General features: G+C 35.5%; 1 long non-coding RNA gene across 2 annotated transcripts; it reads right to left on the bottom strand.

Annotated features, from left to right (window-relative positions):
- Window positions 1–25,960: 25,960 nt before the first annotated feature.
- LOC103883748 lies at window positions 25,961–59,104 on the bottom strand. 2 transcript variants are annotated; one of them, XR_001901864.3, is made up of 5 exons: window positions 57,966–59,104; window positions 49,832–50,520; window positions 32,990–33,065; window positions 28,240–28,457; window positions 25,961–26,354 (listed from the first exon to the last, which is right to left on the bottom strand). It is a non-coding gene; the product is annotated as an uncharacterized LOC103883748 (long non-coding RNA). The 2 variants fall into 2 exon arrangements; XR_001901865.3 differs by lacking the exon at window positions 25,961–26,354 and adding an exon at window positions 26,730–26,872.
- Window positions 59,105–72,089: the final 12,985 nt, after the last annotated feature.

Below are 72,089 nucleotides of genomic sequence, written 5' to 3'. Positions count from 1 at the left end.
TGGTGAAACCCCATCTCTATTAAAAATAGAAAAATTAGACAGGCATGGTGGCAAGCTCCTGTAGTCCCAGCTACTAGGGAGGCTGAGGCACGAGAATTGCTTGAACCCAGGAGGCAGAGGTTAACATGAGCCAAGATCGCCACTGCACTCTAGCCTGGCAACAGAACAAGACTCTATTTCAAAAAAAATAAAAAAAAAAAGAATGTAGAAAATGTAGATCAATCTCACTTATAAATGCAAAAGCTCTAATACAGACTATAATCATGTAATAAAAGTGGAGATAATTCTAGTAATAAAAGGATAATATTGGATATTTAAAAAGAAAGGAAAAAACCGTTTGATCACATGAATAGACACAAATAATTACATTTGATAAAATTAGTACCTATTCTTGATAAAAACTATAGCTAACAAGGAATATCTTCAACAAAGCAAACACTCTCAACATGTTCAAGGATAATAAAGAATAAATGCTAAACATTTATGATAAGTATTATAATTACTGGTAAAAGATTAGAAACATTCTGTTACAATTTGACAATAGTTAAGAATGTTTGCTTCCCTGATTACATTCAATATTATTCCAGTATGCCCTAGCAAGTAGAGTAACACAGGAAAAAAATAATAAAATATACAAGGAAGGAATAGAATTATCATTATTTATAGGTGATATAATTCTTTCTTTTCTTTTCTTTTCTATTTTTTTTTTTTTTTTTTTTTTTGAGACGGAGTCTCGCTCTGTCGCCCAGGCTGGAGTGCAGTGGCATGATCTCAGCTCACTGCAAGCTCTGCCTCCCGGGTTCACACCATTCTCCTGCCTCAGCCTCCCGAGTAGCTGGGACTACAGGCCCCGCTACCAAGCCCGGCTAATTTTTGGTATTTTTAGTAGAGACAGGGTTTCACCGTGTTAGCCAGGATGGTCTTGATCTCCTGACCTCGTGATCCGCCAGCCTCGGCCTCCTAAAGTGCTGGGATTACAGGTGTGAGCCACCACGTCTGGCTGGTGATATAATGTTTTATACGAAAATGTATGAGAAAATACAAGCATATCTTTGGCATTAATTTTATATATCTATGTATAACAATCAATTTCATTCTTATACAGTCACAAAATTATTAAAAATGTAATTTTTAAAATGATGTCATTTATTATAACAACAAAACTAATGAAATAAATGAAAGATACTATATGTAAAAGTGACAAGATATTTAATAGAGAAAATTAATTAGTTAATAGACATTTACAAAATTCTAAATAAATGAACAGGTGTTCTTAAACTGAACTGACACCATGGTATTTTTTAAACTTATTATCATAAAATGATTAATTTTCCCCAAATATCTTAAGTATTTGTTGGAACTCTATTCAAAATCCTGACAGAGTTTTCCATAGACAATGTTAGGTGATTCTGACATTTGTCAAGAAGAGTAAAGAACCAAAAACTGCCCCCAATTTTTTTAATTAAAAGACAAAAACAAGGATGCTTGACTTACTAGATACCAAGATTTACTCTTATTTGTATAAAGGCCCATGGATAGATATATTGATTAACTAGTGAAATACAGAATTGAAGAAAACACTTTCATATGTTCAGCATCTTACATTTGGCTTATACTCAAAGAGTTTATTATTTAATAAATGATCTTGAGGCAACTAGTTATATCAAAATTGATTTACTTTGGGAATAATATAAGAACTTACATGGGAATTAAGCTAACTGTGAAAAAAATACTATTTTTAGAAGAGAAGTGAATGTCTGTAATGCTGGTGTAAAGTTTGTTGTTGTTTTAAAGAAAACAGTACCAATTGTAAAGGAAAATGTTGATAATTTGATTGTATTAAATTTGTGAAAAAATAACTTCTGTTCATCTAAAAGCACGACAAAAACTAAGGAGATAATCCACAGACTTGAAGAATATATTTGTCATGCATATAATCATTATATGTAGACAGCTTCTAAAATTAATAAGACAAACAATAGAAAAATGAGCAAAGGGCATAAATAGATAATTCATAAAATATACACCCTGAGTGTCCAAAATCCAAAAGAATATTCAACCTTAACCACAATCAAACTGATGTGAATTAAAATCACAACAAAATAACATGGATGCCAATCAGATGGGGAGAAAAAGGCTCACAGCACCTACAATTGGAAGGAACTGTGAGAAACGGACTCATCCTTTTGAGGTGGGAGGGCAGTAGCACTCTTTGAAAATGCAATTTATGTGTTACTTATGAAAGCTGAAAAGGCCATATTTACCAGGCCCAGCACTTTCACTCCTAGATAATTTCTTTCACATGACACAATGAGACATCAGCAGGGTTTGCAGTAGTAAAAACTAGAAACATTGATCAATATTACTACTGCTTATTGATGCCTGGTTCTCTTTTCCTTTTTGACTCTGTGGAACCTACTTTTCTCAGCTGAACATGACTGGTTCTAGCCAGCAAACATGGAATGGAAGTGAATTGAATAATTTCCCTGTTTCTCTCCCCCTTGCCACAAGGGCCACAATTTTCCAGGTAGGAAACCTTTATCGCTTGGATCCCTGAGTACACTGTGGAGCTGAGTATATTCTTAAACTATAGTAGACTCTATCTAAGCCAGAAATGAACTTTTGTTTTTCTGGTGTTTGGGGGTTGTTTTCCTATTCCAGTAAAAACCTAGCCTTTCCTGACTGATACAACTTAAATGTCATCCACAGGAAAATTAATAAATTGCAGAACACCAATAAAATGAGATACTATACTACTATGAAATAATTAACTAGAATTATACATCAAAACATAAAAAACCCAGTGTGGTTCCATGTACCTGTAGCCCCAGCTTGAACACAGGAATTCAAGTCCAGATGAGGTAGGAAATGGACAGAACTTATTTTCCAGCCCCAATGGGATGAAGTGAAGAAACTGGCAGGAACCAGCAGATGGAGACAAAAGTGGTCCCTGGTTGCCCTCATTGCTTATTAGCATAAGACATTCCCACTAGTGCCATGACAATTTGCAAATACTATAGCCATGACCCAGAAGCTACTGCTCCTTTCCATTGAAATGACCTAGAAGTTGCTGCCTCTTTCCTAGAAAATTCTGAATAACTCACCCCTCAGTTTGCATTAATCACCCTAAAGTGGAAATAAGTGGCTATAAATACAATTGCCAATAGTCATAAGCGGCTCTGAGCACACTGCCTGTGAGTTAACCATGCTCCACAAGAAGCAGCTCATCAATAAAAGATTGTTGTTTAACACCATCAGCTCACCATCAAATTTTCTTCTAGGTGAAGCCAAGAAGCCTCCTGGGCTAAGCCCCAATGTTGGGACTTGCCTGCCTGCTGGCATCACAGACTGGGCAACATAGCAAGACCCCAATCTCTAAAACACACACAAAAATACAAAAACAAATCAAAGCATGGACAAAGCTCTCCAAAATAATTATGAGTGTAGACATGTGCTAGCTTCAGTGGCTCAGGAGTTAGGGTGGTAGTTAGCTCTCCATGTCAGCTGATCCAGTGCCTAAGAGTAGCAACAGAGCCTAGGTCTGAGTGTGGGCACTCTTAGAGCAGTTAGCTTCAGAGTCATGGCATGCGTAGAATTAGGAGAGGTGAAACCTTCTTTGCCAAAGTGACTTGTCAGCAGCTACTTCTTAGGCAGGGATCAGGTGTGGGGCCATGTCTCCCTCTCTGAGGTTCCCCAGCAGGAATGGCTGTTGGTTACCAATGGCGAGAGATGCCAGTGTCCTCTAAGAAGCAGGCCATTGGAACCAGGGTGGTTCTTGGCATGCGGTAGATATCACTGACTTCTGCCCTTCTTACTTGCTCCTAGCTGTCTCTTGGCATCTCAAGTTTGCCAGTATTCACCAGCAATTCTGTCTATATGCTCCTTCTTTCTTCTTTTCCTTCTTCTTCTTCTTCCTTTTGCATTGTGCTATTGTGTTTCTGCAGATTCTTGTATGCTCCTTTGAGCCCTCTGAGCTATTTTAATTTGTAAATAACTGTCTAAATTTCTTTTTATGTGTGTGTGTAGGAATGAAGACTGATTTCTCTTACTTTGCCTTCTTAGTAATATCTTTTTTTATAATATAAATATGATTTTCCTGATTTTGGAAAGTTGTGCATTCTAAAATTTACCTTAATTAATTTGAGGGTTTGTGAGTGAGATGGTTTGGTTGTATCTTCCCCTTCCAGTTTTATCTTGAATTGTAATCCCCATGTGTTGAGGGAGGGACCTGGTGGGAGGTGATTAGACCTATTCTATTCTCATGATAGTGAGGGAGTTCTTCTGAGATTTGATGGTTTTAAAAGTGACAGTTTTCCCTTGTGTACTCTCTCTCTCTCTATCCTGCTGCCTTGTGAAGGTGTCTGCTTCCCTTTTGCTTTCTGCCATAATTGTAGGTTTCCTGAGGCCTCTACAGCCATGCAGAACTGTGAGTCAATTAAACCTCTTTTGTTTATAAATTATCCATTCTCAGGTAGTTTTTTTATAGCAGTGTGAAAACGGACTAATGCAGTGAGCATGTTTAATTTTTGCTTTATTTTTATTTTTTTCAGCCCCAGGACACTCGCATGCTTTATTTTTAAATATTTTCTTTGATACATTGATATTCATTTTTATATATTTCTTGAGTTACTCCAAACAATTTAGCCCTCAAATCACTGTATTATTTTTATGGTTGTTTAAACAGAGTATGAAGTAAATACTTAAAAATATAGTAGCTGAATTTGTCATTTAATTTCAAACGCCTATAAGTATAATCAGAAAAGAAGACTAGAATAAAAGTGTTAAATTCACACTGTATAAATATTTTCTCATACACACATATTCAAAATATTGATCATGAAGAAGTAAAAAAGTACTTATTAAATACTTTCTTTTTGAATATAACCTGTGACTAATACTGCCACATACTTGTTCCTCACAATAGTTACTTCACATCTGAAAATTTACCTTTTTCTATATTTGTATTTTATAGTCAAAGCTCAAGACCTTAGGAAATTTCTTTTTACATTTGTAAACATTTTTGATGACTCTATTATTCTGACAAAAAAAAAAACCCTTAAATTATGATGCAAATATCTCATAGAGGGTAGCAGACAATATGACAAAAAATAATGAACATTCTCTATTTTCCAGGCAGTGATTTTTCAACAATTGTTCAATTTATGGGAATGATGGTAGATAAACAAAATGGTTAACTCCTGAAGGTTTTCCATTATTCTGTAATTTAAAAGCAAAAAGAGCGACTGTAATTTAACATTAACAATCATAAATTCTCATTCTTCGTTGAGTGTGGTGACAGTTCAAGCTCAGTACATACTTTAAATTTCTGGTGTTTAGTCACACATGCCTTTCATAGCTGTTGAAAAGTATAAATAAATCTTTGAAGTAATAAAATAGTTTGCTATAGGGATAACTTAGTGATATAGCTTCAGAATAATTCAACTCCTTTGAACCAGAAGATCAAACATTTTACCTTTAATCCTTTAAATTGTATTTCATGCCATTTATTCAGATTTTGACAAGGTCTTAAAAGTGTTTCTATGTACTCATTTGAATATTGAATATTTTGAATATTTCTCAAGACAATAGAATGTTCACTAGTATTGTTTTATGTCCAACAAGGCATAAGAGCAAATATCTTAATATTTGTGAGTTAATCACCAGAAATATTTATGCAGTATCTAATATATAGATGCTATATATTATAGGATATAGCATTTGCATGCAAAAATCCTATCTTTAAGATCTTACTGAAATCTGTGGAATAAATCACAATAAATTTCTATTGAGTTCTTCCCTATGCCACACATTTTACTGAACATTGAATGTACAGCAATTGAGTTGTCATTCAGCATTTTTGCCTTCACAATACTGAAAGTATATAGAATATTAGAATAATTGGAATGTGATCAGATGATATTTAAAAAACAGAAGGATTGCTTTAATAATTTAATTTTAAAGTGCAAAATGCAATGTAAATAAATTCAAACTGGTGTGTCATTGAGGTATGGTTGCTATTGCACAAACACTCAAAGGCACTGTTTTATACCAGCCTACATAAGATACTAATTAATTAATTAAACACTAATTAATGAAACATTAATTAATTTTAATAATTAAAGCAAAATTTATTACTTTGATAATGCTAACTCAAATCTTTGAATCTGTGATTTTAGATGAGAAAAAGTATACACATTATCTATCAAAGCTGTTTTTTTGACATTTCCACCAGGGGGCACTACCCACATTTAATGTAAAAATTAAAATACTTTCTAAGTTACAAATGTTTCTGACAAATATTTGGCTTCATATAATTTCTTTGTAAGTAAAAAAATTAAACTTTTGAGTGAAAATGCAATGTTATATTTCCAACATATTTTCCACAATAACTTGGGCAGATACTAGGTTACAAAGTCCTCTTTATGAAATCAGAAGACTTAGAATGTATTGTTTTATTCAAATTATTCACTAAAATCCATTTAATGTCAGCAGGAATTAATTCATTATCTACCAAATATTTAAAAAATAGTTTTCTTAATTATAGCTTGTGTTCTGGATTTAAGTCCTTGTTAGAGTAAAAGTTATAAATTTTAATTAAAATGAATAAAATAATCTAGGGATTTTATTGAGATGGACTACATAAGAAAAATAAAGTGTATTCTTTCTGGCTGTTCATCAGACCCTAGTTTCCTCTGATTTCATTAATATGTTAAGTTCACGCTACTTTTATTACAATTCATTTCTTTATTATAAGAATTAAATGCTTCCTTACCATAAAGACGTAAATGTTAGTATTTATAACTGCTAGAATTAAAAATATTCCCTGTGCTTAAAAAGTTGATATTTAGCTTACATTTGTTTACTATTTTTATATCTATAAGAAAATATGTGTGCTTATGTGGGGTTTTTTGAATAATCTAACTAAAACATTCATTATTACAGTTGTTTAAAATAGAGATTATGTCTGTAGTTTTAATAAAGGAGTATCACTACAAAGGTAACACAAGTAGGAGCAGATGTCTACAGTCTAAAGTATGGATAATTGCAATGCTTAAAAGATCACCATTTTAAGATCATAAGTAGGAACGCAGTAGTCTATGGCTTAGATCAAGTGAAAGTATGCCTCAAATTGTTAATCTCTTAAATGCTAAAAAGCCTCTCTCTTTTAAATGACACATTGGTTATAAAGTTCTCTGTAAATCATCAGGCTGATAACCCTTTGATTTCTTAGTCTTTGTAATGTTGCTGTAACTGTAGGTTTGGGAACATTATCTTGAAGGTTTCAAAATTTAATGAATCAAAAAACAGGGATTTAATTCAGCGTCTGTAAGATGCTCAATTCTAACATATTAGAAAATTCTACTACGTAATTCTACTATGTATTAGAAATTTTCTACTATGTAGAAAATTCTACTAAGAGAATTTGAAACTTAAACTCCTTCCAGTCAAACCCTTCTCTTCAATACCTGTTCTGTGTAAAACTATCAGCTTTCCTTTTAATTGGTGATAGAAAAGCCATTTGCTTATTCAAACAAGCAGTTATTATTAATTTTAAGGGAGTGTAAATTGTTGTTCATTTTATATATTTTACTTGAACAAGAACAAACTAGGAGAAGGATGGTAAAATATGGCTGTAGATTAGGTATATGTTAGTGATTTTAGAGTTCATTTTGTATTTATTCATCTATTCCACATTCTTGAAGTCTTACTATGTAGCAAGTGCTATGTTGTGCACTGGTGATATAATGGAAAATAACACAATGTTTTCAAAGGGAGTTTTAGTAAAGGATTCAAGGAAGAGTGAGGAAATAATGAGTTCACTTCTTTAAAATTTAATATTCCGATATTTAAAAAGTGTGTAATCATGAAATACTATGCATTGTCTACATAGAGCACACCCTTTAAGCTATAAAATTTTAGCCCTGTACATTGTCTTTTAGTTATTTTGCAACTCTGTAAATTATAGGTAACTGATTAACAGGCAGATTGTTTCATATCTGGTAGCGGTTCAAATGCCTTCCCAGCTCCAGCTTCCCCATCCTCATGGAAAAATCAGTTTAACCTCTATTTGCACATTGACATCAATATATCTTTATGCTATATAAATTTGCTTCCCTCTGGTTCCCTCATGAGTAGAAAATCTTTAACGCAGGTTCATTTTTATATGGTTTGGATTGTGTCCCCACCCAAATCTTATGTCAAATTGTAATCCCAAATGTTGGAGGAGGGTCCTGGTGGGAGGTGATTGGATCATGAGGGCAGATTTCCCTCTTGCTGTTCTTACGATTGTGAGTGAGTTCGCATGAGATCTGGTTGTCTAAGAGTGTGGCGTACCTCCCTCTTCTCTCTCTTCCCCCTGTTCCAGCTATGTAAGATATCCTTGCTTCCCCTTTGCCTTCGGCCATGATTGTAAATTTCCTGAGGTCTCCCTAGCCATGCTTCCTGTACAGCCTGCGGAACTGTGAACCAATTAAACTTTTTGTCTCTTTAAATTACCTTGTCACAGTTATTTCTTTACATCAATGTGCAAACAATGTAATATAACTTTTATTTCTTTGAGAGTCACAATCTTACTCTTTTTTCAAAGTTATCCTTTAACACGATATATATATATATATATCTATATTTATATAGGATATCAGAGTTTGGATTTCAGAAGTTTGTTGATAGAAGGCACCTGAATTCATAGGAGCAGATGAGATCCCCCAGAGAAAGTGGATATAGAGGTAAAAAAAAAAAAAAAAAGTCAAATAACGAATGGTGAGGAAGATTACAATTTAAAAAGCAAGATTTGGAAGGATTCCTTTTTATCAAACATTTATTTCTTTCTTGAACTCTACTAAAAGGAATGTAATTTTTATTTCTAAATGCATGCTAAGGTTTCTGGAGTAGAAAGGCCTAAAATACATTGGCATAGCAATTTAGAATGACAGATTTTAAAAGCAGAATTTGTAAACTAAGGCACATCTAGAACAGCAGTTTCAACCTTGGCTGCACTTTAGAATTATTTGTGGTTTTAAAAATACTGATGCCTTGATTCTGTCAAAGAATGCCCCATATGTCCCAGCCAATAGACAAAATGGACTCCCTGTGGCTGAGTTAAAATAGAACCATGTGGCTATGGCTGGGATGGGACATCTCTCACCTGTGTCAAAGAAACAGCTGACAAAGACTTCTGGTTTTGGGCTTAGAAACGAATCAATCAGAGCTTCCCTGCTCCATCCAATCAGGTCTTAGCTATGTTAACCAATTAGAACTAAGCAAGTTTGAATCCTTCATTTGCATAAACAGACTTGATTGGGAACCTGTGTGGATATGTTTGCTATAAAACCCTGATTCTCCTTTGTTTCTCTGAAATGCATCTTCATTTTACATGAAAGCTGTGTCTCCCTAGTGTGTAAACTGTTCACTGGAATAAAGTCTCTTTTGTCCACATTTCTCTCGAAAGAACTTTTGTTCACAATTGCCTCCCCAGAGATTTTTGTTTAGCTAATTCAGGGTGGGGCCTGGGCTCCGGGGTTTTTAAAAAGGTAATTCCAATGTGCAACCAAAGTTGAGATGCACTGGTCTAGATAGGAATAGTCAGGATGCTAAAAGCCATGAAAGAGATAATGAGGAATCCTTCAGGATATGGTATGGGAGGGGAATGGAAGGAATAAGTCTGTCAGAAAGAAGATTCCAAAGAAATGTAGCTGTCTTCAAATGTTGAAGGATTTTCATGCAAGTCTTTATTCTGTTCTATACATGTAGAAATGAGACATTAAATGGAAATAGTTTAGGCTTACACAAGAAACCTCAAATGACCTAAAATGTGTTAAAATAGCATAGCTTTATTTGCAGCTACGTCAACACTGAGACATTAAGGGATGTCTAACATAGATTTTCCTTTACTACAATATTATAAATTTGACTGAACTAGTCATCTCCTTCAAAGCCAAAGATTGACTACACTTAATGGTTCTGTGGAAATAATTTGAAATGTACCATTGAATATTAATATCATTGAATATAGTTATTCTTCCTTCATAATTTGTTTCTGAATTTATATTTATTTACACATATTGAATATTTCTTTTGAAATTTTACTTGCCTAAGTACCCAGACACCCTTTAGATGTTAATTTACTCTACATTGACTAGTCTCTTTCTCTTTCTAGTGGATATTGTGTGTTTTTGTTTGTTTGTTTGTTTACAAAGTCAACTTTTATAGTTAAATATTGCTGCATATTGAACAGTGCTCGGTTTAGAATGACTAACAAGATTTATGATCAGCCTAGAGTAAAACTTACTAGACCAGCACACTAAGCTCACTGTGTGTTTCACTATAATTTAAGGAAATATAAATTAAACTCTTCACTCATTTTGCAAGGAAGACAAATAAACCTATTATGCTTTTAAGCTCTTTTTTCCATTAAATGAAGAACATGTTTGGTTTTTTTTAAATTAAATTGTTGCTTTAATAAAAACATTGTTAATCCAAATTCCATGCTGAATACTCATAATGTTATTATTCTGTAAATTATTAAATATATTACTTAATGCTGATATTAATCTTTTGATGGTAGTATACATAAAATATGTGACAAAACTTTAATCAACAGAAATGTATATAGAATGGAAAAACAAATAATCCTTCTTTGGGCCCTCTCACCCTTTCTTCCTTCCTTCTTCTCTCCCTCCATTTTCTGCTTTTGCATATGCTTTCATTCCTTCTTTTACTATTTTGTTCCCTGCTTCTCTTGTTTTTCATCAGTTTCTAACTTTTCTTCTTTCTGTCTTTGACTTGACTTAGAACAGTTTTATAAAAAATTCTGTTCTTCCTGAAGGCGAGTTTTCTTTAATGGAAACATGCTCACCAATGTAAAAATTAGACACATTTACGTAATGAAGAACTCCTTTTTAAACTACTGTTCTCCTGTCTTTATCTTTCTTTTCTTTCTATTTATGATATGAGTAATTGCATCTACAATGTTAAAACTCTCTACCTTGCAATTTCCAATGGGCTTGTTCACACCAACCTAGTTTGAATACCTTTTCAGTCTCCTTTTTGGCTTCTTATGATCCTTCCTCATGCCTTCTCCATTCCCTACCCAGAGACTCTCTTTTTCTGTTTTTTTTTTTCTCTCAAATAAACTCAAGGATCTAATTTTTATTTTTAACCAAGTAGTTCAGGATTTCTAATATCCTGATAATTTGATTCCATGTTAAGCTGCTTACCCAATTCCAATTACCCACAGGTTACTTTAGTTTCTATACTCCTTATCTCTTCTTTCCCATGGAGAAGCAGGTCAAATTACTAATCTCTCTAAGACTGTTTCCTCACTTATAAATTAAAAAGAATGATAGTACTTGCATCATAGGATTGTTTAATATAAAATAAGATGATTCATTAACAGCACTTTAAAAGTGCCTGGCACTATGTGGCTGATACATGGTTGAATGCTCTATAAATAATACCTGATATTTCAGTTGCTATGATTGTTGTGATGTCACTCTCCTAATATGGGTATCTGATTACTTTATCCCTAGAATATAAAAATATTTTCTAATTGGATTTATTATTTTAAGTTTTCTGTTCAATTTATTAGGGATTGTGCTTAAAAAACAATCTTCCTAAAATGCCACTTGTATTATTTCACTCTATGCTGAAAAAAAGCTTGAATGGGTCTTGATTTCTGATTGTCTCAAGTATCATTACCTACATAACTTTTTTTTTTTTTCTAACTTCTTGAATTATCACTTCCTATCATGAGAAATTCTAGAATATGCATATTTGGTCTTTGTAACTTTTCTGTATTTTCAAATTGCATTTCGGAATAAATTCATCTTTAGTCACTTCTATTAAGAATGTTTATTTGAAATAGGAACCAAGTGTCAGGAAGGAAAAAAATGAAGGTAAAGTATGACACAGCATATTAGATATTTGTGTTTGTTTGCAAAAGAGCATGAGAGCAATAAAGTAAATAAAGCTAGAATTATTTGGATCTCTTGAACTACACTTTAAAGTATTTTAGGAGAGAGAGCAGAGCCACTTAAGAAAAGCGATTGGAATGTACCCTAATGAATTTAATTGGCTGCAATATAGTTAAAACTGTATAAAACAGGGCGGTTAAAAGGGAGGAGTGGTGAAAACTGTAGGCAAACAACAACAACAAACTTTTCACTTAAATTGAACCGAGCAAATTGAATACCATATGTTTTAAAATTTAAGCCAGACTAGACTGTAAGAAGCATCATTCTTTTAAAGAATAAACACCCTTCAGTTAAACGATGAAACATGTTTTGTTATTGCTTAGAAATTTTTATATTTTTTAAAGAGATCTTATAAGCTTAGTTTAACACAACTTTCATTATATACTTCTGTGCATACATAGAAAGGAAAATAAGCAACTAAATTGTTTAACGTGATACTAAATTGTTAACATTCAGGGCTAAATTATTTTTTCAAGGCACAGACAATGATTGTGATTTTTCACACCAGATGGTCTGTTCTGTTATCAAATGTATTGGTGATGCAGGAGTTTTGTTTTTTTTTTAATTCCGTTAAAAAATTAAACTTAGCAGTGTGTGCTCTAAAACAGATTTTACAATTGTGCAGAGCTAGCAGGCTTTGCAATTACCTAGAGTTAGCCTGCTTTTGATTTCTGCTATAGTAGTGTTAATAAAATTCCTAATCACTACATTTCTCATCTCTTTCTCACCACCATTTTGTTTCTAAAGGTTAAAAGATTACTTTATTATTATGGATTGGGTAGTTTTACAAGTTCAAACCTAGTAGGCAGGATTTGATGTTGAAGTATCTACTACTTGAGCTGCTCTAGTAATGAAAATTTCATGAGATTGTTGCCTTCCCAACAGTGATGGTGAAACATCTTCAACTGTAAGATGCCATTTGATTGAAAGTTATAGCTCAACTTCATGTGATATTGGGAATCATATCATCTTCTCCCCACCCCTCTGTGTATTAGGAACAATATCACAGAGAGAGTATAAAACCCCTGTGATATTGAAAGTATCATTCTCTCTTCTTCTGGGTATTAGGAAAAATATCAAAAGGGGTGTAAATTTTCTGTGAGATTGAAAGTCATATAATGCTTTCCTGCCTTCATATTAAAAACAATATCACAGGGGGGTGTAAACTCCCCACGATATTAGAAATAATATCATCCTTTCTCGCCTGTATATTGAGAACAATATCACAGGGTGTTTTTACATCCCATGTGATATTGCAGGTAATATCATCCTCTCTCAACCTGGATAATAAAAACAATATCACAGGCATGTGTACAATCTGTGCAATATTGAGAATAATATCCTCCCTTCTCCTAAATATTAGGAGCAATATCACAGTGGGAGTGTACACCTCCTGCGATATTGAGAATAATATCATATTTACCCGACTGTTTATTAGAAACAATATCACAGGAAGTTGGGGTACAGCCTCTGCGTGGCTGGAGGTAACATTATCCTCTCCCCTTCTGGACATTAGGAGGAATATCACAGAGGGGTGTACACCCCGTGCAATATTGAAAGTAGTATCATCCTCTACTTCACTGAAATTAAGAACAATATCACAGGTGGCGTGCAAGCTCCCTGTAATCTTGGGAGTAATATCATTCTCTTCTCCCCTAGATATTAGGAACAATATCACAGTGTAGGTGTAGACCCCCTGTGATATTGGGATTCATATCATCCTCTCTCCCACTGGATATTAGAAGCAATATCCCAGGAAAGTTGTACACCTGCTGCATTATTGGGAGTAATATAATTCTCTCCCACCTGGATATTAGGAACAATATCACAGGTGGTGTACACCCCCTTTGGTATTGAAAGGAGTATCACCCTCTCCCTCCACTGGATATTATAAACAGTAACACAACAAACAATATCACACACACTGCAATATTGGTAATAATATTGTCTCCTCCGCTGTATTTAGGAACAATGTCACAAAGTAATTTACACCACCTTCGGTATTGAGAGTAATACTGTCCCCTTTCCTACTGGATATTAGAAAAAAATCTCACAGGAGTGTGTACACCCCCTGCGATATTGGGAGTATTATCATCCTCTTCCCCCCTGGATATTAGGAACAATATCAAGGATTTTTGTACAACCCTTGCAATATTGAGAGTAATATCATACTGTCTTTTCCCAGATATTAGAAACAATATCACTGGGCGGGGGAGGGGGTTGCACACACCCTGCGATATTGGAAGTAATATTATCCTCTCTTTCCCTGGATATTAGGAACAAAAATCATAGGGCAGGTGAACATTCCCTGCGATATTTGGAGTAACATCATTCTTTTCCTTTCTGGATATTAGAAACAATATCGCAAAGCAGGTGTTCACCCCCTGCGGTATTGGAAGTAATATCAGCCTCTTAACCTTTGGATATTAGAAACAATATCACAGGGGCTGCTTTACACCCTCTGCGATTTTGAAGGTAATATCATTCCCTTTCACTCTGGATATTAGGAACAATACCACGGAAGGGGGTGTACAACCAATGCGATATTGGGAATAACATCAACCTCTCTCCCCCTGGATATTAGGAACAATATCAAAGAATTGGTGTACATTCCCTGCGATATTAAAAGTAATATCATCCTCTCCCTCCCCTAATATTAAAAACAATACCTGGGGTGGGGTGTAAACTTCCTGGGATATTGGGAGTAATATTATCCTCTCCCACACTGTATAATAGAAACAGTATCAAAAGGGGTGTTGTACTCCTCATGCGATATTACAAGTAATATCATCCTCTCCCAACCTGGATATTATAAACCATATCACAGGGGAGTGTACATGCCCTGCAATATTGGGAGTAATATCATCCTCTTATCTCCTGAATATTAGGAACAATATCACAGGAGGAGTGTACACCCCTTGCGATATTGAGAGTAATATTACTTACTTCCATTCTGAAAAGTAGAAAAAATATCACACGGAGTGTGTACAGCCCTGTGATATTAGGAGAAATATTCTCCTTTCCACCACTGGATATTAGGAAAAATATCACAAAGGGGTGTACACCCTCTGCAATATTGAAAGTAATATCCTCTCCTTCAGTGAACATTAAGAACAATATTACAGGGGATGTGTAAACCAACTGCTACATTAAAAGTAATATTATCTTCTCCTTCCGCGGATATTAAAAACAATATTACAGGAAAGTTGTACACCTTCTGCCATATAAGGAGTAATATCATTTTCCCTTTCCCTGGATATAAAGAACAAAATCAAAAGAGGTGTGTATACCCCCTGCGATATCGGGAGTAATGTCATCCTTTCTCCTCCTGAATATTAGGAAAAATATTACAGGGGATTTGTACAACAACCGCGATATTAGTAGTAATGTCATCTTCTTTTCCCCTGAATATTAGGAAAAATATCGCAGAGTGAATGTACAGCCCCTGCGATATTGAGAGTAATATTGTCATATCCACCTGTGGATATTAGAAGTAATATTGCAAAAGGGGGATGAACACCCCCTGTGGTATTGGGAGTAATATCGTCCTCTTGCCCCGTGGATACTAGGAACAATATCACGGGGGCTTACACCCATGGAATATTTCAAATCATATCATTCTTTCTTCCACTGGATGTTAGAAACAATATCACAGGAGGGGTGTACACACTCTGCGATATTGGGGTTAATATAATCTCCACCCCCCCGATATTAGAAACAATATTACAGGTGGCATGTAACCCCCCTTGTGATATTGACAGAAATATCATCCTCTTTCCAACTGGATATAAGAAACAACAATATCACAAGGGGGTGAATACTGAAATATTGGGATTAATATCATATTGAGAGTAATATCGTCCTCTTCCCCCCGAATATTAGGACTAATATCACAGACTGGATTTATACCTCCTGCGATATTGAGAGTGATAGTATCCTCTCTCCCTTTGGATACTATAAACAATATCACAAAGGAGGGTGTACAACCCCTCCAATATTGGGAGTAATATCCTCTTACCGCCTGAATATTAAGAACTGTATCACAGGAGGGTTTACACCTCCTGCAATATTGAGAGTCATATCATCCTCTGTTCCACTGGATATTAGAATAATGTCATCCTGTTCCTTCCTGGATATAAAGAAAAATGTCAGAGGGCGGGTGTACACCCGCTGCAATATCAGGAGTAATATCATCCTCTCTTCCTCTAGATATTAGAAACAATATCACAGGGAGCTGTACTCCCACCCTGTGATATTGAAAGTAATATCATTATCTCTTTCCCTGGATATTAGGAACAATATAACGGGGGTTTGACACCCCCTATATTTGTAGTAATATCGTTCTGTCCGTTCCTGGATATTAGGAACAGTATCACAAGAAGGTTGTACACCCTTTGCGATATTGAAAGTAATAATATCCTCTCTCCTCCTGGAAGTTGGGAACAATATTACTGAGAGGGTGTACACCCCCTGCCATATTGGAAGTAACAACATCTTCTCCCTCCTGGACATTTAACACCATATCACAGGGGTGGTGATTACCCCCTGCGATATTGGGAGTAATATTATCCTCTCTCCTCTTGAATATTAGGAATAATATTACAGGGGGTGTGTACACTTTCTGTGATAATAGGAGTAATGTCATCCTCTCCTCACCTGGATATTAGGAACAATATCACAGGGAGGCTGTACACTCCCTGCAATATTGAAAGCAGTATCATCTTCTTCCACCCTGGATATTATAAGTAATATCACAGTGGGACGTATACTCTCTGCGAAATTGGAAGTAGTATTATCCTTCTCTCCCTTTGAATATTAAAAACAATATTGCAGAAATGGTGTACACCCCCTGCCATATTACGAGTAATATTATCCTCTTCTAATCTGGATATTAGGACCAATATCACAGTGGGAGTGTACACATCCTCCGACATTGGAAGTAATATCATCTTTTTCCCCTGAATATTAGAAACAATATCACGCGGGGAGTGTCTAGGCCCTGCGACATTGGGAGTGACATCATTTATTCCCCTTCTGGATATTAGGAACAACATCATAGGGTGGTTGTACACGCCCTGCGATATTAAGAATGTTATCATCCTCCCTCTACCTGGATATTAGGAGCAATATCGCAGGGGAGTTAAGTACACTCTGCTGTACTGAGAGTAATATCATTCTCTCTCTACCTGGATATATCTATATCACAGGGGCGTGTATAAGTCCTGTGATATTGAAAGTAATATCATCCTATATCCCTCTGGATATTAGGAACAATATCACAGGGGGATGTACACCTCCTGTAATACTGGGGCTAGTATTATTTTTTCCCGCCTGGATATTAGAAACAGTATCACGGGGGTGTGTACTCCCTCTACAATAGTGGGAGTAATATCATCCTCTCCACCCCTGGATATTAGGAACAATATAACCGGGAAGGGTGTACACCCCCTGCGATATTGAAAGCAATATCATTTTCTCCCCCCAAAATGATTAGGAACAATGTCACAGGGAGGCTGTACACTCCGTGTGATATTGAGAGTAATGTCATCCTCTCTTCCCCTGGATATGAAAAAATTTCAAAGAAGGTGTGTACAACCTCTGGGATATTGAGAGTAATATCATCCTCTCTCCTCTTTAATAATAGTAACAGTATCACAGGGAGAGTGTACACCCCATGTAATATTGGGAGTCATATTATTTTCTTCTCCCTCCCCGTGTATTAGGAATACTATCACTGAGGAAGTATATTGGGAGTAGTATAATTCTCTCGTCATCTGGATGCTAGGAAAAATATCACGAGGGAATTTACACCTTCTGCGATATTGAAAGTAATATGATCCTCTTCCTCTCTTTATATTAAAAACATTATCACAGGTGTGTGTGTAATTCTCTGTGATATTGGGAATAATATCATCTTCACCTCGCTGTCTATTGAGAATAATATCACAAGGGATGTGTACACATCGTGCTATATTGCAGTTAATATCATCCTCCCTCAACCTGGATATTAAAAACAAAATTACAGGGGGGTGTACATGCCGTGCGATGTTGAGAATAATATAATCTTCTCTTCTCCTGGGTATTAGAAACAATATCACAAAGGGGTGTACTTTCCCCTATATATTAAAAGTAATATCACCCTCTGTTTCACTGGAATTTACGAACAATATTACACAAGGTTTGTAAAACTTCTGTGATATTGGGAGAAGTATAATCCTCTCCCCTTCTGGATGTTAGGAACCAAATTACAGAGGGGGTTGTATACCTCATGCGATGCGGGGAGTCATATTATCCTGTTTCCCCGTGGATATTAAAAACAAAATCCCAGGAAAGTTGTATACATACTGCGATATTGGAAGTAATATCATTCTCTCCCCACCCCTGAATATTTGAAATAATATTACAGTGGGGTTGTACACCCAATGAGATATTGAAAGTAATATCATCCTCTTCCCTCCTAAATATTAGGAAAAATATCACGAGAGGGGTCTACACTTCCTGCGATATTGGGAATAATATCATCCTCGTCCCCCCTGAATATTAGGAATAATATAACAGAGTGGGTGTACACCTCCTGTGATATTGAGAGTGATATTATACTCTCTCCTCCCGGATATTAGAAACAACATCACAAAGGGGGATGTGCACCTCCTGCAATATTGTGAGTAAGATCCTCTTCTTACCTCCTGGATATTAAGAAGTATATCAAAGGAGGGTTTACACCTTCTGCAATATTGGAAGGTATATCATCCTCTCTCCCAGTAGATATTAGAAACAATCTCACGGTGGGGGTGTTTACACTCTCTGCGATATTGGCACTAATATCGTACTCTCCCCCTCTTGATATTAGGAACAATATCACAGGGGGCCGTGTAAACTCTGTGATATTGAAAGTAATATCATCTTTGTCTCCCCTGTATATTATTAACAATATAACAGGAGGGATATACACTCCTTGCGATATTGCTAGAAATATTATCCTATTGCTCCCTTGATATTCAGAACAATATCACAAAGTAGGTGTACCCCCTCTGCAATATTGAGAGTAATATCATCCTCTCTTCTTCTAGATACTAGGACCTATATCCCAGGAAGGATGTACACTTCCTGTGATACTTGGAGTAAGATCATCTGCTTTTTCCGTTTTAGCTAAGAACAATACCAAAGGGGACGTTCACACACTCTGTGATATTGGACTAATATCATTCTTTCACTTCCTGGATATTAGCAACAATATCACGGGATGGGGGTGTTCACTTCTGCGATATTGGGAGCAGCTTCTTAACTTTTGTATATTAGGAACAATATCACTGAAGAAATGTACACCCTCTATGATATAGAGGTGTACAGGGTGTGTAGGGTGTAAAATCATCCTCTTTCTCCTTGGATATTAGGAACAACATCACAGAAGGGGGTACACTCCCTGAGACATTGAAAGTAATATCATTTTTTTCTCCCTTTATGTTAGGAACAATATCACAGGGAGGTGTAAATTCCTTGAGATATTGAAAGTAATATAATCCTCTTCCCTTCTGTATATTAAGAATAATATCACAGATAGGGTGTACACCCGTTGCGATATTGCAAGCAATAACATAATCTCCCAAACTGGATATTAAATACGATATCACAGGGCAGTGTACACTCCCTGCAATATTGGGAGTAATAGTATCTTCTGCTTTTAATGATATTTGGAAAAATGTCACAGGAAGAATGTACGGTTTCTGCGATATTGAGAGTAATACTATCATCTCCCTCCTTGGATATTAGAACCAATATGACGGGGGGGGAGTGTACAGCTCCTCCGATATTGGGAGTCATATTATCCTCTCCGCCACTGGATTTTAGGAACAATATCACAGAGGGGTGTACACCCTCTGCGATATTGAAAGTAATATCATTCTCTTATTAACTGGATTTTAAAAACAGTATCACAGTGGGTGTGTAAACCCCCTGCGTTATTGGGATTAATATGTCCTCTTCTCCACTGAATATTAGAAACAAAATTACAGGGAAGGTGTAGATCCCCTGCGATATCGGGAGCAAGATCATCCTCTCCCCCTCTGAATATTAGGAACAATATCACAGAAAATGTGTACACCCCCTGGGATATTGGGAGTAATATCATCCTCTTCCCTTCTGGATATTATGAACAATATCACAAGGGGTGTACATCCCCCGTGATATTGGGAGTAAGATAATCTTCTCCCCCTCTGAATATTAGGAAGAATATCACAGGAAGGGTGTACACTTCCTGCGATATTGGGAGTTATATCACCCTCCTCTCTTCTGGTTATTAGGAACAATTTCACAGTAGGAGTGTACACTCCCTGCGATATTGGAAGTAACGCCATCCTTTTTCCCACTAGATATTAGAAACAATATCACCAAAGGGGTGTACACCTTCTGTGATATTGAGAGTGACAGCATTTATTTCCCTCTTGATATTAGGAACAATATCACAGGGGGTTGTACACCCCCTAAGATATTGAGAGTGATATCATTTTCTGCCCCCCCCCATATTGGGAAGAATATCACAATGATTTGTACACCCCATGCGATATTGCAAGTAATAGTGGATATTAAGAACAATATCACAGTAGAGTGTACTCCCAAACTGGATATTAAGAACAATATCACAGTAGAGTGTACACGCCCTGCGATATTGGGAGTAATGTCATCCTCTCCTCTCCTGGATATTAGAAACAATATCACAGGGGGAGTGTACACCCTCTGCGATATTGAGATTAATATTATTTTCTCTTCCCAGATATTAAAAACAATGTCAAAGAGGGGGGTATACAGCCGTTGCGGTATTGGGAGTAGTATTATCTTCTCCCCCCATCCCGGATTTTAGAAACAGTATTACGGGGGGTGTACACCCCCTGCGAAATTGAAAGTAATATTATCTTTTCCTTCACTGGAAATTGAGAACAATATCACAGGGGTTGTGTAAACCTCCTCAGATGTTGGAAGTATTGTCATCCTCTTGTTGGGATTCACTCAGGATGGTGGCAGAAATATTAAAGAGAAATATTAGGGGAGGTTATAGGGAATAGGCACAAACCGTTTTGGAAGGCTGAAAGGTTACACAGCTTGTAATAAATGAACAGGCTGAAGGCTCTGGTTCTTCCCTTAGAGCATTAGGTCACAGGGTAAAGACAAAGGACAATAGAGGCTTCCCCGGTTAAGTCTGTTTACCCTACCTCTATAAAGTAATCTTTAAGCCAGATGGCCCTCTGGAGGGAAGGCCGACCAGGGAAATTGCCCCCTAATGGTATTTACTTTAGGCTGCGGTACCTGAGCTTTAATCATTTGTAGAACTACTCTCTTAACCATGTTAATTATCCTGAAGTGTGTTTACCCAAAGCTTCTGTTGTTAATTCTATACTAAATAAATGCCTGGAGTACCAGCTGAACGGGGCTGGCCAGCAGTGACAAACCTCTTTTGGTGTGTAGGCGGTCGGACACTCAGCAGGACCGGTAAAACAGAATATCTGTGTGTCAGTGTGCGTTTATTCATCCGTCGCCAGGTTAGGAGTCTGCAAGGGACAGACTCCCCGCCGCTAGTGCCACTGTGAAAGGAGCGCTACCTCATCCTCTCTCCCCATGGATATTAGGAATAATATTACGGGGCGGGGTGTACACCCACTGCAATATTAGGAGTAATATCAGCCTCTCCCCCCCGGATATTAAAAACAATATCAAAGGAAAGCTGTACACCTGCTGCGATATTGAGTAATATCATCTCTTCCCTCCTTGATATTAGATACAATATTACAGGTGGGGTGTACACCCTCTATTATAGTGAGAGTAACACCCTTTCCACTCCTCGATATTAGAAACAATATCACCGGGGGTGGTGTACTTTCCCTGCGATATTGAGAGGAATGTCATTTTCTCCCAATCTAAATATTAAGAATAATACCACAGAGGAGGTTCCCCCCCGACTTGCGATATTGAGATTAATATCATCCTATCCACCACTGTGTATTAGGAAAAATAACAAAGGGTGGGTGTACACCCCTTGGGAAAATAGAAGTAATATTCTCTCTCCACCTAAATATTTGGAAAAATATCAAAGGAAGGGTGTATAACACTTCGATATTTGGAGCAATATTGTCGTCTCGCCCCTTCTTATTAGGAAAAATATCATACAGTGAGTGTACACTTCCTGCAATATTAAGAGTAATATAATCCTCTATTCCCCTGTATATTAGGAAAAATATCACTGGGAAGGTGTACAACTCCTGCGATATTGAAAATAATATAATCCTCATCCTCCCTTCATACTATTAAAAAAAAAATCACAAGGAGGGTATAAAATCTCCGTAATATTGGGAATAATATAATCCTCTCCCCCACCCCCTTATACTAGGAGCAATATTACTGGGGGTGGGTGTGTACAATCCATGCGATATTGCAAGTAATATCGTCTTCCCCCAACCTGGATATTAAAAACAATATCACCGGAGGGTGTAAAAGTCCTGCGATATTAAGAGTAATATCATCCTCTCCTCTCCTGGATATTAGAAATAATACCCCACCCCAAGATATTGTTCCCAATATGAATGGAGAGACAGGATGCTATTATTTTCAATGTCGCAGGGGGTGTACACCAATTCTGTGATATTGTTCCTAATATCCAGCGAGGAGAGGTTATTACTCCCAATATCACAGGGGGTGTACAACTTCTCTTGTGATATTATTTCTAATATCCTGGGGGAAAGAGGATGATGTTGGGAGTCACAATTCCTGTGATATTGGAAATAATATCATCCTCTTACCTCCTGGATATTAGGAACAATATCACAGAGGGAGCATACACCCACTGCGATACTGATAGTAAAATTATTTACTACCCTTCTGGATATTAGAAACAATATCACAAGGGGTGCGCACAGCCCCTGCAATATTGGGAGTAATATTATTTTCTCCCCCTCCCGGATATTAGAAAAAATATCACAGGTGTTGTACACACCCTGTGATATAGAAAGTAATATCACCCTCTTCTTTACTGGATACTAAGAACAATATTACTGGGAGTGTGTAACCCCCCTGAGATATTTAAAGTAATATTCTCCCCTCCTCTTCGGGATATTAAAAACAATATCACAGGAAAGTTCACACTTTCTGCGATATTGGGAGAAATATCATTTTCTTCCTCCCTGAATATTAAGAACAATATTAAGGGGGGTGTACACCCCCTGCAATATTTGGAGTAATCTTTTCCTCTCCTGGATATTAGGAACAACATTACAGGTGTTTTGTACATCCCTTGCGATATTGGGATTAATATCATCCTCTTCTCCCCTGGATATTAGAAAGAATATCTCAAAGGGAAGGTGTACACCTGCGATATTGGGAGTAATATCATCCTCTTGCTCCCTGTGTATTAGAAAATATATCACGGGGGGCTTGCACTGATGCAATATTGGAAGTCATATTAGCCTTTCTTCCACTGGATAGTAGAAACAATCTCACAGGAGGAGTGTACACCCCCTGCGATGTTGGGAGTAGTATAATCTCTTCCCCCCCACTTTACATTAAAAGCAATACCACAGGGGGTGTAACCTCCCTGTGATATTGACAGTAATATCATCCTCTCCTTATATCACTGGATATAAGGAACAATATCACAAGAGGGATGTACACCCCATGCGATATTAGGAATAATATCATCTTCTTTTCTCCTGAATATTAGGAACAGTATCACAGGGCGGGTGTACACTCCCTGCAATATAGGGAGTAATATCATCCTCTCTTCCTCCAGATATTAGGAACAATATCACACGGGGAGTGTCCACCCGTGGTATTGGGAGTAATATCATCATCTTTTTCCGTGGATATTAGAAACAATATCATGGAGCGGGACTTACACCCCCTATGATATTTGTGGTAATATCATTCTGTTCCCTCCTGGATATTAGAAACAATATCACAAGAAGGTTGTACATCCGTTGCAATATTGGAGTAACATCATCCTCTCTCCCCCTGAAAATTAGGAACAATATTACAGGAAGCCTGTACACCTCCTGTCATATTGGGAGTAATATCATTTTCTCTCCCCCTGGATATTTAATGCAATATCCCACGGGTGGTGTATACCCCCTGCGAAATTGGGAGTAATATCATCCTTTTCTCCCTGGATATTAGAAACAATATCAAAAGCGGGTGTACACCCCTTGCGATATTGGGAGTAATATCTTTCTTTGGAAATTATGAACAATATCACAGGGGGTGTGTACAGTTTCTGAAATGATGGGAGTAATGTCATTCTCTCCCCCCTGGATATTAAAAACAATATCGCATGGTGGGTTTACACTCCCTGCGATATTGAAAGCAGTATCATCCTCTTTTCTCCTGGACATTAAAAACAATACCACGGGGGGGTATATACCCCCTGCAATATTGGAAGTAATATCCTCTCCCCTTCTGAATATTAAAAGCAATATATCACAGAAAGGGTTTACACCCTCTATGATATTAGGAGTAATATCATCCTCTTCTCTTCTGGATATTAGGAACATTATCACAGTGAGAGAGTACACTCCCTGCGACACTGGAAGTAGCATCATCCTTTTTCCTCCTAAATATTAGAAACAATATCACAGGGGAGATTTACACCCACCGTGATATTGGGAGTGGTATAATTTATTCCCCTTCTGGATATTAGTAATGATATCACAGGGTGGGTGTACACCTCCTGCCGTATTAAGAACGATATCATCCTCTCTCTTTCTTGATTTTAGGAACAATATTACAGGGGAAGTGAACACCCCCTGATATATTGAGTGTAATATCTAATTGGGTGTATTATAACAATTTATGCTAGAACAATATACCCTAAGGAATATAAATTGTTCTACCACAAAGACACATGCACACATATGTTCACAACAGAAAAAACATGGAAGCAACCTAAATGCTTATCAATGGTAGACTGGATAAAGAAAATGTGGTACATATACACCATGGAATACTCTACAGGCATAAAAAAGAATGAGGTCATGTTCTCTGCAGTAACATGGATGGAGCTGGAGGCCATTGTCTTAGGGAAACCAACACAGGAACAGAAAAACAACATGTGTTCTCCCTTTGAAGTGGAAACTAAACAACAAGAATACATGGACACAAAAAGGGGAACAGCAAATGCAGGGGCCTACTTGAGGGTGAAGAATAAGAAGGAGAGGATTAGCAAGAACACTTATTGGGTATTATGCTTATTACCTGGGTGCTGAAATAAACTGTACAACAAACCCTCATGACACACAATTTATCTATATAAGAAACCTACACATTTGCCACTGAACCTAAAATAGAAGTTCAAAGAAAAGGAAAATGAGAGTGCTAGAACAGAATATTTTCAAAATTCTTTTTCATGCGATAGAACTCATGACCTTATTATGGATTTTACTGAGACCACAGAATATTTATGGGGCACTGCACTACAAAGAGAATATATCTCTCCTCATTTTTACTGTGCAAATTTTGTATATTTTTCTACATGTTGTGGATATGGACTAAAACAAGGGAGAAATACTTTAATATCAGGAAAAACACAAAATATATTCCAACTAAACTTTGGAAATCAGATTTGCGATTCCATCATGCTATGATCTGCACTAAATTGTATATTAGGTGCTGGGTCAAATATAAAGATCCAAATTACCCTACTTTTAACTTCAAGGAGCTTGCAATTTACCTCTAGCCCCTGTGGCAGGAGAGGAAGATAACTTGAGTCTGGAAGGGCTGAGAAAATTCTACTGTCTGATTGTAGTTAGAATCTTACCTCTGGTTTCACTGGCTTCACTTTATTTTACTTAAAATTACTCATCCCAACTCTGAAGTTAATGATGTATGTCTAACACCAAACATCAATTGTTCTTATTCATCTACAGCTTGATAGTGAACATTGACATATGTGGGCAAAAATAAACAAGACTTAATGTGTATTAGAATTGAACCATGACCTTGAAGGGCTTGCACAATGTTGACAATTTATCATTTTTAAGTTGAGCAGTATTGTAATATAAGCAAGAGGATCTGTACATGGAAGATAACCTGCCATTCCTAAAATACATCATTTGATAGTAACAACACTTAATAGACACCCACACGAACCTAATGACAACCATTTGTTACCTTGAAGACAAGAATGCTCTTTTGTGAGAATACTTGGTACTATGAAATTAGTTTTCTCTAAATTGTTGTTATTCACTTTTTTATTAGTAGCTGACGTTTATTACATGATGATCTATTTGTTCATGAATTGCATGCTGATTTAATAAGACATGATGAATTGAAAGCATTGAGTGTAGTCTCTGTCCTTAATGCTCTAAGTTTCCTCCTCATTGCATGAAACATACATTTAGAATTACCCTAAAAGTAAAATTCATGCATAGTATTCTTTATGCTATGAGACACTTCAAAGCAAAATCAACTCAGTAAGTTATTATTTAAAAGTGACTTTGAACTCAGGATTATATCAGGCAAGAGGGCCTGAATATAAAAACAGGTTAAAAGAAGTTACCTGCCAGTTGGAGTTTACTCTTATATTGGAAAATAAATTATATATATAAATATAAGTATATAAAACATATATTCACATCTTTGAATTTACATATGAAAACATATAAAATTTACATGTGAAAACATATATGTGTGCACATGTATATGTGTTATACTTTCTGACATATACATATGCATGTACATATATGCTGAACATTTCAAGATACTGAAAATGTCTTTATTCCAAAGTCAGTAAAACAGGGTTGTTTTATTTTTTCCCTTTGTACTGTATTTTGAAAGGGCGTGCCATGCCAAGGTTATAGCAATGCAATTGTTTGCTTCTAGTAGAGTCTTCAAATTTATGTCTTTCATCTTTCACCACTGAAAATCTAAATAAAATACTGTAATTATAAATTTTATGAAAATGTTTTTTTAAACAAAAAATACACAGAAAAATGTTTTCATTATTGTAATACTTTCTCTTTTGCTAAATTTTCTCCACAATAAGTGTGAATCTTATACTTTTCACTTTGAATGCTAACATGTCTTAGGCAAAACTTCCCATCAGACTTAGAACTCATTAATCATTCATAGCACAACTAGCTTTCTTCACCTCCGCCACAAATCTAGGATACTGGTATGGAAACATACATTGAAAGATGTCCAGGTCATAAATTAAAAGCTTAAACTAATGATATATTTTGAATGATTTCATTAATCATAACATTCCCACATTGGAAGAGAATTTTAATCTAGTCTCAGCCCCCATCCAAAGCAATAATTACTTTCAGAACATTTTAGATATATTGCCATTTAGCTTTTGCCTGAATTGCTTCACAAAACAATCCTTTCCAATATTAGATATCTTAAATTGTTAGGAATTGTTTAAGATCTATCTTGAAATTTCTTCCCATATGTCCTAACCCTAACACCCATATAATGTCTGTCAAATGCTAAGTCAATAATTATGTTCCCTTTTGTGCCTCTCACTCAGGCTAAACATATCCTGTATCCTCAACCATTCATTGTGTGAAGCAAGAGCTTTACAAATCCTTTCAATGTCACTCTTAGTTAGCTTCCTGGGGTTATATTTTAACTGCCTAATATCTTTATAACATGGAACTTGTAACTCAACCTAATACCTTGCTTTTTGTAGAATGTGACTTTAGATCACGAAGAAACTATTACTTCCCATTTTTGGTACTTGTATTTGTGCAATATAAGCTTTCATTGTTTTTCAGTGAGTATTTTATATTGCTAATTCTTAATGTGCTTTGTGTCAAAATAAACCCTTTCACATAAACTTATGCTAAGCCAAGATTCTGCCCTACTATGGTTAAGAGATGAGAAGTGAACAAAGAGAGAACAAAGAACAATATAATAGAGTTTAAAGAAGGAAGTGTGGTTCACAGCTTTCAGTATAGCAGGGAGAGTGAGGAAGATGAGGACTGGAGAGAAAGAGAAGACTTAGCTTATGGCGGTCAGTACTCACTCAACCTTAAGATAGTAACTTTAGTACAAATGAGGTAATAAAAGTTTAAGAAGTGAGTAGAGTAAGTATAAGGAAGTCCTTCGAGGATTTGGAATATGAAAGTGTGAAAGGAAGCACTCCTGAGGGGAAAAATGCTCAAGTGGTTTGTTTTTGTTTTGTTTTGCTTTTTCTTAGGAGAGAAGTAGGGAATAAGTTTTTGGCTAAGGAAAAGGAGCTAGGGATTATTCTCTCTTCTTTTACAGTTAGAATTATTTGTATACTGACATTCTCTGTGCACTGTCATCAGCATCTTGAAAGCAGGACTGATTCTCATTAGACTTTTTAGCACTCTGTTACTCATATCACAGGCACTACAAAGATATTTGTTGAATTGAATTGTGTCGTTTCCCCCAATGGGCACGTTTCTTCAGAGGTTACTCTAAGTAATTCTGCAATCACAGCAGCAACTTTATTTCATTTTCTTGTTTTGTTTCTTCCTTGGTCTATAAAAGGTAAAAATATAAAATAAAATAATAATCAGGAAGAAAAATTTTAGATACATATTAGCAATTTTTTTGGTATATCTGGTTAACATATAAAGACAAGAGACAGTAAAGATTACCAAAGGAATGGTTGTAAATAGAGAAGACAAGAGGAACAAGGACTAGGCCTGGAGCACTACAATATTTTATTATTATTATTATTATTATTATTATTATTATCATCATACTTTAAGTTCTGGGTTACATGTGTGGAACGTGCAGTTTTGTTACATAGGTATACATGTGCCCTGGTGGTTTGCTGCATCCATCAACCCATTACCTACATTAGGTATTTCTCCTAACATTATCCATCCCCTAGCACCCCACACCCTGACAGATCACGGTGTTTGATGTTCCCCTCCCTGTGTTCATATGTTCTCATTGCTCAACTCCCACTTATAAGTGAGATGCGGTGTTTGGTTTTCTGATCTTAATGATAGCTTGCTGAGAATGATGGGTTCCAGCTTCATAAATGTCCCTGCAAAGGACATGAACTCATCCTTTTTTGTGGCTACAAAAAGGATGTGGCAATAAACATACGTGTGCATGTGTCTTTATCATAGAATGATTTCTAATCCTTTGGGTATATGCCCAGTAATGGGATTGCTGGATCAAATGATATTTCTAGTTCTAGATCCTTGAGGAATCACCACATTGTCTTCCACAATGGTTGAACTAATTTATACTCCTACCAACAATGTAAAAGTGTTGCTATTTCTCCATAACCTCTCAAGCACCTGTTGTTTCCTGACTTTTTAATGATCACCATTCTAACTGGCATGAGATGGTATCTCATTGTGGTTTTGATTTGCATTTCTCTAATTGATGAGCATATTTTCATATGTCTGTTGGCTGAATAAATGTCTTCTTTTGAGAAATGCCTGTTCATATCTTCTCGCAGTTTTTGATGGGGTTGTTTGTTTTTTTCTTGTAAATTTCTTTAAGTTATTTGTAGATTCTGGATGCCATCTCAAGAGAGTGTTAGCCTTTTGTCAGATGGATAGATTGCAAAAATTTTCTCCCATTCTGTAGGTTGCCTGTTCACTCTGATGATAGTTTCTTTTGCTGTGCAGAAGCTCTTTAGTTTAGTTAGATCCCATTTCCAATTTTAGCTTTTGTTGCCATTGCTTTTGGTGCTTTAGACATGAAGTCTTTGCCCATGTCTGTGTCCCGAATGATATTGCTCAGGTTTTCTTCTAAGATTTTTATGGTCCTATGTCTTACATTTAAGTTTTTGATCCATCTTGAGTTGATTTTTGTATAAGGTGTGAGGAAGGGGTCCAGTTTCAGTTTTCTGCATATGACTAGCCAGTTTTCCCAACACCATTTATTAAATAGGAAATCTTTTCCCCATTGCTTGTGTGTGTCAGGTTTGTCAAAGATCAGATGTTTGTAGCTGTGTGGTGTTATTTCTGAGGCCTCCGTTCTGTTCCATTGGTCTATATCTCTGTTTTGGTACCAGTACCGTGCTATTTTGGTTACTGTAGTCTTGTACTATAGTTTGAAGTCAGGTAGCGTGATGCTTCCAGCTTTGTTCTTCTGGCCCAGGATTGTCTTGGCTATGTGGGCTCTTTTTTGGTCCCATATCAAGTTTAAAGTAGGTTTTCTCCAATTCTGTAAAGAAAGTCAGTGGTGGCTTGATGGGGATAGCATTGAATCTATAAATTGCTTTGGGGAAAATGGCCATTTTCATAATATCGATTCTTCCTATCCATGAGCATGGAATGTTTTTCCATTTGTTTGAGTCCTCTCTTATTTCCTTGAGCAGTAGTTTCTAGTTCTCCTTGAAGAGGTCCTTCACACCCCTTGTACGTTGTATTCCTAGGTATTTTATTCTCCTTGTAGCAATTGTGAATGGGAGTTCACTCATGATTTGGCTCTCTGTTTGTCTATTATTGGTGTATAGTAATGTTTGATTTTTGCACATTGATTTTGTATCCTGAGATTTTACTGAAGTTGCTTATCAGCTTAAGGAGATTTGGGGCTGAAACAATGGGGTTTTCTAAATATACAATCATGTCATCTGTAAACAGAGACAGTTTGACTTCCTCTCTTCCTATTTGAATATCCTTTACTGCTTTCTCTTGCCTGATTGCCATGGCCAGAAATTCCAATACTATGTTGAATAGGAGTAGTGAGAGAGTGCATCCTTGTCTTGAGAGCACTCCAATATTAAGAAGTGAAAGAGAGAACAAGTAAAGTAGTTTGAAAATAAATCGCCAATGAGAGAGAAAGCAAACAAGAGAGTGTAATACCCTGAAAGTCAAAAGGAGAAAGTGTGTAAGGAGAAGGAAATGATCTAAAGTATCATACACTATTCATGATTCAAGTAACATGACTGTAAACTAATCATTAGATTCAGCAACTTTGAACACATGGGTGACCTCAAAATAAAGTTCCTGAATATCTAGCTCTTGCATACCCTTTGTGTTTATTCCCATTTTTTGTTGTTGTTGTTGTTACTGTTGTTGTTGTTTTAGACAGGGCCTCAGTCTGCCACCTAGACTGGAGTGCAGTGGCGCGATCTTGATCTCAGCTCGTTGCAGTCTCGACCTTGTAGGTTCTAGGGATTCGCCTTCCTCAGCCACTCAGTAGTAGAGCTGGGATCACAGGCACACTACCTCCCTGTAATTTTAATATATTTAGTAGAGGCATGGATTCTCCATGTTGTCCAGGTTGGCCCAGAACTTCCGGGCTGAGGTGATCAGCCGCCTCCATCACCCAAAGTGCTCGAATTACAGCTGTGAGCCAGGGTGCCTGGCTAACTTTGTGTTTACTCCGTGAACCCCAAATATGTGAGACAGGTCTCAGTCAATTTTGGAAATGTATTTTGCTAAAGTTAAGGACATGCACCTGAGACACAGCCTCAGGAGATCCCCAAGATGTGCAGGGTACGTCAATATATGTAAGATGTACATTGGTTCTTTTTGGAAAGGTGGGAGAACTCGAAGCGGGGATGGGGCTTCCAGGTCATAGGTAGAGAAAAGACAAATGATTGCATTCTTTTGAGTTGCACATTAGCCTTTTTTAAGAAGGCAATCAAATACACATTTATCTCAATGAACAGAAGGATGACTTTGGGTTCTGTCTGTCCTTTGTCCACAAGGAAACTCCTTGTGAGGGAGGTACGTAGCATTTTAATTTGTGTAGCTATCATCTTTAGGAATAGAAGGGGAGGCAACTTTGCCCTAAGCAGTGTCCAGCTTGGCTTTTCCCTTTGGCTTACTGATTTGGGAGTTCCAAGATTTATTTTTCTTTCACATTTCTTATAGTCTCTTTGAAATTGTGGTTATATGACTTCTATTCTGCCTTTCAAGGACTCTAAATTAGTATTCTCATAAATATTAGTATTTGCATTATACACAAATTTCACAAATCTGATGAGTACCAACTGTATTCCAGGCTCTGTGTTAAGCCTTTCACATACTGCACTCAATAAGAAATGTATGAGATTACCTTCATGGAGCTTAAAGTCTGTGGCAGAAATCGTTCATTTGTTGCCTATCCCAATGCCATTTTCCTCATATTCCTTGCATATAGAATCTTTTTTACAGATATTGGGCAGCCTTGTGTTGGACTTCTTCTAAATTACCAGAAGAGAATGCTGAATAGTTATTGCTCACTATAGTATTCCTTTAGCCAGCGACTGTTTAAAGAATGGCGTATCATCCAACTGTGATCAAGAGACTTGAGGAGAAGTCTAGGAATAGACTTCTTTTTTTAAATGGCCTCATTGTCTGTGATAGTACCTGAGGTTCGTTGTCTCACAGCTATCATGGACAACTAGGATGCAAACACACCAGGAGTAAGATTAAGAGTGGAAGTTTAATACCTGATGGAAAGGCACTAGCTCTCTCTGCTGCAGAGAGAGGGTCCCAGATGGGTTTTCTGCTTCCGTGGTGAAATGAAGGGGATTTTATAGATGAGCTTGAGGAGGCAGTGTCTGATGTACACAGGATGCAAAAGATTGGTTGGATCAGGTGTGTTATTTGCATAAGGTGCAAAATACTTGTTAGGGCTAGGTATGCCATTTGCATAGAGCACAAAATTCTGGCCACCCTCACCCTAATCTTTTATTCTGCAGATGAGTTCTCTGCCCGGCCTGCACCATGTTGCCTGTTTCTTTACTGTACATGTGGTGACAAAGAAAAGGGAAGATGGAGCCTCCGTGTTGAACATACACGGTCCCCAGGTAGCCTTCTTCTATTGGTACAGCTGCCAGCATTCACCTGTGCAAGCTTCCAGCTTGCTTATCTGTTGGCAGCTCGATTTTTTAGGCTGCTCTTTGTTAGAAAAACAATAATTTCTTGGGCTGCTTTTTGTTAGAAAGGAAGACTTGCAGAGGACTTTTTTTAACCTCATTATCTTCCTAAATATTTATTTTTTATATCTCCTGTATCAATATGAGAAAATGGTGAAACTTGTTCTAAAAGCAAGGTATAAGCACATATCATTTATGACAGTTTATACAACTCACCTGCTGGTCATCTTACCTCAAAGAAGAAATCATATATGGGGATTCCTGTCACACATGCAGCCTCCATTTGAATAATAAATTCTAGTATTAACCTGGAAATATAAAAGTTAGATTAAAGTTTATGTAACTTTAAAAGCTAGTTTAAATAATAAATTTATGCTGTTATCCTCAGCTAAGGTAAGTAATAACATAAAGGAAGATTTGTTAATTCAAAATTAACACCTGAAAAATCTGTTTTGGACCTGCAAGACAAAGTGAATGTATTGGGAAAGGCCACATACCAAAAGTAAATAAACATTGAAAGAGGAAAAGAAAACATAAGGAAGAAGTAGAATAGAAAGAGAATGCTGAAAAGAACTACAAACTTAACATGCCATTTTTTCGATGTTCGTATTATATATTCATTCTTTAGATGTAAAATAGCCCAGATTGAGATCCTTGTCATGGGAAGTGACTTTTTTTTTTTTTTTTTTTAAATACATACCATTCAAGTTCGAGTTTCAACAAGAAAGCTTTCTCATTTGTAAAACAGCTTATCACTTTTAGGAAGCCTACAAAGTCATGTGATGATCTTTTCTTAGTGTAACATCAGTAGTAGGATAGAAAAAGTTAAAGAAAATTTATTATTTAGTTTCACTCTCTAGAAATTTCCATCTTGATTATGTTAAATGTAAATATATTTTTAGATTTTAAGGTAAATATTTTTAATCTTCAGCTCTCTCTGAATGACTTATAGTAAACATCAAGCTAACAGCAATGGATCACAGTGTATAATTGCTTATAAGAACAAATTCACTATCTGAATGTATGGAATCAGATAGAAAGAACCGAGCAATTCGTAAGGTGATATACCTAAAATCACAAAATTTAGTAGGGAAAAAGAACAGAAATTTTGAAATACTCTATTTTAAATAGGAAAAGGATATGTTTACATTCAGTCTCTGTCCTTTTAAAACGATTTCATAGGCTGGGCGCGGTGGCTCACGTCTGTAATCCCAGCACTTTGGGAGGCCGAGGTGGGTGGATCACGAGGTCAAGAGATCAAGACCATCCTGCCCAACATGGTGAAATCCCGTCTCTACTAACAATACAAAAATTAGCTGGGTGTGGTGGCACACCACTGTAGTCCCAGTTTCTCGGGAGGCTGTCACAGGAGAATGGCTTGAGCCTGGGAGGTGGAGATTGCAGTGAGCCCAGATCACGCCACTGCACTCCAGTCTGGCAGCAGAGTGAGACTTCATCTCAAAAAACAAAAACAAAAACAAAAATTAATAGTTCTCATTCTCATTTCAAAACTTTATTGATATTAGAAGTCTTTACAGAAATTTGAAAGAGAAAAGCAAAAGCATTCTAGAGTATCTCCTACTTAAACACGACCTAAACTAATTACCATTCTGCCTTGCAGCTGACACCCAACTTCTTGACTACTCAAGTCGACAGTGGCAGAATTCAGGAAAAAACAGGATGAAGTAGAAATAATGATCTTACCTAGTTCTTTCTCAGGGACAAGATAAATGACATTTTGTATGTTATTTACTTGCTATGTATTTCCAATTATCACACAAAAATCACTCACATTTTATAAACACATTTTTAATGTAGGCCTATTTATGTTAAACAAATTGTGTTACTGAAAATTGCACAAGAAACTATAAAAATTTTTGTGAAAAGACTATTCCATGTAGAAAGAGGTGCCTCCCAGGTAGATATCCTAATTAAATATTTTTGACTAATTCTGAAAAGGCATCCAAACTGAATGCAGTCAAATTGATTTGGTCAATTTCCCGGCATGTAGGAAGTCATTTATTCAATATCTCACAAAGGAACTGACTGATATATTCAATTTAAGTGAAAGGTGGAAATGAGTCTGGATTTTTTTTTTTTTTTTTTTTTTTTAACGGAGCTTTGGTTAGCTCTTGTTGCACAGGCTAGAGTGCAATGGTGCAATCTTGGCTCACTGCAATCTCCGCCTCCCAGGTTCAAGTGATTTTCCTGCCTCAGCCTCCTGAGTAGCTGGGATTACAGGCATGCGCCACCATGCCCGGCTAATTTTGTATTTTTAGTAGAGACACAGTTTCTCCATGTTGGCCAGGCTGGTCTCGAACTCCCGACCTCAGGTGATCCACCAGCCTCAGGCTCCCAAAATGCTGGGATTACAGGTGTGAGCCACTGTGCCTGGCCATGAGTCTGGAATTAATGTGTACCTAGAAACTAAGAAGTTTGATCAACTCAATGAGCACTTTGATGACCACTGCAGTTTGATTGACAAGCGAATGAATGAGTTATTTTGGTCAAAACTTTGCACTAATTACATCACTTTCTGTTTCATTTTGCATCTATGTGAATTAATACTAAATAATTAATTTTCAGTGGAAATACATTAGCAACACTTAGAGAAATATCCTTCAGTGTACCTAGGGAATCCCACAGTCTTCCTGACCAAAAAAAGAAAAGAAAAGAAAAGAAAAGAATTTAAATGAAGAACAACAAATATAATAATGTATATTTATAAACAGAAAAGGAGTCCTGAGTGTCTTTTGAAATATAAATACCAGAAATTCTAGTTTTGCAGAAAATTTAATGTCTATCTGGTTTGAAAGATTTAACAACTGTTAAAGTAACCAGTATTTCAGAGGATATGGGGGAAAGTAAACCAGCTTTTTCATTGTGCTGCTTCAGGAGGACTAATAAAATAGAAACAACAAAAGCACTTTTAGAATATGATTCAAATGCAGTGGTAGTACATGACTCATTTTATTGAACAATTTAAGTGTGATAGCCAGAAGGCAGACTGAAAATTTCTGTTTAAATGGTCAGTCCTAAAGGATAGTATAAAAGGAAAACAGGGAAGAAAACTCAGAGATAGGTCAGAGGATAGATATTTAGGACTTTTTTCTTTTATCTGCCAAGACTATATACATAGTAATTTTATTTAATTGTTCTTTAATGTTTATAAGAATCTTGGTCACAACACATCAACAATAAAGACAATGGAAAAGAGTATTTGTCTACAGATACACACACAGATGCCCACACATACATATACACACGTATAACTGAATTAGTATTTGTTATAAATTGAATGTTTGCATTGTCCCCAAATTCATATATTGAAGCTGTAATTCCAGGTGGAATGGTACTTGGAGATGAGGCTTTGGGAGGCAATTATGTTATATGAGGTCAAGGGGGTGGAGTCCCTATAATAAGACTAGTGCCCTATGAAAAGAGAACATCAAGGAAGACTGTTGTCTAGAAGCCAGGAGGAGGGGATTCACCAAGAACCAAATATGGTCTTGAACTTTTCAGCATCCAGAACTGTAAGAAATAAACGTCTGATATTTAAGCTCCTCAGTCTATTGCATTTTGTTACAGCAGGCCACACTAAGTCAGTAATACAAAACTTGAGTTTCTCCTCCACATAATTTGTTCTTGTGGAGTGAAATAAGTTTTTAGAGGTGATATAAACAACACAACTAAAGTGCTTTAGACCTGAGTTCTAGGACTAGCATTGATCTGTCCATATAATTTTACATTATTTATTTATATTTTTATTTCGCTTATCTGTAAAACATATTGTACTTAGATAAATTTTAAAGTACCTTCTTGCTTTTTAAAATTGTTTGATATTATGGGAACCATTGATAGAAGATGAATTAGTTTTTTTTTTTTTTAATTCCTAGGTACAATAGAATATGCTGGCTTGAGTTTGAACAAAATAGTTTCACAAATTTTGAACAAATTTTCTCACCAAAAATCATAGTTAGTTATAATTTGCTTCTTTTTTTCCTTTTATTCTGCTTTGTACATATAACTATATATGACAAGTATTAAGGTATTAAGGAGGTTAATAAATGATGTATCTATGTATACTTTTCAAGTTTGCAGCTATTGAACTTCATTAATGATAAAGCTGCTTAAAGCAAAAGGCTTTGATCTGTGGCCAAACTAGCTGTCTGTTATAACCTGCCCATGCCAACATCCTGACCCCTTACCCTTCTTATGTTATTCAGTTACATAATACACCTGAGGTAAAAAAAAAATCTGTTTGTAGATAAAACACATGCTGCCTCCCAGAGTCTATGGAAATGAGGGCAGCAAATTAAGTGCATATCTTCTGCAGAGTTTTACTAAATTACCTCCAGCAAGAAATGTGTTTCAATAGACGTCACTAAACAAGAAGCACTCTTTTAATAAGGGAGTGAGTGAGTCAAGTGGCCAGTAATGTTCCTCTAGTAGATATCACTTGGCATGAAAACATGAGGAGTGAAAAGTATTCCATATCTTTTGCAAGCAATAGGAACTCTTACATTGGGATCCACCTTTAATATGCTCATGAGCATCCTGTGCGTGTGTGTGCACATGAGTGCATGCATTTTTCTGGAAGTGGGTGCAGAGCCTTTGTTATAGTGGAATCAGTGGCCTGAAAATATACCATCCATGGATATGGACAGTTGAATTGGGCTATTTATCTAGTCATCCAGTAAAATAAATAGTGGGAATGAATTTATTTCCTCACTGAATCAAAATGTAAAGGTCAAAATTTTCAGTTATTTTGATATAAACTAGTAAGAGATTCAGTATACATCTAAGTACTTGTCTTTACATTCCTTTAGTTGATTTCAGGAACATGAACATCTTATGCTATATGTTAACCCTTTCCCTAAATTGGTAATGTACCCTGCATCTCACACACATAGAGTGGAGCACCATTATTACAGTAGAAGATGTTCAGCTAGATCTACCCATAAACATTAACATGAGTTCATCTTTATAGTAAATTTAAACCAATAATCCTTGGCAATTCTTTAAGTGGATAATAAATAACATGTATAAAAGGTGACACAGAAGGGATTTGGGAAGAATAATGGAAGTTGAAGTCATGCCAATGATTACCACGTTGAAATAGTGGCTTGCTGTTGCTTTCCTCTCTCTTCCCCTATTGCTTTCTCCTTTAGCTATCATTCCTCTGTTTGCCCCCTTCAATATGTCAGTACAAAAACATATTACAAAAAGAGACATATTGAAGACTTTTTTATTACATGAAAAAGTGTACTTTTCCATTTCACATTCAAGTAATACATTATTTACATAATTGCAGATGTCATAAGTCAGGTAATTTTGCCCATTAATTCATTGAATGAACATTTGTTAAACACCTTCTAAGTTACAGATGCTGAACTATGTTCAGGGAATACAGAAGTGAATAAAAGATCATACCTTTGGATAAATCTATGGTTTTGTCATCTCTATGTGTATACATATATACACATTTATTTTACAATTATATATAAAATATCTAAAAATAAAAAGGTAAATTAATAAATACATATAATAAAATAAATATAAGTATAGTATATATAAAATATTATCTGGATATACCCATGCTTATGTTAATATTCAAGTTAATGTAGTCAATCTTATTTAAATTTAAGTTTAAATATAATATTCAGCTTTTTAAAACAAATTAGGTATGAGAAAATGCCTTACTAAAGATAAGGCAACGGATACTTAGTGAAGCAGATATGTTGTTCCATTATTGTCAAATTTTTGCATAGCAAAAGAAAACTATGTATAATTTCTTTGTGATATATTCAGCCATGATACAACATTGAGCTATGAGCAAAATCCTCCTTTTGCCAAATTCTCCAGTCAGACTGAGGTACAAAGAAGGCCAGCTTACTTTCCAAGGTCAAATTATGAGTCAGAAGCTGGTTAGTCAATAGAAAAGAAGACACTTCTGATTTGTAAATCCTTTACTGTAACTACTTGATAATCCACTTATACTTGACAAGCATTCAGTACTACAGCTACTAGTCTTTTTACATTTTTCATCCAAAACTATAGTAAATAGCAGTGACTACATTGCTGTGAAATCCTGTAAACAGGATTATCCTCAAGTACTCTTTCTGCAAACCTCAACCCATATAAAATTTCCAAAAGGAACAATTTAAATTTGGTGAAATATATAGTTTTTAGTGAAAAAAGAAAAAGAGTAACAAAGGCTCCCATAAATCACAAGTTAAGGCAATTTAGGAAGAATACAATGACCATATGGAGCCTTATTGTATTATGTAGATGGAATAAAAAATATCAAGAACAAAATTTGACACCATAAACAGGACATAAAATTAATTATTTACTAATTGAAAGAATCTGGGAGGTCTAGTGGCATAGGTAGTAAATATTATATTTTATCTTCTTTACTAAAGGCCAATAACATGTACCTATAATGATGTTTTATTCTGTGCAATATGAAGTAGAGTCCAACAGACCTAATGTTTTCAATGAGAGAAAAGAGTTGTCAAACTTGGAACAGCCTGCTGTTCCATTATGATGTGGACTAGAAATAATGGTTACTTCTATATATAGATAAAAGATCATTTAATTTTCTAGTTTTATGAACTATTTAATATTTACAAATTATTAAAATATTCAGAACACTACCAGAAACAAAAAGAACTAATTAACATAGACTTGGAGAATCGGATTGGGGAGACTCTGAATGTTTCCTTGGTGAGGTAATGATGACCTGGCATTATATTTCCTTTCCAATACTCCAGCTTGGTTGGGGGAGGGGCATCCACTATGACTGAGGCTTGAGTAGGCTGTTTTCCCCTCATGGTGTAAACTAGGCTGACAGGAAGTTTGGACTGGTGGAGTCCACCACAGCTCAGCAAAACCACTGTAGCCAGACTGCCTCTCTGTATTCCTCCTCTCTGGGCAGGGCATCTCTAAAAGAAAGGCAGCAGCTCCAGTCAGGGGTTTATAGGTAAAACTCCCATCTCCCTGGGACAGAGCGCCTCAGGGAAGGGGTGGTTGGTGCAGCTTCAGCAGACTTAAACGTTCCTGCCTGCCAGCTCTGAAGAGAGCAGCAGATCTCCTCGCACAGGGCTCCAGCTCTGCTAAGAGACAGACTGCCTCCTCAAGTGAGTCCCTGACTCCCGTGCATCCTGAGAAGGAGATACCTCCCGGCAAGGGTCGACAGACACCTCATACAGGATAGCTCCAGCTGGCATCTGGTGGGTGCCTCTCAAGGATGAAGCTTACAGTGGAAGGAACAGGAAGCAATCTTTGCTGTTTTGAAGCCTCTGCTGATGATACCCAGGCAAACAGGGTCTGGAGTGAACACCCAGCAAACTCCAGCAGACCTACAGAAGAGGGGCCTGACTGTTAGAAGGAAAACTAACAAACAGAAAGGATTAGCATCAACATCAATAAAAAGGACATCCACACAGAAACTCCATCTGAAGGTCACCAGCATCAAAGACTGAAGGTAGATAAATCCACAAAGATGAGGAAAAACAAGTGCAGCAAGGCTGAAAATTCCAAAAACCAAAATACCTCTTCTCCGCCAAAGGATCACAACTTCTTGCCAGCAAGGGAACAAAATTGGATGGAGAATGAGTTTGACAAATTGACAGAAATAGGCTTCCGAGGATGGGTAATAAACTCCTCTGAGCTAAAGAAGCATGTTCTAACCCAATGCAAGGGAGCTAAGAACCTTGAAAAAAGGTTAGAGGAATTGATAACTAGAATAACCAGTTTAGAGAAGAACATAAATGACCTAATGGAGCTGAAAAACACAGCACAAGAACTTCGTGAAGCATATACAAGTATCAATAGCCAAATCGATCAAATGGAAGAAAGGATATCAGAGACTGAAGATCAACTTAATGAAATAAAGTGTGAAGGTGAGATTACAGAAAAAAGAATGAAAAGGAATGAACAAAGCCTCCAAGAAATATGGGACTATGTGAAAAGACCAAACTTATGTTTGATTGGTATACCTGAAAGTGACAGGGAGAATGGAACCAAGTTGGAAAACACTCTTCAGGATATTATCTAGGAGAACTTCCCCAACCTAGCAAGACAGGCCAACATTCAAATTCAGGAAATACAGAGAACACCACAAAGATACTCCTCGAGAAGAGCTTCCCCAGGACACAAAATTGTCAGATTCACCAAGGTCAAAATGAAGGAAAAATTGTTAAGGGCAGCCAGAGAGTAATGTCAGGCTACCCACAAAGGGAAGCCCATCAGACTAACAGTGAATCTCTCTGCAGAAACCCTATAAGCCAGAAGAGAGTTGGGGCCAATATTCAACTCTCTTAAAGAAAAGAATTTTAAACTCAGAATTTCATATCCAGCCAAACTAAGCTTCATTAGCAAAGGAGAAATAAAATCCTTTACAGACAAGCAAATACTGAGGGATTTTGTCACCACCAGGCCTGCCTTTTAGAGCTCCTGAAGGAAGCACTACATGTGGAAAGGACAAATGGTACCAGCCACTGCAAAAACATACCAAATTGTAAAGACCATTGACACTATGAAGAAAGCGCATCAACTAACGGGCAAAATGACCAGCTAGCATCACAATGGCAGGATCAAATTCACACATAGCAATATTAACCTTCAATGTAAATGGGCTAAATGCCCCAATTAAAAGGTACAGACTGGCAAATTGGATAAAGAGTCGAGACCCATCAGCGTGCTATATTCAAGAGACCAATGTCATGTGCAAAGACATACACAGGCTCAAAACAAAGGGATGGAGGAATATTTACCAAGCAAATAGAAAGCAAAAAAAAAAAAAAAAAGCAGGGGTTGTGATCCTAGTCTCTGATAAAAGGATCAACGCAACAAGAAGAGCTAACTATCCTAAATATACATGCACCCAATACAGGAGTACCCAGATTCAAAAAGCAAGTTCTCAGAGACCTACAAAGATACTTAGACTCCCACACAATAATAGTAGGAGACTTTAATATCCCACTGTCAATATTAGAGAGATCAATGAGACAGCAAATTAAGAAGGATATTCAGGACTTGAATTCAGCTCTGGACTAAACAGACCTAATAGACATCTACAGAAATCTCTACCCTAAATCAACAGAATATACATTCCTCTCAGCACCACATTGCACTTATTCTATAATTGATCACATAATTGCAAATAAAATACTCCTTAGCAAATGCAAAAGAACTGAAATCATAACAAACAATCTCTCAGACCACAGTGCAATTCAATTAGAACTCAGCATTAAGAAACTCACTCAAAATCACACAACTACATGGAAACTGAGCAATCTGCTCCTGAATGACTACTGGGTAAATAACAAAATGAAGGCAGAAATAAAGACCTTCTTTGGAAACAATGAGAATAAAGACACAACGTACTGGAATCTCTGGGTCACATTTAAAGCAGTGAGTAGAGGGAAATTTATAGCCCTAAATGCCCACAAGAGAAAGGAGGAAAGATCTAAAATTGACACTCTAACATAAAAATTAAAAGAACTATAGAAGCAACAGCAAACAAACTCAAAAGCTAGAAGAAGACAAGAAATAATTAAGATCAGAGCAGAACTGAAGGATATAGAGACAGGAGAAATCTTTCAAAAAATCCATGAATCCAGCAGCTGGTTTTTTGAAAAGATCAACAAAATAGACAGACTGCTAGCCAGACTAATAAAGAAGAAAAGATAGAAGAATCAAATAGATGCAATAAAAAAGATATAGGGGCTATCACCACTGATCCCACAGAAATATAAACTACCATCCAAGAATACTATAAGCACCTCTATGCAAATAAACTAGAAAATCTAGAAGAAATTGATACATTTTTTAAAGCCCAGTAGTCATCCAGGTAAATTTTTGGTTTGAATTAAAGGTCCTGAGCCTTAAAGAAGCTTTGAAAATTAATTTCCTAGGAGTTGCATTTCTTTATTTATAGTAAAGTTCACATTCCATAAAGTCCATGTGATTGAAACTAATGGTGTAAAATTGTCAAATTGCCTCCATCTTATTTTTTTCAGATGTTTACTGCATTCTTTTGTTCATGACATTGTGTAAAAATTATAGTAAGGGATTCTAAGACTATCAGAAAGAGACTTTGATTTCAAAGGTCAATAATCTAGGGGTGATAAGATTTTAACATTGAAATGAGGGGGAGACTTTTGCTGTGATAAAGGGTAGGATTTGAACAGATGAAAGGGAAAAATGGTAATCAAGAGCACAAAATTAGGGCACTTTGCAGCATATTCAGAAAACCTTATACAGGAATTGTCTGTCTGACATGTGAGTCATGTAAAGGATATTGTGGACAGGAGATAAAGTAGGAAAGACTGGTTGAGGCAAGACCACAAAGAGCCTTAAAGATCAGACTTGGAGGAGTTTGAATTATGTAGTACAAGAGAGTACTAGCTCTCAGTCTCTTCAATAGCCTTTCTCTATTCTGCCTTCCTGGGCTACAGAGGCTGCAAAGTTAGATATCATGTTTCCTATACTGCTATGTAGCTAGGATTCTCATTGAAAATTACATTCTACCAATTTGATAGACTTGAGTGAAATTGGAAATTAGAATTTTTTTTTTTTTTTTTTTTTTTTTTGCAATCATGTTCATCTTTCCAGGTTCTTACTTCATGGATGCCAAGCAGCCAACAGTATGCCAAGGAGAGGATAGCAATGGTTTCATTGCTAGGTGATGTGTTCTATGGGCATATCCCAATTCCCCATTATCCTGAGTAGGCAGACTCCCCTGGTTAGTCAATTTGCTAGTGTTGTTATGGAGATTATTTCTCAAGGCCCTGCCTGTAATCTGTTCAACCATTTTGTAAGCACCCAATTCTTCATCTTAAGTAAATTTGAGATAGAGACATTTATGTGTCAGGCAACTGAATCCTGACAGAAACACTGAATTTACTAGACAATGAGGAGACCCCGTATGTTTGAAGGATTTTGAATGAATTATATATAATACCTTACACCTGATTGACTTTCTCAGTTATGTTTCATTTAAGCCAATTAAGACTAAGTTACATTTTATGCTGGATCGATAAGATGAAGAATAACTACTATTGAAGTTAAAAACAGATGAAGCTCCAAATGCAATGTGCACCCTAGTAGTAGAGAATTGATTGTGAGTTTGAAATTTCACAGGCATTATCTTCCTAATGTAGCAGCCCATAAATGCAAGGAGGACAATGTACAAGTCCTCTTGGCATAGGAACAAAGTAGTTGGAAAAAATAGTTTTATATCTCCATTTTTGCCTAGAGAATTCTAAGCCATTTATTTTTGCATGGGGAAGCAGAAATAAAATATAGTGCAAATCTGTGCATGTGAATCTTTCTGGTTTTTAATTGTTTTCTTTGGCTGAGAAATAATAAACATCAATGGGAAGAAACAATGATGATGAGCTGGTGAGTTACTTTTCTACTGTTTTGAACCACTGAGAACAATACTGTGTCTGAAAGAAACAATCAGTTGTGGATTATCAATTTTAACTCTTCTTAGCCATTAAATAGAAACTGGTAAAAAGGAAACACATGAGTGAGGTTTTCTTTTGGTTTGTTTGTTTGTTTTCTTTCTTTTTCTTTTTCTTTCTTTTTTTGAGATGGAGTCTCACTCTGTCGCTTGGGCTGGAGTGCAGTGGTGGGATCTCGGCTCACTGCAACCTCTGCCTCCCAGGTTCAGGTGATTCTCCTGCCTCAGACTCCGAAGTAGCTGGGATTATAGGTGCCCGCCACACACCCGGCTAATTTTTGTATTTTTAGTAGAGACAGGGTTTCACCACGTTGTCCAGGCTGGTCTAGAACTCCTGACCTCAGGTGATCCACCCACCTGGGCCTTCCAAAGTTCTGGGATTACAGGTGTGAGCCACTGGACCCAGCCTTGAGTGAGGTTATCAATCCATCACTTTTTAAGCTTCTAGGTTGGAAAAAAAAAATTGAATCTAGTCCGTGGCCATCATATCAAAAGAACATCAGATTGCTGGTGCTAATAAAACTATGAACAGAAAAATGGAGAAAGCCAGCATTCATCTTAAAGAGGCTTATTTTCTCCATTCCAGCCTGTTTTATGTCAGCAAAATAGAGCTGCCAGGAGACAGCCTCTACCTCCAGCTGCCTGGACACTGTGACTGAAGCTGCTATATACTTGCTCTCCTGGTGTGACCTAGATCAGGGGCCACACTTCACCAGAAGACCTAACTATTTCTGGGATGGAAGACTTTCGGTCTCCCATCACTCTCCCTCCCTATAGGGTTCATAAGGCCTAGAACACTTGCTTAGGGTCTTAGTTCACACAGATGGAAAGGAGAGAAGTCCTCATTTATGTAATGGAAGGTTTGCAGGGATATTAAATTATAACATTCTGTTTTCAGAGTAGGTGAGGAGCCCAGGAGACTAGAACTCATTATGTTTCTATGTTCCTATTAAAAGGTTATATTCTCTAGAGCAGTAAATGGAAACCTTCACATTTCAGGATAAATACTTTATAAGAACCAAAATTACTTCAGACTAAGAAGAAGGGAATTATACATTAGTTATGATGGTTTTCACAATTAAAAACAACCAGCCAAGATAAAACAAGTTGGATGAGGAAAAAAAGAACATACACTTCACAAAAGTATATTGATATTCATTATTTGGTTGAAGGACATTCTTAGTAAAAAATGATGTATCAGAGATTTAGAATATAAATAAAGAACATCTACATTAATCTATTAACACACACTCCTTTGGAAATTAGAAATAAAACAAAAGGAAATTTAAAAAAAAAAAGGTAAAATTACTTTTGTAACAACATAAAGAGTTAGTAACAAGCACAAGAGTCTTAACTTTGTGAATGAATGAGCTTTGAGGCCAACACTAGCTTTGGCATTTGCTAGCTGTATGTCTTCATGCATATTGTGCAATCTCTCCATGTCTCAATTTTTTAATCTACCTTATATTCCCCATTTTCTTTTCTCCTCCAGAGATTAGCACATAAGGGTAGAGAAAATATATCTTATTATTAATGGGTAAACGTAGACACATTTATTTCAAATTTTGTAATTTTCTCAAACATAAAAATTTAATATGGCTACTTTAAAATTAAATTATTTAATGTTGCTTGTTTTAAATAATGGAAAAGTATTGACTTGCAGTTATTAGAGTCTTTTCTTCTTAATAATCAAGGAAATAATTAACCTACTCTAACTATGCTAACCAAAAGAAAAGCAACTGATATTAATATCAGTGCCTTTTTACTTTTTCCACTCTGTAATAATTTTATAAATCAGGTTTTTAAAATTTATTTTAATTATACAAAAAATATACCTTCATCACAAAAATTCAAATAATAACAGTGTCTATTCTGCATGTAATGGTAAAGATTCTAAAATTTTAGCATTAATTTCTATGTCTGCTAAGGCTTTTGTTAGGTACCCTTTATCAAGCTAAAGAATTTTCCTTAGCCAAGCCTTAGTGAATAGTGTGTTCTTTAAAATGTACTTTAAACTTTATTAGTCTTTTTGAAATACTTTTCTCTTTTATTTGTAAGTCTTATTAATTACATTAACAAATTTTTGATGTTCAACAATTGTTACATTTCTAATATAAAACCCACAGTTCATGATTCCTTCATTACACGTATTATAGCTGGATCGAATCTGTTCTTATTTTATCATAGTTCAGTTAGAATATTCTGTCTTTTCAAGTGAGATTAGCCTATAACTTTTGCTTTTATGTCATTCTTGGAACCATAGTCATGTTGATCTTAATGAACTGGGGACATTTTCCCCTTTTTCCTGCTCTAATGCAGTTTATTGGAACGCAAAGGACTGATTGGTAATCCTCACTGTTGAATACCTCGGGCTAATGCTCCTATTTTAGGTGAATGCAGCAATGTTTTCACTTTCTTCTATGTTATTGCTCAGAGTTTCCAATTTTTCTTGAGCTTTTATGAATATTTTAAAAAATCTTATTTCTCATTTAGACATTCAAATTTATTGGTATAAAATTCCATATCATGTAGGGTACAATTAAAAATAAATGAAAACAAAATAAAATTATGTTCTATAAGCATGTATGCTCTTCTCATTCTTAATAGTGTATATGCATCTTAGTAGTATCTTTTTTTCTTGATAAGCTTTGCCAAACCATTTATTTTTATATATTATTTAAGATCAGCTTTTTATTTTTTAATCAACTCTAATAAGTTATTCTTTCTGATTCATTAATTTCTGTCCACATTTTTATTTACAGCTTGTATTATACCATCTTTGTGTTTCTTTCATTGATATTTTCCTAGTTTATTAAGTGAGAAATTTTTGTTCAATTATTTTAAAGCATTCTTGCATTTCCACCAATATACTGATGCTCTAGCTTTACCTTTTTTCCCTGTGTTTATTGGATTCAATATGTAGGGAAGTCATAGAAATTTGTTTTCAATTTTAACTTCTACTTTGATTGACTCTTGAACACAAGAGCTATTTAAAAGAGAATTTAAAATTTTTCGAGTGAATAAAGTTTTTAAAAATTTCCTTTTATTTCTAAATGTATGGTTTGTGGGAAGTAAATGTGATTTTTGTGAATTTTGCATTTTGAAAATTTTAGAAATTTTTTTCTTGTGTACTAAGTGGTCACATTTAGTGAATAGCTCAAGTGAATTTTAAAACAATGTATACTCTATATTTAAGGCTTATAAGGTATAAGGAAATATGTATCTCTGTATCTCCATCTGGCTCTACTTTTACTTCTATATCTATGCATTGTAACTTAAGTTCTGTCTCATCATCATGATTTCCTGAAATAATATTTTTAAATCTTCTATTATTTTGAATCATAAAATTTCACCTCTTGTTTCATTCAGTTTTTGCTTTAAATATTTAAGCTGTGTTTTAGGTGATGCTTTGTTAGGTTATATAAAGATTTGCTTTACCAGATCTTTGTGAATCAACGTGAAATATTCTACTACTTGTAAATAAGCATAAGTTAACATTAGGTGAACATCACTCCAGACACTCTCTATGAATAACTAGAAAAGTAAAATGTATATGGGTGGTAAATACATAAACAGACAGAAACAGATAATTAACTTTTATCTGGGTGATATATTATGCTGTATTTACTTTAACACATTTGGTCTTGAAGTTTATTTTTCTATCTTTTAATTTTCTGAAACATGAATAACTTCTCATTACCTTTTTCCTGTTATATCTTTTTGAAAATCCTAGATGATTAGTCTCACTCTGTTGATGTATATTATGAATGTAGTGATGTAGTTTATGTATAGTTGCACTTGTAGATTGTGTCTTGGTCTTATTAGATGTTTTGTCTTGCTAATAACATATAGCAGGGTATTTTTCCAAACCAATGTGAAAATGTTTCTCTTTTTTTTTTTTTTTTTAATAAATCTGCTTTGGCATTTGAAAAAGCTATTCCAAGTTTTAGTAATTTTTTTTAAAAAATTTTTTTATTATTATACTTTAAGTTCTAGGGTACATGTGCATAACGTGCAGGTTTGTTACATATGTATACTTGTGCCGTGTTGGTGTGATACACCCATCAACTCGTCAGCACCCATCAACTCGTCATTTACATCAGGTATACTCATTTACATCAGGTATATTTCTCTTTTACCCATCAACTTGTCATTTACATCAGGTATGTTTCTCTTTTAATAGTAAAACTTAATACGTTCACATGAGCATATTTACATTATTTTGATTGCTAATGTGTTTTCACTATTCCTACAATTTTATTTTATTTTACATTACAATGGTAAGTTTGAGTTCCTTTATTTTCTTTCCTTCCTTTCATCTTTCCTTCTTTTCTTCCAGAGTTTTACCTGTCTCACAGTTATACAGTTAAATAATTGTAATTTTTATATAATTATGGCCTATAAAATGTATCATCCCATTTCTATAATTCTATTTTTATATTCTAATGTATTTTATGTTTTCCTCTAGTTCTTTTACCATAGTTGTCTTTTTCTTTCATGAATTATTTAATTCATTTTTTATTGGTTGTATTTTGCCTTTTGTAATTTTTTAAACACAGTTTACAGGGCCTGAGGTTTGAGGTTGAGACATTTATATCTGTTGTCCTTATTAATAATTCTGAAATTCAAAAAGTTAGAAAATTAAAAGGTGTGTTTGTGTTTGTGTTTCTAAAATTTTGAACCAATATTATTTGGCAGCAAATTCTGACATAAGCTGATGAAAACCTATTTCTAATCTATATTTACTCTCTTAGGTGTGAATATTAATAAATTTTTCTGAAGAAACATTAATGCATGTGATAAGTCATTATGTGATCTTAGCCTGCTGACAAGCTTATGTAATAACAATACAGGCACAATATAATTGTATGTCATAAGATTATATCATATAATCTTTCTGGAATCTAGCAAATTTTGAATTACAGAATATTCCTTTTAGAAAACAAATTGTGGACCTATACACAAAGCAAGACCTATACACATTTAGGGGCTAAAAAAAAGAAGACGAAGTAGAGTTGTATTCTCTCAGAATTTTGTAGATACTGTTTTAATGACTTTTGTTACTCAACTTTGGTATATCAAAGACTTAAGCAACTTATTCTAATTTATTTTTATTTTCTATGTAACTTATATTTTCCTGCCTGAATTTATGAATAATTTTTTTAATCACTGGAATCCAATAATTTAAAGAAAGCATGTGTCAGTGTGTATCTTTCTATATTAGCATTATAGCAGTTAGCATTAGCTATATTAGAGTTACCTATTAGCAGTGAGCCTATTTGATTCATACTTTCAGCTTTTTTCCCCTCATTTTACAGAAATTTTTATTTTCTAAATATGATTCAGTGATTCTGGAGTTTTTATGATCTATTTTTTGGTTTCTCAAATTTAGGAACAATAATCTTTATGTTGGATCATTTTTACCCTTTTAAACTTATTTATTGTAATTATTTCATATTTCTTTTTCCAGAAATTATTTAACTTTGTCTATAATCAGTATATTTTGTCAATTTACATTTACTTATTATTTTTGTAAGGTTACACTGATTAACTCAATGGTTTCCATTTTCATTGCTTTCTATTACCTAATTAACTCACCTATGAGGTCTTCATAAAATTCATTGATATTGTAAGTGCTTATCTAGAATAAATATCTACACAGGATTCCACTTTCCCATTTTTGTGACTGTTTTCTTTTACAATGGCTTCTTGACAGGTCTTTTGCATGTTATATATTCTTTTCTCAAATTGTTTTGGTAAGTGTGGTTTCGATGTCTTTTTTTTTTTTTTTTCTTCATTTTGCTCATACTTCATGGGAAAGATTCATTCACTCATTTTGTCTGATTTAATGATGATAAAGTCTCAGTGATATGCTCTCTACTTTTTGTTCTCTTGTCTTCCTAACTAAGCTAGGGATTGAGGATTGTGTTCTATCTACTTTTTGGGAGCCTGAGGGTAAAGATAGTGAGTAGAAAAATCTCAGCAGTCTTTGGCATTCTTACTTGAAGAATCTACTCTCTGTTTTAGATTTTTCCTTTTCAGGTCCACTTTCTTGTCTAAGTAATCTACCTCTGGAGGACTCTCCTCACATGTCACATTGCCTTCCTGGTAAAGCGGGAGCTCTGAACTATGGCCAGATCTTGTCTTATGTTTGTTGTTGTTGTTATCTTCTGAGATTCTTGGTGACAGAGGTCAGAAAATTCGTTTTTAATCTCTAGTCCTTTCTTCATTCCTTAGTTGCACGATTTGGGGCAACTGTTTTTGCCTTCCCTTGACTGTTTCTTCATCTGTAAAATCAGAATAATATAGCATTTATTCATTTTCATAAGAAAGTTGATCATGTCAATATAGGAAATACAAAGTGAGAATTAGCTATTTTATCAGTTGAGGAAATAAAAGGCCTACCAACAAAGACAGATCTTTTTGTAATCAATACGGGATGAAAGAAAAATCAGTGTATTTGTATGCGGCCTACAGGAGTCTAAAATGTCAGGATGAAATTTCACATTTCATTTATTCAATGATATGGTTTAACTTTGTGTTCCCACCCTAATCTCATCTTCAATTGTAATCCTCATAATCCCCATGTATTGAGGGAGAGACCTGGTGGGAGGTGAATGTATCATGGGCGCAGTTTCCCCCATGCTGTTCTTGTGATAGTGAGTGAGTTCTCATGAGATCTGATGCCATTATAAGTATTTTACAATTCCTCCTACATGAACAATCTCTCTCTCATGCTGCCATGTACAATGTGCCTGCTTCCCCTTCTGACACAATTGTAAGTTTTCTGAGGCCTCCCCAGCCATGTGGAACTGTGAGTCAATTAAACCTCTTTCCTTTATAAATAACTCAGTCTCAGGGAAGTTCTTTATAGCGGTGTGAGAACAAACTAATACGTACAGCAAACCAAACAAAAGAGGCATAAAACTCATCTCTGTAGGAAACACATGGTTATTTCAGGAGATAGACTCCCAGGTTAACTGCAGAGGTATGTGATTACATTTTCAGGGCTGATGAAGTCCATGATTTTGGAGATATCTCTGCATTGTATAACTGGAGACTGGGTTTATCTGGGTCCTGAAGAGATTGATTTACATTCTATAATGTCAATTAAGACTTAGGACCATTATGTTTTCAAGGAAACCCTTACAGTCACCACATTATAATTATTCAACCCTGAATCTGTTCCTATTGAAATAGTGCTAGAGTGATAAAGGGGGATTATTTTCTACTTCTGCACTGCTTCTAGGATTTGGGAGTAGGAATAGAAGTCACACTAAGCCATATCACAGATTATGTGTAAGATTTTGCACCATTCCTAATTTGTTGTTGATGAATTGTTTGTTCATTATTAAAATTCTTTTTTTATTTCTTGCTTTTTATTTTTGGCATTGAGAAAGAGTTTTGTGATCCATCTTCACTCTGCCATTTTGCCTAGAAATGCAACCTTTAATTTTTTTCTACTAAGAAAAATATAACCCTTAGATTCATATTTAAAAGAGGTTTCAATGGGCTGAAAAGTATGTTCAAGAGAAATCAAATTAAGAGACCTTACTAAGCACATGTACTGACATTTATATGTAAACAATTTGTTTTAAAGGAAACTGCAACTGAAAATTGTTGCTCTTGGCAGCATGTAGCCCTTCACTGCTTTCATAGCTTTGTGCTGACATCTAAGTGTTATTTAAAATGACCAGACCAAAACTGGTGACTCTCTGTTGAAGGGCACGAGCTCATCAGCGCACATTAATACAGAGGGCAGTTGAGCAACCAGTGTTCTGTATTCAGTCACCTGTAACTTCTTATACCAACACATTTCTCACAATGGTGCCATCTCTAATGAAATTTAGGAGGGAAGAAAATCTGCAAATTAGCAATGCGTCACTTAAAACTTCCTGCTTGCTATTTTTATAGCTTCCCTCTAGAAGCTCATCTTACTTTCTGTAATCATCAACAGAATGAATCACTTGCTCGTTGTTAACCTTTTATCTCCATGAAGTGAAGGTGACAATGAAACACTTCTCTGTAAGACTTCCTTGGCAGCTGTCCCACAATGCCTGCTGGCCTGTTTTGATCCCATTCCATATGTCCACAATTTAAGTGGCAATACAACTCTCTCTGAATTGTATCATACAGCACTGCAGGGCACAATGCTGTGTTACCTGCTTTTGGAAATAATCTTTTCAGCTTATTTCAATTTTCACATTAAAGAACTGGCTGCCTGAAACTTGATGATTACAGACTTGTAAGGACAGGATCAAACAGAAGAAGATGCTAGCAGGAAGTCAAATGTGAGAGCATTATTCTGCATGCATAATAGAGTCTTTGTCCACTTTTAATAAATTTGAAGCCATTGGTAGTATTATTGACTCAGACATATCACTGCAGTTAGCTATTCTTACAAACTAATTCTAATGAAATGCTTAAGTGTAATACCTTACAGAGAAGTAATTTCAAAGGAGTATTAACAAATATTTATTAATTGTTGAAGAGTTTAAAGAGTTAATATATAAATGGATTCTTCTCTAGAAAACTTCCTATTTAATGAATGAAAAAGAAAAAAAAAGTAGTCAATTATTTGTCTCTTGATTAAAGACTCTGAGTAATGATTTTCTTCTAGGAAGAATTTCGTTTTCTTTAAATGAAATTAATGTTAGTGAACATTGTTATCTTTTTGCTTAATCTGTTGTGTGTTTATTTTGTTTTTATCTGTAACTTTCTAGAATGACTGTTTGTTAATTTAGTAATTAATCAGTGATGAAACAATTTTTCCTGTCAGTGTATTTATAAATGAGAAAGTAAAGATCCATTACTATTGTTAAGGATTTATTTTTCTGTTTGGTGAAAAACAATTTACTTGAAAGCCTGTTTATTCTTAGTGACCACAGGTTAATAAACATAAATTTTGACACTCAAAGCAGGTAAATTAAAAGACTTGTTAGTTTAATATTTAAAGCAACCGTTTCACAGTGTATTTCCCTGTAAATACTTTGAATATATTTTAGTGTGCTAGTGATTGAAGAAGAAAATTATTCATTTAATGATCATACATTTTTTTCATGAACACAGCAGCAATTCATTTTAAATTTTGTCACTACAATATTTTAGTTCATTTGTTATTAATTCTTTTTCCATGGTTGCTATCAAACTCCATTTGAAAAGTTACCTTAACTTCAAAGTTAATCAAAATGGTATTAACATACAGCTGAATACCTCTTTACAAACAAATCTTAATACCTTCTTTGGGCCCATGAGTACATATAGGTATGATAAAACTGTGTGTCTATATATATTACTTTAAACATAGGATGCCCATCTTTTTTATCCTCACAACTTGTGTCAAGTTGAATTTCCTTAGTAGAGACCTGTCTTAGTCTGTTTATCCTATTATAATAAATTGCCACAGACTGGGTAATTTATAAGTAACAGAAATTTATTTCTCACAGTTCTGAAGGCTAGGAAGTATACCAAGGCACTGGTATCTAATGAGTGCTTTCGTGCTCTGTCCTCACATGGTAGAAGGGCAGAGGAGAGCAAACCCACTCCTCCAAGCCCTTTTTATAATGGCATTACTCCATTTCTGAGGATGGAACCTTCATCACCAAAGCACTTCCCAAAGGCCCCACCTCCCAAAAGTGTTGCATTGGGGATACCTTTTCTAATATATGAATTTTGGGTGACACTTTCAGTCCATAACAAAACCATTTAATTCAGTTGTTTTACAAGTGGTAGGCATTCAATAAGTTCTGGTTAAGTTATTGACTTGAACATGTGTGACAACATTGCCAAAGAGGCACTGAGCATAAATTCATTTGAAGACTTTTCCAAAAGTCATAACTAAGTTGAGTGTGCTATATTAACATAAACTTAGTGTTTGCCTATCAGTTTCTTACACTCAATTACCTTATCTCTAAAAATTTGTCATTGCATACTTATCCTCATACCCGACAAATGATGATATGAAGGCCTTCCCTGAAAACTTTTGCTTTGTCTCTTCTAAATTTCATCAGTGTACCATCTTCTTTTTTTTTTTTTTTTTTTTTGTGAGACGGAGTCTCGCTCTGTCGCCCGGGCTGGAGTGCAGTGGCCGGATCTCAGCTCACTGCAAGCTCCGCCTCCCGGGTTTACGCCATTCTCCTGCCTCAGCCTCCCAAGTAACTGGGACTACAGGCGCCCGCCATCTCGCCCGGCTAGTTTTTTGTATTTTTTAGTAGAGACGGGGTTTCACCGTGTTCGCCAGGATGGTCTCGATCTTCTGACCTCGTGATCCACCCGTCTCGGCCTCCCAAAGTGCTGGGATTACAGGCTTGAGCCACCGCGCCCGGCCGTACCATCTTCTTTTATGATATATTGGAGCAATCAAGTGAAAGGCTTACATTGTAATTTGACTTGCATATTTTCACGGAGCTTTTCATTACTTTTTAATAATTTACCCCAAATCCATTATTTCTCTGCAATATAGTGGGTCATGAATAAAGCAACCTCCCTGATCTCATAAAACTTGCTTTTTACCCCTATGTTTTCTTAAACACTCACAAAAAATAGTAAGTAGTAAAACATAAAACTTATGAATGAAATAGAGAATGGAAGACAACTAAAACTTACCCTTTCATTAAACATTAAACATTAACAGGTAACATTAAAATATTATAGAAACCATAAAATAATAATAATAATAATGGCTGACATTCATTGGAAACTTATATACAGATTTACTATATACAAAATAAACCATACCTGGATATTGATTGCTATTGCCACTTAAGAGATACAAAAATCTGGGACCCAGAGAAAAGTGTGTTTGAGATTCTTGGATATTAAAAACTATGATTACAAAACTGAATTATTACTTGAGTAAAATTCAATACGAAGTTTTAAGCCTGACATTCAAATCTTTTTATAATCTACTTTTTAAGTTATTATTAATTTTCTACTTGATATCTCACACGATGGTCATTTTCTTCATCGCACTGAGCTAGTGTGTGATAGGCAGTGGGAAACCGATTTAGAAGTAAAAAGACTTGGAGTCTAGTTTCTATGTGACCTTGTGAAAGTTTCTAGGTTTCTAAATACTCCTTTGTGAAATGAGAAGATTGTACCATTCTCTGATGCTATTACCAAATCTTATCATCTGTACATTTTCTTTCTCCTTTTTTTGTTGTTTTTTATTTGTTTTGTTCTTCTTTAGCCTAAAACTTCACCTTAAAGTTTATCTCAATTTCTCAGATTTCCAAATCACCATAGCACAAGATAACTACTTTGATTTGTAGTGGTATGAGCTTATATACTTTATTGTCATTTCAAGTTTCCCTTACTGTATGACCTGTGGCAGAGGAAAAGTAGTGGAGCGAGAAGTCAAACCGAAGCCAATGCTTATGTATTTGGAGTGGGAAGTGAAGCATAAACTGTGAGATGAAAAAGATAGTGTATATAAAGTAGCAATAAAAGCAAGTCAAAAATCATGGAATAGCAAGCAGGAAATAATGAGATATGACTTTGGAGATTTTGAAGGACAGGATGGTGATTATGAAGGAGAATATGTTGTTGCGGGCCAGGTTCATGCTTATTGTAGAATTCCATTAGTTCTTAGAGTGATTCTGTCTGGTGTTCAATAGAAATTGAAGGTAATTTTGGTGAGGAGTCTTGTGTTACAGATAGTTAACTGGTTAGCTCTCAGCTGCCTATAGGTCAGAGTCTCCAAGAAGCTTCTTAAAAATACTCAGTTTAAATTATTTTGTAAATGCTATTTTTTATACTTTTCAGTCTAATGAAATTTTTACTACTTTTTTTAGGGATTTCTTTAAACTTCTAATATTGGAATAATTCCAGACTTACAGAAAAATTGCATGAGTTTTGCAGACAGCTGCCTTACAGCCTTCACCCAGCATCCCCCAATGTTAACATTCCACATGACTGTGGGAAAATTAATAGAGGAGTTAATATTGGTACAACCATACTGAAGAAACTATAGATCTTTAGCAGGTTTTGCCCATCTTCTCTATCAACATCATTTTCTGTTTGAGAATCTGATGCAGGTCATGTCTTTAGTTGTCATGTCTCCTTAGTATCCTTTAATCTTTGTACATTCCTCAGTCTTTCCTTGCTGTCATGCTTTTAAAGAGAACTGGCCAATTATTTTACAGATGTCCTCAGTTTGGGTTTGTCTGATGTACTTTCACGATTAGGTTGAGATTGTGAATTTTTGACATGTACACCACAGAAGAGTTATGCCATTCTAACAGTGCTATACCAAGAGTACATGAAGTTAATATATCATAACACTGGTGATGTTAACTTTGATCAGTTGGTTAAAATAATGTCAACTCAGTTTCTCTACTGTGCAGTTACTAGATTTGTCTGTAATTAATAATTATGTTGAGTGAGATACTTTGAGACTGTGCAAACATCCTGTTTCTCTTCAAATTTTCACTCATAAATATTAATATTCATAGCTGGACCTTGCCTACAACAATTAATATGGTGGTTTTCTAATGATGGTTTTATATTTCCCTTATTCATTCTAGATTTAACCATTGAAATTTTTCTGTAAGGAATTACTCTCCCATATCCCCCATTTATTTATTTATTAAAAAGTTTATTGATATCACTATGATCTCATGGACATTTATTTTATGGAATTTAATCCAATACTTTTATGATTTATTGTGTTGTTGAAATTATTCTATCTTTAGCTAATAGATACTCTTTCAGAATAGCTTCTGTGCCTTTTTCACATGCTCTCATCCTTTACTGTGCATATATTTATTCCTGATGCCACATAATATTCCAGGTTTCATCTTGCGTTTTGCCTGCTCATAGTCTGGTATCAAACACTTCACAAAGGAGATCTGGTTATTTATATTGGAGAATAATGTTTGGAAGCCAAGATATAGGTGTCAGTATGCTTGTGGCAACTGTGTCATTTTTTTCAGGCCCTCTCGGTGAACAGAGCTCACAAATATCTGCATGCATACTAATCCATGCATACACACACATAAATATGGATCTATGTAATTGTACGTATGTATCTATCTGTCAAAGCATGAATTTACTCTGATTCTAATCCAACACAACAGAGTTAAGGCTTTATATTTAAAGTAGACTTCTTGGAGGGGAAAAATGGTGGTTGGGAGGCAGGGCTAACTTGCAGCTCCCACTCAGACAGGCAGAACAGCACATGAAGGCTTGTATCATAAACTTTTGTTCCAAGAACTACTGCAGGAACATATCAGAAAAACTGAAGTAATTCACAGATCCTTTGAAAGAAGCCACTTGCCACTGTAAACTCTGTGTGACAGTTGAAAAACTGTGAGTGCTCAAAGTGTGAAACAGGGGGGAAGTTCGCTTCTGAACACACATCCTCACTGGGGAACCTGAAAATTCAGATCATGGGAGACGGATTTAACCATAGGTAGGGTTGAAACAAATTTAGAGAGCTGAGCAAAATATAAAAGTAAAAGCAGCAGGAAGAGCCCTGTAGGCACTCCTGGTCCCCAGGGATGCCTAGGGAAGCCATTCCTGACTTTATGTCACAGAGATCCTTGGGGAGGACTGACAGTGGAATTGTCAGTAGAAAGACTACAGGTAAAATAAAGCTTCCATCTGAGATTTGTAATAGTTTGACCCAGCACAAATTTTCCAGGGCAGAATTGGCATGGGGGAAGTGAGGGCAGGCATGCAAATAGGAAGTGCAGGCAGGCAGGAAGGGGCAGGGCCTGAGAGGCCTGCTTACTTTCTCAGCAGAGAGACTTGTAGCCTGCAGCAAGATCTCAGCCATCCTCATCAGCTGTCTGGATGTAAACTTGGTGCTACTGGGGAGGCATGGTGGGAGTGAGACAGACTGGCTGCATGGGAGCAGGGTAAGGTCCGTCTCTGCCAGCTTTCCCACATTTTCCTAGCAACCAGTATGATGCAACAGAGGCAGTCATAATCCTGCTGGGAACACAACTTCATTGGCCTCAGAACTCACTCCCATCCCCACAGCAGCTGCAGCAAGCCCTGCCCAAAAGGAGTCTTAGCTCAGACACACCTAACACTGCCCCCACCTGATGGTCTTTCTTTACCTGCCCAGGTAGCCAAAGACAAAAGACATAATCTCCTGGGAGCTCTATGACCTCACCTATCACATGAGAAACGCGAATACTTATCCAGGTGACCTTAGGGCAAGTTTGTATACCCCCTATACTACCACAGCTCATGCTTTCTTGAAAGTGCCACCTCCTGGCTGGAGACCAATCAACTCAAGTCGTTACAAAACTCGTAAAAGAACAAACCCTACTCCAAAAAAAGAGAAAACATCTAATTTCACCACGTGTAACATCCTGGCTAACCAGTGGTCCTGAGTCTGTTCACATGACAACTTCACTGCTTCACAGGATTCCAGAAAACCAAGGAATCACCCTGAGTCCGGTTCACTCTGCTGCTACCTCCACCAGAGCAGGTGCTGGTATCCATGGCTGAGAGACCTGAAGAGGCATCATATCACAGGACTCTTTGCAGACACTCCTCAGTACCAGCCAAGAGCCTAGTAGCTCTGCTGGATGGCTAAACCCAGAAGACCAATAACAATCACTGCAGTCCAGCTCTCAGGAAGCCACATCACTAGGGAAAGGGGGACAGTACCACATCAAGGGATCATCCCATGGATAAAATTACCTGAACAACATCCCTTGAGCCACAGATCTTTCCTCTGACATAGTCTACCCAAATGAGAACTAGTTAAACAATACTGGTAATATGACAGAACAAGATTCTTCAACCACTCCCAAAAGATTCCACTAGCTCACCAGTGATGGATCCAAACCAATAATAAATCTCTGAATTGCCAGAAAAAGAATTCAGAAGGTCGATTATCAAGCTATTCAAGGAGCCACCAGAGAAAGGTGAAAACCAACTTAAAGAAATTAAAAAAAAAAAAAATGGACGAAAAATTCTCCAGAGAAAAATATAGCATAAATAAAAAGCAATCACATCTTCTGGAAGTAAAACACACAATTAGAGAAATGTAAAATACTCTGGAAAGTTTTGACAGAAGAATTGAACAAGTAGAAAAAAACCTTCAGACCTCTAAGACAAGACTTTGGAATTAACCCAATCAGACAAAGACAAAGAAAAAAATTTAAAATAAATGAACAAAGCCTCCATGAAGTTTGGGATTCTGTTAAGCAACCGAACCTAAGAATAATTTGTGTTGCCAAGGAAGAAGAGCCATCAAAAAGTTTGGAAAACTTATATGAGAAAATAATCATGAAAAACTTCCCTAGCCTTGCTAGAGATCTACATATCCAAATACAAGAAATTCAAAGAACAACTGAGAAATTCATTACAAAAAGATAATCACCTAGGCACATAGTCATCAGGTTATCTAAAATCTAGATGAAGAAAAGAATCTTAAGAGCTGTGAGGTGAAAGCCTCAGGTAACTTATAAAGGAAAACCTACCAGATTAACAACAGATTTGTCAGCAGAAATCCCAAAAGCTATAAGGGATTGGGGTCTTACACATAGCCTCTTTAAACAAAATAGTTAACAGCAAAGAATTTTGTATCTAGCAAAACTAACCTTCATAAATGAAAGAAAGAAAAAGTATTTTCAGACAAATCCTGAGAGAATCTGCCACTACCAAGCTAGCATTAAAAGAACTACTAAAAGAAGTTCTAAATGTTAAATAAATAAATAAATAAACTTCAGAAATACACCAAAATTGAACCTTCCTAAAGCATAAATCTCACAGGGCCTGTAAAACAACAATACAATTAAAAAGGACAAGGTATTCAGGCAACAGATAACACAATGCATCTCAATACTAATGGTTAATGTAAATGGCCTAAATACTCCACTTAAAAGATATAGAACGACAGAATGGATAAGCCATCATCAACCAAGTATCTCCTGTCTTCAAGAGACAAGCCTGACACATAAAGACTCACATAAACTTAAGGTAAAGGGGTGAAAAAATATTTTCCATGCAAATGGACACCAATAGTGAGCAGGAGTAGCTATTCTTATGTCAGATAAAACAGACTGTAAAGCAACACCTGTTAAAAAAGAAAAAAAGGGACATTACATAATGATAAAATATGCAGTTCAACAAGAAATTATCACAATCCTGAATGTATATGCACCTAATGCTGGAGCTCCCAAATTTATAAAACAATTACTACTAGACCTAAGGAATGAGAGAGACAGTAACACAGTAATAGTGGGGGATGTCAGTACTCCACTGACAGCACTACATAAGTCATCAAGTCATCAACAAAGAAACAATGGACTTAAACTATACTCTAGAAGAAATGGACTTAACAGACACTTACAGAACGTTCCATCCAACAACTGTAGAATATACATTCTGTTCCTCATTACATGAAACATTATCCAAGATAGACTGTATCATAGGCCACAATAGAAGTCTCAATAAATTTAAGAATATCAAAATTATATCAAGTACTCTCTCAGACCACAGTGGGATAAAATTGGAAATCAGCTCCAAGGGGAACCCTCAAAACCACATGAACACATGAAAATTAAATAACCCACTCCCGAGTAACAGTTAAGTCAAAAATGAAATCAAGGCTGGAGTATGGTGGCTCAGGCCTGTAATCCTAGCACTTTGGGAGACTGAGGCATGTGGATCACTTGAGGTCAGGAGTTTAAGATCAGCCTGGCCAACATGGTGAAACCCTGTCTCTACTAAAAATACAAAAACATAGTGGGGCATTGTGGCACATGCCTGTAATTTCAGCTCTTGGGAGACTGAGACAGGAGAATTGCTTAAATTCAGGAGGCGGAGTTTGCAGTGAGCCAAGATCTTGCCATTGCACTCCAACCTGGAAGGCAGAGCAAAACTTCATCTCAAAAAAAAGAAAAAGAAAAAGAAAAAGAAAAAAAATAGTAGAAATCAAGATGGGAATTTCAAAAATCTTTGGACTGAATGATAATAGTGACACAGCCTGTCAAAACCTTTTGGATACAACAAAAGTGTTGCTAAGAGGAAAGTTCATAGCATTAAATGCCTACATCAAAAAGTCTGAAAGAACACACATAGATAATCTAAGGTCATACTTCAAGGAACTAGAGAAACAAGAATTAAACAAACCCAAACCCAGCAGAGGAAAAGAAATAATGAATATCGAGCATAACTAAAGAAAAATGAAAAAAATATATGTATAAAAGATCAATGAAACAAAAATCTGCATCTTTGAAAAGATAAAAAAAAAATTGATAGACCATTAGTGAGATTAACCAAGAAGATAGAAGATCCAAATAAGCTCGATTAGAAATAAAACTGGAGATAGTACATCTGATACTACAGAACTACAAAAGATTATTCAAGGCTACTATGAACACCTTTATACCCACAAACTAGCAAACCTAGAGAAGATGGATAAATTCCTGGAAATATGCAACCCTTGTAGAATAAACCAGGAATAAATAGAAACTGTAAACAGACCAATAACAAGCCACAAGATTGAAAGGATAATTTAAAAATTGCCAAAAAAAAAAAAAAAAAAAAATCCAGGACCAGATGGATTCAGAGCTGATTTCTATCAGACTTTCAAAGAAGATTTGGTACCAACCCTATTGAAACTATTATAAAAGACAAAGAATCCTCCTTAAGTAATTCTATGAAGCCATTATTATTCCTATACTAAAATCAAGAAAGGTCATAGCAAAAAAACAAACAAACAAACAAAAACTACAGACCATTATCCCTGATAAACATAGATGAAAAATCCTCTACAAAATGCTATCTAATCAAATCCAATAACATAGTAGAAAGGTAATTTGCCATGATCAAGTGTGTTTCATACCAGGGATGCAGGGATAGTTCAACATACACAAGTGAACAAATGTGAAATATCACATAAACAGAATTAAAAGCAAAAATCATATAATGATCTCAATAGGTGTAGGAAAAGCATTTGACAAAATACAGCATCCCTTTATGATTAAAACGGTCAGCAAAATTGGCAAGAAGGGACATACCTTAAGGTAAAAAAAAGCTATCTATGACAAACCTACAACCAACGTTATACTGAATAGGGAAAAGTTAATAGCATTCCCCCTGAGAACTGGAACAGACAAAGATGCCCAGTTTTACCACGTCTATTCAACATAGTACTGGAAGTGTAGCCAGAGCCTTCAGACAAGAGAAAGAAATGGCATCCAAATCACTAACGAAGAAGTCAAACTGTCACTGTTCACTAATGATATGATGTATACCTAGAAAATTCTAAAGACTCATCTATAAAGCTTCTAGATGGGATAACTGAATTCAGTAAAGTTTCAGGATACAAATTCAATGCAAACAAATCAGTAGCTCTGCTATACACAAACAGCAATCAAGCTGAGAATCAAACCAAGAACCCAATCCCTTTCACAATAGCTAAAAATAAAATAATAAAATAAAGTGAAATAAAATACTTAGCAATATACCTAACCAAGGAAGTGAAAGACCTGTACAAGGAAAACTACAAAAAATAAAAATAAAAACTGCTGAAAGAAATCATAGATGAAGCAAACATACGGAAACATATCCCATGCTCATGGATGGATATAATCAATATTGTGATAATGACCATACTTCCAAAAGCAATCTACAAATTCCACACAATTCCAATAAAAATACCATCATCATTCTTTACAGAACTAGAAAAAATAGTCCTATAATTCACATGGAACCCAAAAAGAGCCCACATAGCCAAAGCAAGACTAAGCAAAAAGAACAAATCTAGAGACATCACCTTCCCTGAATTTAAACTATACTATAAGGCCATAGTCACCAAAACAGCATGGTACTGATATAAAAGTAGACACATAGACTAAGGGAAGAGAATAGAGAACCCAGAAATAAACTCAAATGCTTACAGCCAATTGACAAAAACATAAAGTGGGGAAATGACACCCTATTCAACAAATGATGCTGTGATAATTGGCAAGCCCAGTTAGAAGAATGAAACTAGACCTTTATCTCTCACCTTATACAAAAATCAATTCAAGGTGGATCAAAGACTTAAATTGAAGAATGAAACCATAAACATTCTATTATAGAAGAGAACATTGAAAATACCCTTCTAGGCATTAGCGTAGGCAAAAACTTCATGACCAAGAACTCAAAAGCAAATGCAACAAAAACAAAGATAAATAGATGGGGCTTAATTAAATTAAAAAGCTTCTGCACAGCCAAAGAAATAGACAGCAAAGTAAACAGGTCACCCACAGACTGGGAGAAAATTTTCACAATCTATCCCTCTAATTATATCCCTCTGGAAATAACTAATATCCAGAATTTACGAGGAACTCAAACAAATCAGTAAGAAAGCAACAAATAACCCAATCAAAAAGTGGGCTAAGGACATGAACAGACAATTCTCAAAGGAAGATATACAAATGGCCAACAAACTTGAAAAAGTGCTTAAAATCACTAATTATCAGGAAAATGCAAATCAAAACCGCAATGTAATACCACCTTGCTCCTGCAAGAATGGCCATAGTTAAAAAATAAAAATAAAAAATAAAAAAAAAAATTAAAAAAAGCTCAGCTATAAAAAGGAATCAAGTAATAGCATTCCTAGCAACCTGGATTGAGTTGCAGTTGGAGACCATTATTCTAAGTGAAGTAACTCAGGAATGAAAAAACAAACATTGTATATTCTCACTTAAAAGTGGGAGCTAAGCTACAAGCACACAAAGGCGTAAGAATGATACGATGGACTTTGGAGACAGACTCAGAGGGAAGGTTGGGAGTGGGGTGAGGAATAAAAGACTACACACTGGGTACGGTGTACACTTCTCAGGTAATGGGCACACCAAAATCTCAGAAATCACCACTGAAGAACTTATTTATGTAACAAAACACCACTTGTTCCCCAAAACCTACTGAAATAAAAATAAATAAATGAATAAAATAAATAAAAATAAAGTAGACTTTTTATAGTCAGTATATAATTGAATATTGTTTATTTATCACAACTAACAGGCTTTAATTCATGTCTTTAGATAATTTACATTTAAGTAATTGATATGGTTTAGGTCTGTGTCCCCACCCAAGTCTCATGTCAAATTGTAATCCCCAGTATTGGAGGCAGAATCTGGTGGGAGGTGATGGAATCATGGGAGTGGATATCTCATGAATGGTTTAACACCATCTTCTTGGTGCTGTTATCATGATAATGAGTGAGTTCTCAGGAGATCTGTTTGTTAAAGTGTGTAGCACCTCTCCCCTCTCTCTTGCTCCTACTCCTGCCATGTGAGACACTTGCTCCTTCTTTGCATTACACCATGATTGTAAGTTTCCTGAGGCCTCCCCAGAAGATGAGTATATACCAGCATCAAGCTTCCTGTACAGTCTGTGGAACCATGGACCAATTAAACCTCTTTTTTTGTGGATTACCCAGTCTCAGGTATTTCTTTATAGCAATGTGAAAAATAATTAATAGGGTAATTATTGATATATTTGGATTAAAGGTATATTTTGCTATCTGTATCCTAGTTGTTCTCTTTGCCTTTTGTTTCTTTTTCCTTCTTGGTTTGCTTTCTCTAGATTTAGTTAGATACTTTTCTATTATTCAGATTTATATTCACTCAGCTTATTTATATTATGTTTTGTATACACCTGTGTTTATAAGACACATCTTCAATTAATGAGATGCCACCTTCAATTATTTTTTTATTTCTTCACATGCTATGTAAGAACTTTACAAATTATATTCACAATCTACCCTACCATTTTTGCACTATTGTTGCCATGCATTTTATGCTATAAACACAAAATATATTGCTACCATTTTCACTTTAGTTTTTAAGGATAATTAAAAATAAAAATGAATATTATTTTTAATGTTTTTATTACATTTATACATATCTTTATTTCCTTGTGTTGATTAGCTTCTCTCTGGTACATGCATTTTTCCAGAACTTCTTTTAAGCATCTTGTAGCATATGTCTGCTGGTGATAAATTCTTCATTGTTGTTTCAGAAATTCTTTGTTTTTCCTGTATTTTTGAAAACTGTTTTTGTTGAGTACAGAATTCTGGTTTGACAGATGTTTTTCTTTTAATATTTTAAAGATTCTACACCATTTCCTTTTGGTATAACACAAGAATTCTGCTCTATTGATTATCATTTGTTTTTTTCTCTGCCTGTGATGCGTCTTTTTATTCTGGATGCATTTACATGTATACATACATGCATACACATACACATACACACATACACACCTAGGGTTATGATATTTAAACCACAAAAACAAAATAAACAGATAAAATTTTGTTACTATAAGGTATTCATACTTCCTGTGAAATGGTATAATGTTTTTTGAAAGTTAACTTGTTTTAGTTGTAAATCTATATTGCAAACTCTAGAGTAACTACAAAAAAAAGGTAAAAGAAAGAAAAAAATACAACTGATATGTAAAAAGGAAGAGAAAATAAAATCATACAAAATTACTCAACTAAAACCATAAAAGACAGACAAAGAGTGAAAGACAAAAATAAGAACAAAAAACAAGGCCAACAAATATAAAACAGTAATAAATATGATAGATATTGTTTATATTCCACTTTGTAGGATCCTATTATTGAATTATGCTCCAGTGCTATGATTAAGCCTCAAATTTTAGAAAGGGATTGCATTTCCTGCATCTCAGGTGTATGAAATTCACAAGTACCCCTCCTCCTCCTCCACCTTTAGTTTGGGGCCCATCACATGCTCCAATCCCTCTCCCAGTAGGGAACTTTTATTTTATTTTTTCCCTCTGTTCTTATGCACTGAATGCAAATGAATTATCAGCAATATCCTAAAGGTGAGGTTTTTTTTTTTTAGTTGCTTTTTCATCACAGATTAAGAAGTTTATCCCATGAAAGAGAAAAGGGAAGAAGGTCTGGACAGTTTCATGCACATCTTGTGATGGCTTCTGTTTATTCACCTGGTCTGTATCTGGAGGCAATTTTTCCCAGGATTCTCCTTAGGTTTCCTTGTGAGAAACTGGAAAGGTTTGTGGGGGAAAAGGGTGTGACCTGCTCCTTATATTTGGTTCACAGGGACTTTACACTCTCCCATCAGCTTACGCTCAGCCTTTCTCAATATGTTATCTTTTAAAAATCAGTGTACAGAGATATCTCTTCCAATCATTTGCATGTAATCTTGGCCTGTAGGTGCCTGCACTCCTACGATTTTGGGTTACTTGTTTGTCCTACAATTGCAGCTCTCTGAAAGTTTCTAAAAACATCATGAACTTGCATTTTACTCAGATTTTTTTTTTTTTTTTTTTGAAGCAAGGATGAAACTAATGAATTTTCAAGCTCTCTACTTCCCTGAGCAAAAACCCAGAAGTCTTCCTTGTTGTTTAAATCCAGTATTTTTCCTGTACTCTGAAACTCATTTCTAATAACCGCCCCTGGGATATCCCTTTAAACATTACCTTATTTTTACTTGCAGATCCACCACCTCTCTTTACAGGCTATCCTCCTACCATTTAAAAATAATCTTGGGGCTCCCTTTTCCTAATAACAACCAATTTTGAAACTACCTGCTTTATTTTCCTGATATTATTGAATCTCTTCATTCATTATGAATTACTAACATCTGATTTCTACCCTATTCACTCCTTTATGGATACTAATATCTGGTTTATTTATGTTTACTGACCAAATGTTTTAAAATATTCTTCTTTTGAAATTTCTAGACATGGCACCTACCAGATTAGTCTCTTTTTTCCAACTGTTACTTTTTCTGCCTTACTCCAGACTCTTTGCTTGATTTTCTAATTTTTTTTCTCTCTCAGAAAATTCTTACCTTTGTAGTCTCTATTTTCATCATTATTTGGTGCATGCTAGATTCAGGTGAAATCAGACTTTGAGACTGAGATATACTTTTAGGCATTTATTGTGGGAGGGTCTTGAGACCAAAACTCATGGGGGAAGAGTAAAAATTAAGTTTGGACAGAATGAGAAGTTGGGCTGTAGCATAGATTTCACAAAGACATCCTCATTCTATATGGCTCTAGCAAAGATAATTGTTTAGGATTATCTCTCAATGTGGAAAGTGGAGCCAGGCCTTTGGCACCACCTTTATCTTTTCTCCACCTCACCAAAAACATCCCCAAACCCCACAGCCTAGGCAAATTCATTAACCAGTCATTTTATTTTATATGCTCCAGAGAAGAAGCTATGACCCTGTGTATGGCAGTTCTCTTTAGCCAAAGGCAATCTGTGACTGAGGTCATTTTTCTATAATCTCTTAGTTGTCAATAGCCTCAGAAGCTGGAGGTATTAATGTTTTACTCTGAAGATAGAATTTGGATGCACACCACATTGTCCATTCAGGTGGATGACCTCAAATCTACATAACAAAGACTTATCCCTCACCTGATTTCTTGTTTCATGCTTTCTATATGTTACATGGAACAACTACAGAAGGTATAATATACACATAATGAAAATATTAGAAGAGAGAAAGTAACATAAAAAAATTGGAACAATTATGACTGAAAAATTCCCCCATATAATATGAGACACCAAACCACAGATCAAAAAAGCTCAGAGAATCTCAGGGTGGATAAATGCCAAGAAAACTACAACTAGGCATGTCATTTCCAATTACACAAAACCAAAAATAAAGAAAACCATAATGAAAGCCAGAGGAAAAAACACCTTACCCATAGAGGAGCAAAAATAAACATAGCATCCAACTTCTCTTCAAAAACTATGTACGCAAAAAGTATGTCGAGTGACATATTTTGAAGCATTGAGAGAGAAAAAAAAATCGAACTTAAATTCATGTTACTACGTAAAAGCAGCTAATCTGAAAAGAACACACACTCTGTGACTACAACTCTATGACATACTGGAAAATGTCAAATTATGGAGACAGTTAAAAGATCAGTGGTTAAGGGTTAGGGGAAGGATAAATAGATGGAGCATAGAGGATTTTTGAGCTAATGAAACTATTCTGCATGATACTGTTATGGTAGGTACATGTCATTGCACATTTTTCAAAACCCATAGAATGTACAATGCCATGATTGAACCCTAATGTAAACTACGGACTTTGTATAATGACATGTCAATGTTGATTAGTCAATTGTAACACATGTATCATTCTAGTGGAAGACTCTGATAATTGTGAAGGCTATACATGTGTTGGGTATATATGGGTATATAGGAAATCTCTGTAACTTCTGCTCAAATTTGCTGTGAAACTGAACTGCTCTAAAAATATAACCTATTAAAATATATATAGATATATTTACTATAAAGCAACAGTATTCAACACAATTTGTACAATGTGAAATCGACAACAGAATGCATGAATCTTTTTCTCACTTTCTCTTTCAGATTAGAAAATTTTTCAGATGAGATTTGATCAATATTATTAAGTTTACTCTAGAGTCATATTCCTGATTTTAAAGTATTTAATCCTTTAAATATTCTCGGTAATTTGTTTTGGTTTAATAAATAAAGAAAGCACCTAAATTGCAACTCAGTAGTTTTTCGTTGCTTCAATGCCATTAATTTCATAATTCTCACCATCTTCATACATTTATAATGTTTAGTTAATTATATAAAAGTTATATACACAGTGTAGAAAACTGAACTGCTAGTGATATATGTCTTGGTCATATCCTTGTCAGGAAGAATAGCCCACTGAGACATACTGATATTTCTGACATCCGCCTGCTTCCAGGATGAACTATATTTGCGAAGTATGTTTAACTATGTTTCTTTTTTCTTTTTCTTTTTTTTTTTTTTTTTTTGAGAAGGAGTCTGGCTCTGTAGCCCAGGCTGGAGTGCAGTGGCGCTATCTCGGCTCACTGCAAGCTCCATCTCCCAGGTTCATGCCATTCTCCTGCCTCAGCCTCCTGAGTAGCTGGGACTACAGGCGCCCGCCACCATGCTCGGCTAATTTTTCGTATTTTGGTAGAGACAGGATTTCACCGTGTTAGCCAGGATGGTCTCGATCATCTGACCTCATGATCCGCCCGCCTCAGCCTCCCAAAGTGCTGGGATTACAGGCGTGAGCCACCCTGCCCGGCCTATGTTTCTTAAAGAAAGTTTTCATTGTTGAAGCACAAATGTTTAATAAAACTTATCCTATTTGTTTACAGGGTCAAAAAAGGAAAGTCTTAAACTGCAGTATGGAATACTAGATACTCACTGTCTTCCGTTCCTGCAGGAGAGTAAGATAAATTCTGATGTATGTGTATGTAGACTTGGGAGTGTTATGGGCTGAATTGCATTCCCTCAAAAATTTGCATGTGGAGACCCTAACTCCAGTACCTCAGAATATGACTTTCATTTGGAGAAAAGGCCTTTGAATAAGTAATTAAGTTAAAATCATGTTGTTAGGATCAGCTTTAAACTGGTATGACTGGTGTCCTTATAAGAAGATATTAGCACACAGAGAGACACCAGGTCTGAGCATGCACAGACCAAGGGGCCACCATGTGAGGTTACAGCAAGAAAATGGATATTTCCGGGACAACAAGAGAGACCTCAGAACAATATCTTGATCTTGGACTTCTAGCCTCCAGCATTATGAGAAAATTAATTTCTATTGTTTAAGCCACTCAATCTGTGGTGTTTTGTTATAGCAGCACTAGCAAACTAACAGGGAGTCTGAATGAATATATTATTAACATAATTCAGGAGAAGTACTTACTTGTTCTAAATCATCTGGTATTAGGCAAGGTGAGATAAAATAGGTGCTATACTTATAATCATGCCTGGCACATAAAAACATTCAATAAAATTGTTTCTATCATTACAATTAATATTACCTTCATTTCAAAGGTGATTAGTGAGCTTTGTTGTTAATCTCAACAAGGAAGGCAGCTGTGTTTAGTGAGCTAGCATTGTCCAAAGGACAATAAAAGACCATTCAAAACAGTGAATCTGAATGGCAGCAAAAGGTAATATCTACAATGGCACTGTTGCTTTCCTCTGTAGCATTTATCAGACAATCTCCCCTTTGCTTTGTGAAACCTCACCTGCATAGGATTCTCAGAGAGTATATGTATAGGGCAGACAAATGGAGATGTCATTGGACTTGTTTCATCATGTGGGCCGTGAGAGGGTTTTAAATAATTTGGAGAAATAAGTCATGTAACTGAGGGCATCTCTGAGCCTTAGGTAGGTTCATATTAGTTTGACTGATGTCTATTTGGGAGCCATTTTTAATAGATTTTTATTGATCTTTTATTAATATATAATTCCTTGGTGGGTTACTGATAAAATTAATAAATCTTAACTTACATCAAGGACTGAAAGAACATTTGGTGGATATTTTAAATAATATATTAAACTCTAGACAGAAAAATATGATTCCTTATAATTTATAATGCTTTCATTATGAATCAGAACTGCTGATATCAGAACATTTCTTTGTATTATGTATCACTAAAATTAAACTTCTGTTAAATAAATGCTAGCAAAATGAAAGCATGTTATATTGAAACTTATTTTGGTTATTTTCTTCTGAAATATTATACATAAAATGGACATTACTAAGCTAATGTGATGATTCCATATGTTCAGAAAAAATAAGCTTTTCATTCCTTTTCTTAGTAGAAAGGGTCTAGAAATGCCAGGTTTAATCTAATATAACTAACTTTTATTATTAAAGGAGCTTAAACTTCAAAGAAATGAAACAATTAAATAGATTAAGAAACAATATGTGAACTGAATCTCATTTGAGGTTAAACAACTGCTTTGGGTTACATACATAAGCTATTTCACCTATTTCTTACTTAGGAATGGGCTTGCCTAATTCATTTTTTTTTTTTTTTTTTTTTGCAATCGCCAAAAATGTGACAGGAAAACAATTAATTTTACTTTAATGTCTCTTCATTACTGTTGATCCTATCATTTTAATCAAAGCATTATGCAACATTTGGAAATATTTCAAATGCCCATGGATATTGTAGAATCTATTTGCGTTTTATCATGAGACAAAAGTAATTGACTAAAATACTCGGCTAAGGGAATTATTAACTTTTTCTCTCAACACTTATTTAATTTCATTTGGTTATTCATGACTCAACTGTTAAACAGCTACATAACTCTAAAGCTTTCTGACCCTGGATCTAGATCATTTGTTAACAGGTAAAATAGGAAAGAAGAAATATCTATGACTGGCCAGTGGCCTGGAAGAATTAGCCAATCACATCATTTTCTGGGGTTGCATTTCTAAGTGAAAGGTGGCATGTCTATAATGGCTAGGATGTATCGTACACAGGATGATGTCTCCAAAGCACTTCTGCCACAACTCTAATACTTGGTTTGACTGTCATCTTCAGGAGTTGCTATGACTTTAGAGAGCAACAGTAATACAAAAATAATAACCCGAACTAAGATTTATAATTGTCATTTCCTGTCACTGCCATTTTGAAGAATTGATGTCACAATAAAGAATGAAACATTATCTAAATGACATGTTTCTCAGTATAGGCGAATATATAATAATCACAGATATTGATTGGGCACCTAACACCAATTTTATGATTATTAATGGAAACTTTCTATGTAAACTCAGCAAACAGTTTGAAAAGAAAAATAAAGGATTTTAACATTCAATTTCTGGTATCAATTTTAGCTTGCTCCTAGGTCTGTTTGTATGCGATCATCTTTATTTTACCCTTGGTCTAAGAAAAACTTAGAGCTTTTCATACAGAAGCTTTTATATACATAAATGAAATGGCATTTAACATAGTAGCTGCAACTTTTTTTGTCCTGGAAGAAAATTTGTATAAATAAGTAGAATAAACCATTTGGTTAACCTCCCTGAAAATCATAGCTACTCCAGGAAAGTTCACTGTGCACAATGGTGCCAGAAAAACAAGTTGTTTGCACAAAAGTGTG

This window comes from Papio anubis, chromosome 6 (genome assembly GCF_008728515.1).
Source record: "Papio anubis isolate 15944 chromosome 6, Panubis1.0, whole genome shotgun sequence".
Classification (NCBI taxonomy): Eukaryota; Metazoa; Chordata; class Mammalia; order Primates; family Cercopithecidae; genus Papio; species Papio anubis.
This window is presented reverse-complemented; position numbering and strand designations above follow the sequence as displayed.